At 55.9% G+C, this 67,368-nt stretch overlaps 4 protein-coding genes across 10 annotated transcripts in view; 3 read left to right on the forward strand and 1 right to left on the reverse strand.

Moving 5' to 3' along the window:
* The first annotated feature begins 3,510 nt into the window (after positions 1 to 3,510).
* CDC42EP1 (CDC42 effector protein 1) lies at positions 3,511 to 11,515 on the forward strand. Its single transcript, XM_082352703.1, has 3 exons — positions 3,511 to 3,665; positions 8,143 to 8,912; positions 10,248 to 11,515. Exons 2-3 carry the CDS (start codon positions 8,450 to 8,452, stop codon positions 10,868 to 10,870), a joined length of 1,086 nt encoding a protein of 361 aa, XP_082208829.1. The 5' UTR covers positions 3,511 to 3,665; positions 8,143 to 8,449; the 3' UTR covers positions 10,871 to 11,515.
* A 433-nt stretch (positions 11,516 to 11,948) lies between these two features.
* Positions 11,949 to 29,218, reverse strand: LGALS2 (galectin 2). 2 transcript variants are annotated; one of them, XM_082352709.1, is made up of 4 exons: positions 28,060 to 29,218; positions 13,749 to 13,831; positions 12,455 to 12,614; positions 11,949 to 12,289 (listed from the first exon to the last, which is right to left on the reverse strand). In XM_082352709.1, the coding sequence occupies exons 2-4, from the start codon at positions 13,814 to 13,816 to the stop codon at positions 12,143 to 12,145; spliced, it is 375 nt and encodes a 124-aa protein (XP_082208835.1). In that variant the 5' UTR covers positions 13,817 to 13,831; positions 28,060 to 29,218; the 3' UTR covers positions 11,949 to 12,142. The 2 variants fall into 2 exon arrangements, with proteins under 2 accessions (XP_082208835.1, XP_082208834.1); XM_082352708.1 differs by lacking the exon at positions 28,060 to 29,218 and adding an exon at positions 18,187 to 18,711.
* A 2,673-nt stretch (positions 29,219 to 31,891) lies between these two features.
* GGA1 (golgi associated, gamma adaptin ear containing, ARF binding protein 1) lies at positions 31,892 to 51,884 on the forward strand. 4 transcript variants are annotated; one of them, XM_082352699.1, is made up of 18 exons: positions 31,892 to 32,309; positions 34,860 to 34,955; positions 36,245 to 36,329; positions 37,577 to 37,652; positions 38,720 to 38,818; positions 39,800 to 39,923; positions 40,306 to 40,442; positions 41,134 to 41,214; positions 42,264 to 42,404; positions 42,482 to 42,563; positions 43,664 to 43,771; positions 44,445 to 44,597; positions 48,035 to 48,099; positions 48,581 to 48,747; positions 49,212 to 49,405; positions 50,344 to 50,513; positions 50,751 to 50,861; positions 50,954 to 51,884. In XM_082352699.1, exons 1-18 carry the CDS (start codon positions 32,267 to 32,269, stop codon positions 51,062 to 51,064), a joined length of 2,043 nt encoding a protein of 680 aa, XP_082208825.1. In that variant the 5' UTR covers positions 31,892 to 32,266; the 3' UTR covers positions 51,065 to 51,884. The 4 variants fall into 4 exon arrangements, with proteins under 4 accessions (XP_082208825.1, XP_082208826.1, XP_082208828.1 ...); XM_082352700.1 differs by having other exon boundaries at positions 31,894 to 32,309; positions 40,342 to 40,442; XM_082352702.1 differs by lacking the exon at positions 34,860 to 34,955 and adding an exon at positions 32,626 to 32,837 and having other exon boundaries at positions 31,895 to 32,309.
* A 5,435-nt stretch (positions 51,885 to 57,319) lies between these two features.
* SH3BP1 (SH3 domain binding protein 1) overlaps positions 57,320 to 67,368 on the forward strand; it is a 14,898-nt gene continuing 4,849 nt past the window's right edge. The window contains exons 1-16 of one of the 3 annotated variants that reach the window (XM_082352697.1): positions 57,320 to 58,476; positions 59,632 to 59,674; positions 59,906 to 60,010; positions 61,154 to 61,230; positions 61,514 to 61,625; positions 61,717 to 61,793; positions 62,297 to 62,435; positions 62,995 to 63,063; positions 63,214 to 63,304; positions 63,716 to 63,861; positions 64,625 to 64,736; positions 65,105 to 65,186; positions 65,280 to 65,360; positions 65,874 to 65,990; positions 66,521 to 66,618; positions 66,953 to 67,118. In XM_082352697.1, the coding sequence (XP_082208823.1) occupies positions 58,418 to 58,476; positions 59,632 to 59,674; positions 59,906 to 60,010; positions 61,154 to 61,230; positions 61,514 to 61,625; positions 61,717 to 61,793; positions 62,297 to 62,435; positions 62,995 to 63,063; positions 63,214 to 63,304; positions 63,716 to 63,861; positions 64,625 to 64,736; positions 65,105 to 65,186; positions 65,280 to 65,360; positions 65,874 to 65,990; positions 66,521 to 66,618; positions 66,953 to 67,118 (1,574 nt within the window). In that variant the 5' untranslated portion in view covers positions 57,320 to 58,417. The remainder of the gene's footprint in view (positions 58,477 to 59,631; positions 59,675 to 59,905; positions 60,011 to 61,153; positions 61,231 to 61,513; positions 61,626 to 61,716; positions 61,794 to 62,296; positions 62,436 to 62,994; positions 63,064 to 63,213; positions 63,305 to 63,715; positions 63,862 to 64,624; positions 64,737 to 65,104; positions 65,187 to 65,279; positions 65,361 to 65,873; positions 65,991 to 66,520; positions 66,619 to 66,952; positions 67,119 to 67,368) is intronic. The other 2 variants (XM_082352698.1, XM_082352696.1) reach the window with 2 other exon arrangements.

Here is a 67,368-nt window from a genome sequence, read left to right on the forward strand (position 1 = left end):
GCTGGATGGATAGAGTGGGGGGGTGGATATATGGGTGGGTAAATGGATAGGGGTGGAAGGAGGCATGGGTGGGGAGGTGGATGGATGGGTGGGGGGTAGCTAGATAATGGATAGGGCTGTAGGCAGTGGGTCAACTGAGGTGTAGTGGGTAGTAGGATGGCATAGTGGATGGGTAATAGGCTAACAGATGGATGGGTAAATTGGTGGTTAAATGGATGTGTAGAAGGGTGGGTAGATGGATGGATAGGAGTGTGGGTGGTGCCTGGGTAGATGGGTAGTGGACACTCAAAAGACAGGGGACTGGGGGAATTTTCTGGCGGTCCAGTGGTTAGGACTCTGCACTTCCACTGCAGGGGGCATGGGTTCGATACCTGGTCCAGGAAATAAGATCCCACATGTCTCGTGGCATCACCAAAGAAGAAAAAAAAAAAAAGACAAAGGACTGAGAAGAGCAATCAGTGGGTCATTGAGCAGATGCATAAACTGACCGAAAGCTGAGCCAGACTTTGGGATGGAAACGATGCATCCTCCTAGGGAGGGGCTGGGATGGGGGCTGATAGATGTGGCTGACTCACTCAGCTCAAGGCTCCCACTCCAAACCTCACTGGAGCCTGGTGGGCAGCCACTGGCATTCCTAGGTCCCCAAGAGGGAAGTGACCCCTTTAGCTGTGCCCTGCCCCCTCCACCCTAGCTCCATAAAGGACTCTCTGCCCAGAAACTGCCTCCTTTCCATAAGCCCCAGGCCTCAGCCCACCCAGTCTGCAGGGTGAGCTGAGGCAGCAGCTGAGCTCTGTGATTATGGCTCAAGGGGCCTGGTTCCTCAGCACACAGGAAGAGAGGGGGCCTCCTGAACTCCAGGCAGCCAGTCCCACCTAGCGGCTCCCAGTCCCCAGCTGGGAGGCATTTGTTCTGCATTCTGCACGGTGATTACAGCTCTGCCAGGGTTAACCCCTGCGCTGCTGGGCACAGTCTCTTGACGAGGGAAGGAAGGGGACCACAGGAAATTGGGAGAGGAGAAAACCATGGGAGATGGGGACTGCCCATCCCTGCATCTTTCACAAGGATGCCCAGACCCCTCCCTTTCTCTCATTTTCTGGAAGGAAAACTGAGCTGGATCCTTAAATCAGGAGTGAAGCCAAGAACAGGAATGCAGCCTATATAGAGAAGTACTGTACTTCTATCTGGAGAGAGGCTTAGAATGAGGGGAGAGCGCCTCTCAGCCTCAGTTTACCCATCTGTAAAATGGGGCAACGAATTTCTAACTCACCGGTTGCCTCACAGAGAGCTAGCAGAAACAAAGTGACTGGCACATAGTAGGAAAGCTCTCAACCACTGGTTGTTCCCTGCCTGCCCCTGAGCCCAGAGCTAAAGAAGATAGAGAGTATGTATGGCAGGTTGTAACTTTTTCCATCAACACTGCTCTCTCGGCCGTCTGGGGCTCTCAGCAAGTAGTAAATACCCACGCAGCAAATGTCCACGCTGGTATTATACCCATTTTACAGACAAGAAACTTGAGGTTCAGAGAGGCCAAGTGCCTTACCCATGGTCTCAGGGCCTCTGACATCACACCAAACTTTGCCAGCTGCTCCGGGGATCTTCTGACTAGATGTGTAATTTATTGTCTAACCAGGTCACCTTTGAGAGTGAAAGGAAGTGCTATTAATAATTACTCTGGGACAGTAGGTGTCATCTGGGACCGTCCTGGGCAAACCGGGAAGTATGGCCATCCTGCCACAGTTGGAGGCTTTGGGAAAGTCACTTTGCTTCTCTTCAAAATGGACATGATGGCAGTATTGTCCCTACAGGGATCTCATGAGGATTAAATGTGATGATGCATGCGAGGCGCTACAGGGCCTAGTATGCATTAGATGCTCAATAAATGCTGCTTATTACTGCTGCTGTTAAAGATGATACCCACAGAGCGCTACTCCCTGCCTCCGTCACTGTCCTTCACGGACGTTCTTGGCTCACAGCAAGAGCTTCCAGATTCACACTTGATCACACTGCTTGCTGGCTTGGTGAGGCGGGACACCTGGCCCAAGTTTAAGCCCCCAACGCCTGGCCCAAGTCTCTCCCAGCCCTTGACTGTGCCCCCCATCTGAGCCTCTCAGGGGCAGCCCCCCTTCCCCCATGCTATTCAGTGCCTCTGAGATGTTCCAAATTTTCCCGGGGCAAAGCACCTTCAAGCCTGAGCCCAGGGAAAGAGCTCTGACCGACTGGAGTCTCGGTGCTACTGCTGTGTGAGCAAGTGCTGGAATTCTCTATACCTCAGTTTTCCCATTTGTCCAGCTAGGGAAATAACCCCTCCCTTGGTGGCCAGCATGAGGATTCTGGGAGCCAATGAAAGAAGCACGGCACTCTGAACCGCGAAAACCTCCTTCCACGTGTGTGTAAATATGGCCCCTCCTCCAGCCACACCTGCCTCCTCCATGCGGCTCCTTAGCTTGTTCTGTCTCTTGCCAGGTGTGTGTGCATTTCCACTGCCCTTCCCTCTGCCTGTGTGTCCTTAACAAGTTAACTCTGGTATCGCCTCTTCTAGGACACCTTGCTGAGCCCCGCCCCTCTCCTGCAGGCTGTGTTAGGGGTCTCTTTGGGCAAGGACAGCCCCAGGTCTTCCTGCCTGTCCTCAGGGGGCTCACAGTCACAGGGGAGTATCAGAGGAGGTCAAAACAGCATGAGGCACAGAGAGGTCAAAACAGCATGAGGCACAGATGGCACAGAGTGCTGTGCCTGGCTGATTCCCTGCCCCTCATGGGTGGGGTTGAGGGGTGCTCAATAAAGCTTTCGGAACCCATCTATCTGAGGTGTGACCTCATGTAATTGTTCAGCAAGACTCCTAGGTGCTGACACAGCAGAGAACACTTAACAACATAACATCTGATGCCTGCTGCTATTATGCCATTTTACAGATGGGAAAAGCAAGGCACAGAAAGGATAAGCAGTGACCAGAACAGAATAGGAAGCCAGGCTGTTGAGTTCCAAGGTCCACACCCTTGACCACACACCACACCACTCTACCAGTGGCCTGCACCCCAGTCTGGCTCATGTCTGTGTCCTGGTACCCGCGGGGGCCTGTACTGGAGCAAAAAGGAAATGTGGGTTAGGAGAAAGTGAGTGGGTATCCCAGCTTGTAGAATTTAAGGTCTAAGCAGGACTCTGGCATTCAAGGCCTCTGAGATCCGGCTTCCCTGTTCCCCAGACTCCCGCAGGGAGCGGCTGAAGAGCCCAGCAGCGAGAGTTACCAGGTCAGGGCGCCCCAAGGCTACGCAGAGAGCCGGTGGAAGAGGTCTTGGGATCCGGGGACCGAGTCACCTCGCCCCGGCAACCCGCACGTTCCCCGGCTCCCCCTGCCCCAGGCAGCAGGCAAAAGCCTGACCTGGCGCCCCCGCCGCTCCCCCTCCAGCTCTCGCCGCCGCCGCTCGGGGCGGCGTGATCGGTGCCCGGGACGGGGGCCCGGCCCCGCCCGCAAACGGGAGGGGAGAGGCGGGAGGAGGGAGCGGGCCCACACCCCGCCCCCGCCCCCGGAGCCAGCCCGCGGAGCCCGCGGCCAGGGCGGCGCAGACCGGCCCAGCCACTCGCCCGGGCTGCGCGCCGGGACGCACTGCCGCCGCCGCTGCCGACGCGTCCGCCCTTCGCCCCCCGCTCCCGCGGCTTGCGGAGAGAAGGTAACTGCGAGTTGGCCCGCGGGTCGTCGAGCCCGGGGTGGGCGTGGACACCGGCAGGGGGATCGCGGCGCCGCGAGGACTTGGCACCCCCCGCTAGGCTCAAGGAGCGGGGGAGGGGGGCCAGCCTGCCAAAGTCGCCCCGGGTGCCAACAGGCAGGCCCGGAGCGCTGGCCGCGGGAGCGGCGCCGGGACGCTCCAAGTTTTCGGGTTGTTTTGCAATGTTCCCGGCGGGAAGAGTGGGGCAGAGAATTGGAAGGTAAAGCGGGTTGCGGGAGGAGGGGGCGAGTCGAGGGCAGTCTAGGCTCCTTCCTGCCCTGGGAAAGGAAGGGAAGGAACGGGGAGGGGGCTATGTGTCGGAATGTCTGGCCCCTTGGCGAGGCCCGCGCGGAGAGCGGGAAGTGGGGGGGACCGCTGGGGAGATGGTCCAGGCACCCTGCCCCTCCCCAACCGCCGCATTCCAGGCCGGAGCAGCGGATGAGGTCATCCCGTCCGGTTCCCCTCGGGCCAAGGCAGCCGGCTGCCCCCTTACCCGCGAAGCGACCCTCCGCATTCTGACCCCGTACCTCCCGGAGGGAATGTTTTCTGGCCAAAATTTTTCCCGGACTTCCAATCCCGACTGCCCTCGAGACTGTTCTATTCTTGCCGAGACAGGCAAAACTCAAGAAGTTTGAAGCCCATTTTCTGGATCGGGAAACTGAGGCTCAGATTGGTGAAAGGACTGGCCCGGAGGACACAGCCGCGCGAAACGCGGTGCAGGGACTGGAAGCGAGGACTTGGGGAGACCTTGCCGGAAGCCAGTAAGCCTCGCCGAGCCAAAGGCTGATTCGGCTCTAACTTGGGGTGTCTGGGCAAGAAGCGTCTCCCCCTCTTCCCCCTTCCTCCCCTGGTGGCCCAAGGTGCTCCCACCTACTACTATCCCCCTTGACGTCCTGAGAACGGCATCTCCGCTGCCACTGTGGACAACTTGCTACCCTCTTTCTGGCCTCAGTTTCCGCGTCTTGAAGTGGCAGGACGCTGAGGAGCAGAAGAAGGCAGCCCCCAGGGAGTTAACCCCTTGTTCCAGAGGCCAGAGCAGCCCTAACAGAGACAGGGTCCCGCTGCGCACTGGCAGGGGTGGTGTTACCCAGCGGGACACTTGCGAGAGGGGGGCTATGTGCAGGTAGTGGCTTCCAGGACGAGAGGTGGTGCCCGCTAGGGGCCTGCGGGTGACCCCCAGGTGAGCGCTAGGGTTCCGCGGCCCCCATGCCCGCCTCAGCCTTGCCTCTCCCCCTCCCCCCACCTCCGTCAGACAGCCCTGGGCCTCCTCTAACCACAGGTGCCTCCACAGCGGCCCCTGTTGGCCTTCCCTAACGCATGCTCCCTGCTTCCGGCCCCAAACCTTGTCCTTTTGGTCATCACTGCTATTGAGCAAGCTCCTACGGAGTACCCAGGCTTGACTGTCCTCTGTAGGGTAAACATGAGGACTCCTGGGACGCTGAGGCTGCACCGTGACCACTCTAGCACAGGTCACAGACACCGACAGAGCTGAGTCTCCTGCCTCCCAGGCCTGCCCTTCTGTACTCAGCGGCTGGGCATCTGCCCGGACCCCAACAACTCTTCCCCGCACCCCTGGAGTCTTCACCCACTCCCCTGGCATTTACTATTGATGTTGGTCGACTCCTGGGGAGGTTCCCAGCCACACCACTTTTTTTGTTCTCTGACCTGGGGCAAGTCAGTTCCCTTTCTGTGCCTCATTTTTTCCATCTGTAAAATGGGTGTTTGTGAGCATTAGCAGGTAGTATTCTTGGACGGGTGAGGGGAGATAGGCCATGTTCCTGGACAGCCGGAGCCCTACTTACTCCAGGGCCAGGTGGGGCACACCTAACCACGAGCAATACCCTGTGGTCACCGTCAAGTGCCAAATAGGCTGCCATCAAGGGTCCCTAGGATGAGAGGTATTAGTGTAAGAATGTTGGCTTTGAAACCCAGCCCTGCTTCAGGATCCAAGGGTTTAATTTACAGCATCTTCCACTCTTAAAACTCTCCTGCGAGAGGACCAGCGTTCGATGCAGTTCTTGTTTTCCGCATGGGAAAACAGGTCCCCAGTAGCAGTGCCCTGCCCTCGACTCCACAATGCCGCAGGTCTCTCTACAGCAGTGGGTGGGGTAGAGATCTTTTGGAGGTGCCCAGAGACATTTGGGAGGTGGGGGCATCACAAGATTGGGGTAGAAGCTGGTCTCACAAGTCAAAGTGGCCATGGGTGTTGGGTGGGGGCTGGAGCCCCTTTTGCTGAGAAAGGAGGGGCTGCTTCTAGAAGCCAGGGAATTGGGGGCTGGGGAGAGGTGGGTGTGGCCCCATGGCACACACAGTGACCCCTCTTCATGACATTTCAGGATGACACCCTCCCCCCCTCCTCCAGAGATTTAATCCTCATCTCAACAGAGCAGGGAAACCTGGCCCATGGCAGGTACCTGCCATGTGACCTTGGCCAAGTTCTTTCTCTCCAGAGTTCTTTCTCTCCAAGCCGTGGCTCTTCCTGTAAAATGGGCTAACCCTCCAGCTTTTCGGGGCTGTTGGAGAATCAGATGACATCATGTAGTGGCTGGCCAAATGCAGAGTGCTTCATAACTTCAGCAAACATTCCACAAGGACTTCTTGGTGCCGGGGGTGCCAGGGAAAGGGATGATTCAGAACCGCCCCCCAGCGGGGAGGAGTTATGGTTGGGAGAGGATCAGATGGTGGGAAGGGAAGAGAATGTAGTCAGAAAACAAAGCAAGCTTTGTTTTATTGCCTCCTTTGTTTTTATCTAGTTATTTAACCTATTTTGAATTTCAAATAACATTTGAAGGGCAGAATTGAGGTTTTTATGCTTGGAGGTGGCAGCAAAAAAATTTTTTTTAAGTTGACCCTCAGATCTAGGTGTTCTTGTTAAGAATCATTATCAACGTCTATCAGCTCAGGTGCCGGGCCTGTGGAGGTAAATGACTTGCCCAAGGTCACACTGTGAGGCCACTGAATTCTCCACCTCCCCTCCCTCGGAAGGTGACAAGGGGTGAGCCTTTGGCATGAAGGTATCACAAAGAACTCCTGTGATTAAACTGGTATTGATTTGGCACTTGGCCGCGTGCAGAGCCCAAGCTGAGTGCTGGGACGGAGGGAGGAGGGAAAATCCAGGCAGTGGCCCCAGCCTCAGAGTGTGCTGTGATCTGGAGAGACAAGACTGGGCTCCACGGGCCAGTAAAGGCTACGTGAGTCAAAGGCTCTGAGTTGACGTCTCTACCAGCTCTCTTGATGTGACCTTGAGCAAGCTTGGCCTCTCTGGGCCACAGGAAAACCAGATGTGGGACCATAGGCTCATAGGTGTCCTCCAGCCTACACTTTCTATGATACTAGAAGGGGTAGGGTCAGACCAAGAGAAGCTTAGAGAAGACTGGGACTGGGGAAGAAAGTGGGAGAGAGATCAGGAGGGGAGGAAGTAGGCAAGAAATAGCTTTTGGCACCAGCTGAGCTTTTTCCAAAACTTGTTCCCCGGTGACAAGGCTTTTGTCAAAACTATGATAATGTTCTTTCCTGCGGGCCTTCTCAGAGCCTTGAATATGCTCAGGCATGTAGTAGGCATCTGGAAAAACCACTTTTTTTTTTTTTTTTTTTTTTTTTTTAATCACTCAGAAGTGGGAAAAACCACTTTTGACCACAGGATCCTTTTTCCAGGAAGCATGTAGAAGGCGAAGGGTTCTGCTGTTTACACAGCAGTTCACAAAACCTTCACCGGGCACCTCCTCCCTCCTGGCCTTGCTGGAAGACAATTTAACCCACTGAGAAGGGAGGTGACTTACTTAACCCACCAGCAGGAGGCCCCTGGGGTTCAAGGGCTCTGGCTCTGGGGTTGGGAGCCCTGCCGGCTTCACCAATGCCTACTGTGTGGCGTCAGGCAAGTCCCTTCACTTCTTTGTGCCTCAGTTTCTCCCCTCTCTATAGAACCTCCCTCAGGGCTGTTGCCTGGGTTAAATGAGTGATGAACTTAAGCCATTGGCACTCAGTAGGTGCTTCATCAGTGGGCGCCGTATAACGACCATTCATACATTTTACCTCCACACAGCTTAAGTGTACAGCTCGATGAATTTTTTTGTGCCCCTTCCCAGTCTATACCTGTTCAAAGGCAACCACAATTCTGATTTCTATCATATTGTTTTGTTTTGCCTGTTCTTAAATTTCCTGTACGTGGAATCATGCGATGTGTCCTCCTTTGTGGGTCTGCCTGCTCAGCATTTTCTCCGTGTTCCCCATCATTTTTTTTTTTTTTTTTTTTTACTTTTTGCTCGCACCAGAAGCATGCGGGATCTTAGCTCCCCAACCAGGGAGGGAACCTGTGCCCCCTGCAGTGGAAGCACAGAGTCTTAACCACTGAACCGCCAGGGAGTCCCCATTTGTTCTCTTTAGCTGTTACTATTTGGACCCAGGATGCCCCCAGGCCTACCACTACTTTTCTTTCTTTTAGGTCTCCACCCCTGGGCAGGAGAGGGGCTGTCCACATTTGAGGCACGTCTGGTGCCTTCTGTGTTCTTGGACAGAACACCTACAGCTGCTTCCACCGGGCTAGGAGCCAGGCCTCAGGGACAGACAAGCCATGGACTTGCCATAACCTCAGCATTTGGGGGCAGCACCTTAGGAGAGCAGGGGCGCAGCCTCCATCCACCCCCTTTCACCAAGAAGGAGGGAGCTGAGAAGCGGACCCTTAGCCCAGCCCAGCGCCCTCCCCAGGCCCCCGGTGGGCATGGACCAGCAGCTGTGAACAGCCAGAGCCGATGCCGGGCCCCCAGGGGGCCGGAGGAGCCCCGGCCATGAACCTGGGCAAGCTCTCACCCGTGGGCTGGGTGTCCAGCTCGCAGGGGAAGAGGCGGCTGACTGCGGACATGATCAGCCCCCCACTGGGGGACTTCCGCCACACCATGCACGTGGGCCGTGGCGGGGATGTCTTCGGCGACACCTCCTTCCTCAGCAACCACGGTGGCAGCTCACGGGGCACCCACCGCTCGCCCCGCAGCTTCCTGGCCAAGAAGCTGCAGCTGATGCGGAGGGTAGGGGCACCGCCCCGGAGGATGGCTTCCCCACCTGCGCCCTCACCTGCTCCACCGGCCATCTCCCCCATCATCAAGAACGCCATCTCCCTGCCTCAGCTCAACCAGGCCGCCTACGACAGCCTCGTGGTGGGCAAGCTCAGCTTTGACCGCAGCCCTGCCACCTCCACAGATGGCCACTCCAGTTACGGTGAGGGCCTGGGCTATCTGCCTATTTTTCAGAGGCTGAGGCCCAGAGTGTTTGATGGTTCAGCCAAGCCTCCAAGTGAGCTCTTTTCCCCACAGCATTTCAGCCTCCTTGGAGGTCAGGCCCAAACCCCAAATCATGGATGGAGCGGGGGGTCACAGGGTGGGAACCTGCTCACTCCCCAAAACACTGAGGTTGAGAGGTGAGGAGATGGGGTTTGAGTTCTACCTGCCCCTGAGCTGCCCCCCACCCCCACCCCCAGGCCCTTGGCTGGGCCAGCCCACTCTAGCCCCCTTCAATGGAAGCAGCTCCCTTGTGTCAGAATGATATAGTGGAGAGACAGAGAGCCAGGGCTCTGGATTCAAATTCTGGTTCTGCCTGATTCCCAGTGAGCCAACTGACCTCTGTTAAGTCAAGTCCTGGCCTGTATAATGGGCCCCTCAGGGTCATTGCTAAGATTCAGTGAGATGCTACACATATTCAGTGTGGCCCAGAATCTGGCACATAGTAGGTGCTCAGGACACAGGAGCTGTTGCTGTGTCGTTATGTGAACAAAGGTTCCTGTAACTTGCCAAATTTGGAAAACCACTCACATGGACAGAAGCCAGAGGCCCTTCCTGCCAGGGTGGGGAGTGGCAGGTGTAACCTTGGCTCCTCCTCTGGACAGCTCACCTGGGAACCGGGGCCCCTGCTGCCACCTGGTGGCCATTTCCTGCCCTGCAGCTTTGACCCCGCACGAGAGGCTTCCTGCGGTGCTCCTTCTCCAGGGGTGACGCTTAGAATCTCACTGAGGGCTGGTCCACAGCCCCACCACTATATCTCAGTCCTGGTGGTCCTGGAGCCAGGGGCTGGGACAGAGGACCTTTGGAGGGCATTTGCCTGTCCTTTGGGTCTTGATTTCTATGTAGTCAGACTCTGGCTGCTGGTTCCATTCCTGTGCCCACAAACCAGCCCATATGCTATGGGTTCATGGCAGGGAACCAGGGGTCATACAAGTTCACAGTTGGCACTGAGAGTCAGGAGATTTGAGCTCCAGGCTTGGCTCCAGCCCATCAAACTCTGTGGCCCTGGGCTAGCCCTTCCCCTCTTCCCAAAGTGAGCCTCACTTTCTTCATCTGCAAAATGGGAATGAGGATTATGTAAATTTCCAGGGTTGACAGGAGGATCACACAAGAGACTACGGGGCTCACTGTATTGGAAAGATGGGGGAAACTGAGGCCAGATGGGGGAGTAGCTTGCTAAAGGCCACATAGCAAGCTGGAGTTGGTCCTGGCTCCCCCCTCCCCAATTCCTGGTTAGGGACCCCAGCTATGACCCTGGTCCCTATTTCTCTTCTAGGCCTGGACTCCGGGTTCTGCACCATCTCTCGCCTGCCTCGCCCAGAAAAGCCTCGTGACCGAGACCGTGATAGCTCCTTCCCCTCTGAGCCTGAGCTTCGCCGCTCTGACTCCCTCCTGTCCTTGCGCCTGGACCTCGACCTTGGGCCCTCTCTCCTCAGTGAGCTGCTGGGGGTCATGAGCCTCTCAGAAGGCTCTGCAGCCGAGACCCCAGCCCCACCCCCTGCTGCAAATCCCCCAGCCCCTGTTGCAAACCCCCCGACCCCTGCCTCAAGCCCCCCACCCCGTGGACAGTGCCCCAATGGGGTAACCCCGGGGTTGGGCCCAACGGCCGAGGCGAGGGCCAGCCCGGTAGGAGAGCGTCCCTGTGCACCTGCTGATGTGGGCCCCGGCAGGCACTGGGGAGCAGGCTGGGGTGGCAGCCAAAGCAGCCGCCACTACACTGAGATGGATGCTCGGCGGGAGCTGGTGGAGGTGCTGCCCCAGGCTCGGGCCTCTTGGGAGAGCCTGGACGAAGAGTGGGGGCCACCGCAGGCAGGCAGCAGGGCCCCCGTGCCCAGCACGGTGCAAGCCGACACCTTCAAGTTTGCTGAAGCTGAGGAGGATGACGAGGTCAAGGTGTGAGCGGCTGGGCATGGGCTCAGGACCCCAGCCAGCCTCGGGGCACCGCCTGTGAACTGCCCGCGTGCAGAGCCAGCCCCTCACCTGACAGCTGGGTCCCGCCAACGAAAGATGGGAGAACCCAAGTTGTCCCCAGACCCCTCCACACCTCTGCAGGACAGACATGGGAGGGAGGCCAGAGGAGACCAGGCTTGTCCTGGGACCCGGGTGTTCCCATGGGCCGTGCTGGGCCGCCCTGCCTCCCCCCACTGCCACTCTGGACCCAGTAGCCGTTCCTCGGGCCCACCCGCCACCCCAGGCCGTCCCCACCAGCTGGAGGGCCTCGCCTCACAGTGCAGCCTTTGTGCTGGGAAAGCTGCCCTTGCTGGGTGGGGGTGGGGAGCATAGCACATAGAGCCTTTGTCCCCTCTCCCAAAGGGACCGCCTGCCCCAGCTCATCCTGGAGTTGCCCCCAGCAGGGTCCCCACTGCCTTTCTGAGAGCCCCAGCCCTTGCTAAGGCTGCTTCCCCAACATTCCCGCCGCCACCCCACTTGTCCCAGAAGCCTCAGAGAAAAGTCAGGTGTGACCTCACAGTGGGGGAATCCCACCTTCCCGTGCACCCCAGACCTGCCTCTGGGTCCTGATTAAAGAAGGCTTTTTTGATAAAAGGTGTCCTGCAAGATGCTTGAGGACCTGGGAGGACAGTGTCAGCGCCACCTGCTTGAGTCCCCTGAGCACTGGGTTTGGAAAGCCAAGGACTCCCCCAGGGGGCCCCAGTGAGGGGAGGGGCCGAGGCACTGGGTAATGAGTAATTAGGCCGGAATGAATAGCCCTGAGATAAGAGGCCCAGGTGGGAGCCCTTATCTATAGTTCCGGGAACAGCCCCTGGCCCAGATGCCTGGAACCATAATCCCACAGGGCAGCTTGGCACTTGCCCTGGTGACAAAAGGGGACAAGCAGGCAGGACTGGTGGCTTAGAGGTGTTCGGGAGCACGTCCCAACCCCCAGCCCCCACTTGGCAGTCCAAGGACCTTATGCCTCAGTTTCCTCTTCTGTATCATGAGGATGCTGGGAGCATTAAAATAATGGAAAGCACCACAGTTCCTACCACGGAAAGACTCTATAAAGGTGGATTCTTTTGTTGGTTCTTAGCCTTGGGGGATGAGCGCAGAGGGTTAGGAACAGCAGATGGGAAGCTGGGACCCAAGGGCTGCTGATTCCTCGTGACTGGCGGTAGCTGGGGGTCAGGAGCGGGAATGCGCTCCGGGGTCTTGCGTTCTGGTGAGGTGCCGCCCTCAGTCTAGCTTGAAGGAGGAGATGTTGAACCCGCCCTGCACACTCAGGTAGCTCAAGTGGTCGTGGCCCAGCCTGTTGGGAAAGGTCAACTGGTGCCCGTCTGGCAGCTTCACCTTGAATTCGTTGTTCTCGAAGGTCACGAGGAGCTGTAGTGGGAGGGAAAGCATCAGGGAGGCAGGAGCACCCTGGTAAGGGGCCACGGCAGTGCCTGGTGGCTCAGACGGTCCCAGCCCGTGTCTAGGCCAGGGTGCCCTACCATCTGGGCTCTCCCCTTGATATCCTCCTCAGGCCCCTCCCGCCTTTGACCTCACCTTGACCTCTGATCCCGGGCTGAAGCACATGTGACTGTCCCGTTGCTCCTGCCCCCAGCTGTTGCCATCCCGTGAGTTGCAGACAACAGTGGATTCACCGAAACGTGGGTTGAAATGCAGGTTCAGTTTATCTGTCCCCTGGCCCAGATTAATCACAAAGCTGCAGGGGAAGGAGTAACAGGTGAGAATAAGGGGCCAGCCCTGGCTAAAACAGCTTGGGTCGCAGGGTTGACCACATACTGGAAGCATCACCAAAGGTTGTGTTAATTGAGGTCTGTACCTTAAAACAAGGGAGGTGACAACTTGATCAGACTTGGCACTGGATTATCACATTCCATTTAGAGCACAGACTAAGGTTCCTGACAAGAGGGTAACTAATAGTGACATTTCAGGAAATGAAGGTGTCTATCCTGGGGGAAAGAATTGCTGTATTCAACTATCTGAAGACCCATTAAGTTTGGCCATAAATAGTTGGACACCTAAAGTGGTGAGCTCCCTGTCATTAGAGGTATGCAGTCAGGAGTTGTGTGATCTCTTGAAAAGATCACTACAGGGGCCTGAGTTAGACCTTCAGGATCCCTGAGAGTGGGACGTTCTGAGTCATGGGGTGCCTTCATTGGGACGTCTCAGACCAGAGGTATCCCACATTTCTGCAACCCTTAGGGACCCACGCAGGAGAAAGGGGTGATTTTTCTCTTGGTTCCTACACAATGTGTCTGCCTGCCCTTCCCCAACCAAAAGTTGATGGAGATCAGTCCCAAGAAATGCTGACATTGTCCTGCACACAGGAGAGGCTAACGCTGAGCTGTGACATCTGAGGCGGAGAAATGCCTCGGATTCTAATGGAGAGAAGGCAAACAAGACCACTTGGCGGCCCCTGGCGGCTGTCACTGGTATAATGTGTGTGAAAGGCCGGCCTCTGACCCTTCAGCTGGGTCAAGAGGGTGGTTCCCTGGGGGTTTGGGCCTTCAGTAGAGGCACCTGACTCACAGAGGACTGGGCAGAGCTTCCGAGATTTCTCACCTGCCCCTTCAGTGTCTGTTGGGGCCAAGGAACTGAGCACATGGCATCCGCTGTGAATTCTGAAGCCTCAGATGTGAAAGCAGCCCTAACAGAAGAGGAGCCAGCAGGGGTGTGGGAGGGGGTGAGAGCGTGCAAGAGTGTACAGAAGGCCCCTGGTCTGAGGTCACTCTCGTTGTCCGACCATTTCACAAGGCTGCCCTTCCCAGCCTGTTCCAGGTCTGTGGGCAGCCCCCCTCCCCCTCCTGCCTCACCTGCCCCCCCACTGGCTCACCCATCAGCATCATCTGCGATCTTGCCCTTGATCTTCAGGGTTGTCCCCTCCTTCATGTCCATGTTCATAATCTCAAATTTCCCCTGCGCCAACAGAGAAACAACCCACACAAATCAATCACACACGTGCCCAGCGCTCTTCTGCTGGTGAAGCCCATTCACCAGCATCATCCCATCCCGACCTGGCCCCAGGCCTCACTCTCCCTCTGCCCACATGAGAGCACGGAGCTGGCAAGGGAAAGAGCCAGAGTGCTCAGATCAAAGCTTCCCGGAACCCCCCTCTTGCCCATTTTGCTTCACTCTCATCCACTGCAGCCTGAAGAACAGCCAGATCTGGAGACATAGGGCCCAGCTGAGGGAAGCTCAGTTTGCCCATCTATGAAATGGATAGAATGACTCCTGCCCACTTCACTGTTCCCAAAAGTGTTTAAGTGATGATGCACAGTGCCCTCTGCAAAATCCCCCTAACAAGGATGTGCTTAGTTCTTGCACAAACTTGGAGTCATTTTACTGACAGAAAATGACTGTATCACAGGCAGGTCTAGGCCCATCCCAAATGAAGAATCTATAAAACTCCATAAGTCACATGTCTGAACATGTCCATCAAAATCCCTCTCCATACCTCACTTTCCTCATCTATAAAATGGGCTAATTTGATTTATTCATTCAGAACCAGTTGCCGAGCGTCCACTGTGTAACAGATGCTGTTGGAGGCCCTGAGGTTAATAGCGCCTCCTTTGAGCTGGTTGGGAGGATGAGAGCTCACGTTTGTGAAGCCCACAAATAGGGCACAGGCTAAAAGCAAATCAAGGGACCGTGGTCATTGTGCTTATTTATTGCTACTACAGTATCCATCTGCTTCCTATTTTTCCATCGACCTTGGCACTGTCTGAATTTCGTATAGCAGGGGTTCCCACAACTTTACTACGGTTAGAGGGAGGCTCTCAAAGCTGGGTTTTCAAAGCTCATTATCCCAGCCCGAGAAAATGTCCAGTTTTCACATCCATGGTTGGAGGGTGTGAGGTTGGGCCAGACAGGATACAGCAGCCACCAAATATTTAGAACACTTTATGGGAGAACACATTTACATTGTGGGATTTCTGTTCACTGATTTTTTTTTTTTTTTTTTTTTCTGGAGGGAGCACACCTGGGAAGCCCTGAACCAACTCGTGGGACCGGGGCGCTTTGCTGAAAGTCAAGGGCGGTGTCCGTGGGGGGGAGGATCAATATTCCCCTGCTGGCAGCTGCCTCCTTTCCACGAAGAGGGAAAATAATCTGCCAGTTCATACACAGGGGTAGGGTTGCCCGGTTCTCCTGGAGGCAGTGCATTTTAAAAGGAAGGCCTGAGGGCTTCCCCGGTGGCGCAGTGGTTAAGAATCCGCCTGCCAATGCAGGGAACACGGGTTTGAGCCCTGGTCCGGGAAGATCCCACATGCCGCAGAGCAACTAAGCCCGTGCGCCACAACTGCTGAACCTGCACTCTGGAGCCCACAAGCCACAACTACTGAGCCTGCGCTCTAGAGCCCGTGCTCCGCAAGGGGAGAAGCCACCGCAATGAGAAGCCCACGCACCACAACAAAGAGTAGCCCCCGCTCGCCGCAACTAGAGAAAGCCCGCGCGCAGCAACGAAGACCCAACGCAGCCTAAATAAATAAATAAATAAAACAAATTTTAAAAAAAAAAAGGAAGGCCCGAAAGAGGGCTTGCCAAGCCCAGCAGCGTGCAGCCTCACAGCACGTCAGACCCTATGATGCCCCAGAGCAGGGTTTCCCAGCCTCGGCACCCTGGACATTTGGGCTGGATCACTCCTGTGGGTCTGTCCTGTGTGCTGTAGGTGGTAGAGCAGCATCCTTGGTCTCTATCCACCAGGTGCCAGTAGCACCCTCCCCCCAAGTTGTGACGACCAAAAATGTCTCCAGACGTGGCCAGACGTCCCCTGGGTGGGGGGAAATCTCCCTGCCTTCGAGAAAGTGGGATTCGGAGGCAGGAAGCCTAACTCCTCAGATGGGCACTTAGGGGAACAGCTGGATCACCGGCCAGACTGGATTAAAATTCTCCTTCAGCCTCTCACAGATAGACAGAGAATGCCTTCCTTCGAGAGGTTATCCAGTCCGTCCCAAAGAGGAACATGGGCGCCCTGCCGCCAAGCAGACCCTCACAGCGGTGTGCCCTGCGGCATGCACAATCCCCACCAGATGGCGTGAGGACTCTCCTGTCTCCTCCTAGTTGCATGCACCACCCACCAGGACCCTGGGACAGTCAGGGTGGGACTGGGATGGGGAGAAGCACCCCCGCTGCCCCTGTACGTCCTGGTGGCTGCCTGGCTCAAACAGAAGAACCCGAGACCCCAAGGCTGCTGCAGGGCAGGGGCATGAGAAAAGCTGGGCTCGGGGTGCATCTGGACAAACAGGGATGCCCATGAGAGGGGGCCTGACCCCCCTGCTTAACAAAGTCTGAAGCCCAGAGAGAGACAGGGAGGCAAAGCTGGGGTCGGGGTGGGGGCAGGTGTCAGGGGTCAGGATCTAGTGCCAGCTCTGCTCCTAACTGGCCAAATGACTAGGGGCCAGCTGTGCCACCTTCTGGACCTCGGTTCCCCCATCTTTAATATAAGAGATTTGGACTAGGTGGTCTCTGAGGAAGGAGGAAAAAAAGGGAGGGATGAGACGACCAGGGGAAGGAGAAAGTAGGGAAAGTCTCTGGGCACAGAGGTCCTCACTGGGAGGCAGAGGGTGCGGAGAGCACCGTGCCATCCACGCTGGACCCTCCAGTCACATCCACACCCTGCACCCCACCTGTGCTGACTTGAATATTGTCTCCCAGAAAACCATGTCTACTCGGAGCCTGTGAATGAGACCTATTTGGAAATAGGACCAAGTTGAGGTGAGGTCATAGTGGCTGAGGGTGGGCCCTAAATCCAATATGACTGGTGTCCTTATAAGAAGAGGGAAATTTGGACCCAGAAACACAGACACACAGAAAAGACCATGTGAAGAAGGAGGCAGAGATTGGAGGAATACAGCTACAAGCCAAGGATGGCTACAGATTGCCAGCAACCAACAGAAGCTGGAAAAGACATGAAAGAATCCTCCCCTAGAGCCTTCAGAGAGAGCATGTCCCTGTCAACACCTGGATTTCAGACCCCAAGCCTCCAAAACTGTGAGAGAGTAAATTTGTTATGGCAGCCGCAGGAAACCAATATACCATCCTCAGAAGATGCCATCTGTGATCCAAGTCCCCAAATATGGGAGACTGAGGCTCAGAGAGGGTACCTTGTCCAAGTACCTTGTCCAAGGCCACACAGTAGGCTATGGCAGAGCAGGGTTTGCAATCAAAGAATTAGCGAGGGACCTCAAAGAACCTCAACCCCTGCAATTTACAGATTGTGATCTTGGGCAAGTTAATCTTCGAGTCTCAGTTTCTTCATCTTTAATAGGTTAAAGTTGTCTATAGATGTTAGCAGTTACTATTATTGCCACGATTAATATTTCTAATGAGAGGGAATTCCCTGGCGGTCCAGAGGTTAGGACTCCAGTGCTTCCACTGCAGGGGGCCCCGGGTTTGATCCCTGGTCGGGAAAATAAGATCCCGCAAGCTGAGGGGGACAGGCAAAAAAAAAAAAAAAAAAAATTACTGATGAGAAAACTGAGGCTAGAGGGGGAAAGAAACAGGCTCAGAACCGTGGTGGAGGGAGCAGAGAACCTCGGTGCTAAAGGGCTGTGGAGGGACTTCCCTGGTGGTCCAGTGGTTAAGACTCTACACTCCCAATGCAGGGGACCTGGTTCGATCCCTGGTTGGGGAACAGATCCCACATGCCCACAACTAAAAATCCCACGCGTGCAGCAACTGAGACCCGGCGCAGCCAAGTAAATAAATAAATACTTTTTTTAAAAGGGGGTGGGGGGCTTCCCTGGTGGCGCAGTGGTTGAGAATCTGCCTGCCAATGCAGGGGACACGGGTTCGAGCCCTGGTCTGGGAAGATCCCACATGCCGCGGAGCAACTAAGCCCGTGAGCCACAATTACTGAGCCTGCGCATCTGGAGCCTGTGCTCCGCAACAAGAGAGGCCGAGATAATGAGAGGCCCGTGCACCGCGATGAAGAGTGGCCCCCACTTGCCGCAACTAGAGAAAGCCCTCGCACAGAAACAAAGACCCAACACAGCCATAAATAAAAAAATTTTTTTAAAAACTCTTGGGATGTGACCTTAAACATGTATATTTGTAGCAAGCACCCCAAATGATTCTAATGTACAAAACTCATTTAAAAAAAAAAAAAAGGGTGTGGGCTGTGGAGGTGATCTGTCCAACTTCCTCAGTATACAGATGAGGAAACGGAGGCTGGAGGGGCAGCGATGCTTTTCCGCCAGCATCCACCCCACCCCCACTCAGGCGAAGAGGCAGAGGGTTGGAGGAGGTGGGCAGTGGGGAGCCGGCATCCTCACCGACATGGTGGCAGCTCCTGACGGCAGCCCTCGGTGGCTCCTGGAGATCTGGGCTCAGGGTCTCACCTCACAGTCCAGCTTATATCCTAGAATATTACACATTAACTCCCCCAAGGCCATAAATGAGGACTTTGGTCCTTTCTGCCAGGGTGTTTCTCCACCCACATCTCCTGGTACCCAGAACAAACAGGCAGAAGGCTCCTCACCCTGGCCCGGCCCACTCAGCACAGAGCATCCTCCTGGCCTCCCTCCAGCCCAGCTTCCCAGCCTCCTCCCGGATCTCGAGGGCATGTGACCCCAGAAGCAGCGCTGAACTGGGCGCCAGGAGCGGGCACAAACCATGTGAGCTTGGCAGGCTACCCCACAACCCTGAGCCCCACTTTCTCATCCTTAAACAGAGAGACTTGTGTGTAAAAATCTCTATACTTTTATGATGTCCAGATTCATTTTGAGAGTCTTTTGTTTTCTCCCCTCACCTCATGATTTTTCTGATTGTCTGTGAAAGTTTTAAAAGCAATACATGGTGGATTCAAAGAAAACATCTAGAAGTATCAATAGCAAACTAAGTAGGGAAGGGAGTGGGAGGGCTGGGGAGGGTGGGGTGGGTAATGGGATTTCCGTGCTTTGCTCTTTACCCCTGCTACTTATGTAATTGACATACTTACCATAGTCAGTTAGAGATATTAAATAAAAAGAAATACGGGGCTTCCCTGGTGGCGCAGTGGTTGAGAATCTGCCTACCAATGCAGGGGACACGGGTTCGAGCCCTGGTCTGGGAAGATCCCACATGCCGCGGAGCAACTGGCCCCGTGAGCCACAATTACTGAGCCTGCGCGTCTGGAGCCTGTGCTCCGCAACGGGAGAGGCTGCGATAATGAGAGGCCCGCGCACCGCGATGAAGAGTGGCCCCCACTCGCCGCAACTGGAGAGGGCCCTCGCGCAGAAGCGAGGACCCAACACAGCCATAAATAAATAAATAAAAACTTAAAAAAAAAAAAAAAAAAAGAAATACGATCACTCATAATCCCACCACCAGGATGGAGCCTGCTTATTTTATTGGCACATTTCCTTCCATGCGGTTTTCAATGGATTTATATCATAGACACACGTTGTCTATTCAATTGTTGATCCTGCTTCATTCAGTAAACATTAAAGCCCACAAATCTATATTTCAGAACTATATATTAATGGCAGTGAAATACTCTACCTTTCAATGACTAAATTTATTCAACCTATTTCCTTCTGCTGAACACTTACATTAATTCCAAGTGTTTGCTATTTAAAATGCTACTGCATTCAATTATTTGCACATAACGTCTGGCAGCATCATGACAATTTTTTTAAGGCGGATTCCCAGAAGTAGAATTTTTCTAGAGCCCTGGTCTGGCAAGCTGGAGAGTTTTCCATTAGAGCTGGCGGTAGCCACTCTGGGTGGGGTGCTGGTGGGCCAGCCCTGCTGAAGGCCCTTCTGTGCCAGGAGCTGACAGGTGGCTCACTGCGCAGCACTCACAGAGGACGCCACCTTCAGTCCCCGGCCCGCCCCGAGACGAGAGGGATTTCCTCGCAAGGAAATTGATCCCTTCTTGATCTTTCTCCCAGGGCCATTGTAAAACCCAAGCAAGATAAGGAGTTGAAAGTGCTTCATAAACGGAAACTCTCTAATCAACAGAAACTACACCTTGTAGAGGTGACATTTTTCTGATGATATCAGTAATTCTAGCCCACAGTAGAAAGTACACAAAGTAAAAAGAACTTAAAAGTTCACTTGTTTTAGAAGAATGTTTAAAGACAGGAGAACATTACCACACTTATGAATTGTGCTCTTTTCTGTGTGTATGTTTTACATCAATGGAAGATTTTTAAAATACTAATAAAGGAAAGGAAAAAAATCACTGACACCTGCATCTCCAACCTTGTTCTCTTAATAATGCCTACCTTCTGCAGGGTATTTTACGCTTTACAGAGCACTTTTTCCAGACCTCATCACAATAAACTCAATAAATTCTGGAGGTGATCTTTACTATTACCCCATTTTTCAGATGAGGAACAAAGGTTCCCAGGCCTCATACAACTAACAAGTAGCAGAGCTTGCCTTGTCTACCAACCCATTGCTCAGATGACTGCCAAGGCATGTTACACTGCCCTCACTTAGCAAAAACAATATTTGACCTCCAGGAGGAGTATGATCTTAAACCCTTTGTGTGGTGGCAACCTCTTAGCTGGCCCCCAGTGATCCCTACTCTTGGTATTCACACCCGTGTATAACTGGCTCCCCTTGAGCGAGGCTAGACCCAGTGACCCAATTCTAATAGCATACTAGAATTCTAGAACAGAATGCTAGAAGATTAGGTTTCAAAAGACTGATTATGAAAAGAAAGACTACAAAAAGACTGCTCTCTCACTCTCTCTCATTCTCTCTCTCTCTCTCTCTCTCTCTCTCTCTCTCTCTCTCTGCCCTAGCTCTGGGGGAAGAAGCAAGTGAGCCATGTTATCAGTAGTCCTATGGAGAAGTCCATGTGCCAGAGAACTGACGTCTCCGGCCAACCAGTGATGAGGACCTGAGCCCTGCCAATACCCATGTGAGTGAACTTGGCAGCGGATCTTCTCCCATTTGAGCCTTGGGATGGCTGGTGTCACCAACAATTTGACTGCAGCCTTGTGAGAGACCCTGAGCCAGAAGGCACCCAGCTAAGTCCTGTCTGGATTCCTGATCCCAGAAACTGTAAGAAATGTGTTTCTTATTTTAAGTCCCTAAGTTCTGGTTAATTTGTTACACAGCAGTAGATAAGTAATACACTTTGCCAAGCAATTGTTATCAGAAGTTTGGTGGGAGAAATAATACTCATGAAAGCCTCCTGACTAAAGAATCTGCAGGGACTTCCCTGGGTGGCACAGTGGTTAAGAATCCACCTGCCAATGCAGGGGACACGGGTTCAATCCCTGGGCCGGGGAGATCCCACATGCCGCGGAGCAACTAAGCCCGTGTGCCGCAACTACTGAGCCCGCATGCCACAACTACTGAGCCTGTGTACCTAGAGCCCATGCTCTGCAACAAGATAAGTCACTGCAATGAGAAGCCCGTGCACCACAACGAGAGCAGCCCCTGCTCGCTATAACTAAAAAAAGCCCATATGCAGCAACGAAGATCCAAAGCAGCCAAAAATAAATAAATATATTTTTAAAATAAATAAATTTTTAAAATAAATAAATAAAGAATCTGCAGTCCGCACATGTCCCTAGACATTCTACTACCTTGTTCTTTTTAAAGAACCAGCTCTTGGTTTTGTTTCCTTCATTATTTTCTGCTTTTATGCTAATTAACTTTTAGAGTTTTTTTTAACTTTTTCTTTTATTGCTCTTTTTCTAACTTCTTGAGGTGAATGTTTAGTTCATTGACTTTTCATCTTTTCTTCTTACTAATAACTGTATTTAAAGCTATGAATTTTCCTCTACCTACTACTTTGGCCCCTTCTCGTAGATTTTCAGATGTTCTGCTCAATATTCCAAATGTTACCCTTGAATCAAGCCAGATGATCAGAAAGTTGTTCTCAGCACTTAGTACATGCTTAATAAATATTTATTGACTGACTGACTGAATAGCAAAAATCATCATCATCATCAGGGAAGAGTTAGAAAGTGAAACATCAATACTACAGGATTGGCTAAGTTAATGGTGCTAAGAAAATATAAATGAACTATTATGCGGCCATCAGAAATCACAATTTGAGGAGACCCTCAATGGCCGTGGTTCCTTGCTCATGGTACAGTGTTAAGTGAATAAAGCGGCTACAAAAGCAAGTTCCCAGGACTTCATGATGGGCCCTTACAGATCTGCCTTCACTGAATTGTACACCAGGCCACCAGGCTGCGCTGAGGGACAACAGTGAGGAGCAGCCGTAACAAAGCTGCTGGTGTGTCCACCTCTGAGGTGCCAAGGAGGACATGGCCTAGCTGGCCACACAGGGTCTCCCTCATGGAACAAAAGCACAAAAGACTTGATTCAAATGCATGGGATTGAGGGCCCCATAGAAGAAAAGTACAAAATAAAGCCAGGCCTTAAAGAGGCCAAGTCTAGTAGAGAGACAAGCTTGGACACAGGAAACGACTAGAAAATAATTAATGACACCCCAATGGAAGGCTTCAGAAAGTCCCAGATTCCTGGGGCCAGAGGGGGTTCTCCAATGTCATTTAGAGGTCAGTATAGCTCTGGAATCTTTGTTCCAACCTCTCTGAGTTCAGTCTCCTCCTCTGTAAAATGAGAGCAATAAGTGTTGTGAGGATTAAGGGAGACAAAGCCTGGCACTTCGTTAATAGTTAACAGAAAACATTTGTCATTATTATCAGGAGCCCAGTGCCCTACCTGTGTCAGCTGGGAGGAAGGCTGCTCACCTCCACCTGGCGGCCAGGTCTGAGACCCAGGCCTGTGGGAATGTTCTCCTTGCAAACTCCCAGGGCCCCATCATGACTTTTGTGAGCCTGAGGTATTTCTGCCTTCATGGGTCCCTTCCTCCATTAGAAAATATATATTATACACACATAGACATAAACATACATATATTTAATTGTATTTTATGACTGCATTGAATAAATATATCAATGTTACATATATATATTTTTTAAATAAATAAATGTATTCGTTTATTTATTTTTGACTGCGTTGGGTCTTCGTTGCTGCGCATGGGCCTTCTCTAGTTGTAGTGAGCGGGGGCTACACTTCGTCGCGGTGCGAGGGCTTCTCACTGCAGTGGCTTCTCTTGTTGCGGAGCACGGGCTCTAGGTGCGCAGGCTTCAGTACTTGTGGCACACAGGCTTAGCTCTCCGCGACATGTGGTATCTTCCCCAACCAGGGATCGACCCGTGTCCCCTGCGTTGGCAGGCGGATTCTTAACCACTGAGCCACCAGGGAAGTCCCTCAATGCTATTTATTAAAACACTTTTGTCCACCTGAAAGTTCATTTTCTCTTCTGATTTTATTTTTTTGGCCACACCACGTGACAAATGGAATCTTAGTTCCTTGACCAGGGATGGAACCTGTGCCCCCTGCCGTGGAAGCATGGAGCCCTAACCACTGGACAGCCAGGGAATTCCTCTTCTGATTTTATAAGAGATTAAAACATTTTGGTGGGCCCCTAAATTGTCTGGGCCTGAGCCACTGTGTTCTGCTGGGCCTAATGGAGAGTTTGGCCTGTGGCTTCCAGTAACTGTCACCCACCAGGCCTCCTGCTGTTGGGGGACTTTGGTCCTGAGGTCTGTGGGATCCCTGCCTATCTCCTCTCCTGTCCTTCTCCTCCCAAAGAACAAACAAATCAACTCATCAGTGATGTCTGTCCACACTTCCCTCCCTGCTCATTCTCTCTCCAACTTCCTCTTTCTGAGACCAGGAGGTGCCAGGACGGGGCTCATGGAAAGCACCGAGCTTTTGGCAACAAATAGGCAAATAACACATCCTGGCTCTGTCACCTGCAAGCTGAGGAGCCACGTCAGGTCACTTCAAGCCTCAGTTTCTTCATTTGTGAAAGGGAGCTAATAGTATCTTCTTCACGGGGTGACTGTGAGAATTTTTGTTTGTTTGTTTGTTTTGGTTTTTTAGGGCTATGCAGCATGCAGGATCTTAGTTCCCCAGCCAGGGATCAAACCCGTGCCCCCTGCAGTGGAAGCGCGGAGTCCTAACCACTGGACCACCAGGGAATTCCCGATTGTGAGAATTTTTAAAGATTTTTTAAATTAAAAAAGTTAACCTATGTAGCATGTGGGGCGCATAATAGATGCTAAAAATTAAGTAAAGAAACAAATGTCTTCCTTCCTTGCTTTGAGGGAGGATTCCTAAATGGGCAGAGGTTTCACCTGAGACGATGAAGCCAAGTATCCAGGACAGTGGAGAGAGCAGAAGCTCGGAGCGAATCTGCAACAAGCAGCATCTAAGAGCCTGGACTCTGGCTGGTGAGCACATCCCTTCCCCCGCCCCTGGAGGACAGTTCTCCTTGGGAAGCCAGCGTCCATCCTCCCAGAGCCCAGGGAGCCTGGGACTAGAGCATGATGGGTAAGGAGAAAGACGCTGGTGACAGCCAGATGTACCATCTCAAGGGGCCAAATGATCACACCAGCAAGATCGGGGCCCTGTTTTCCCCTGGACAGATCTAGGGCTTATGATCTGTGCTTTCCAGTCCTTATACAGAGAAAAGCCCCTCTTATTCCCACTATCTTTCTTCAGTTGTGTTAGCCTCAGGCACAAGGAGGTCTGTCTATAGCTGTGTGACCTTGGGCAAGTCACATAACCTCTCTGGGCTTCAGCTGGTCCATCTGCAAAATGGGAACTGTCACGGTCACACCTCACAGGGCAGATGTGGGCCTTAAGGGAGAACGTACGCGAAGTGCTAATCACTGTGCCGACCCATGTTCAGCTGAATAAATAAATGTTCACTGTTATTAAATATTAACTTCAGGTCTGCTTGGATGTCCAGCCCTGCTTCTGCATCTCTGACCAGCCGACCGTCTGTCCTTCAACGGACATCCACAGAGCTCTTACCTCATCTGGTCCAGGGATCTTCCCTGTTTAACCTGATCGCCGGGTTCTGTGGCCTCACCCTGAACCCCAGCTGCTGGCTGCACCTGGCCACACTCCCAGTGCGCATCCTTCCAGGACTGCCTAGGTCCACTGGAGCTCCTGGGTCATCCTCGCCTCACCTGGAATTGGGGAGGGCCCTTGTGGGAGAAAGGGGTGGGTCACAGCCACTTCACTGTCTCCCCTTCTCCGCTCCTGCCCCCACTATCTTTTCACCACCCATTGGGGTCTTTATAAAATGGAAATGACAACACCCCACTCTCCTGCTCGAAACCCTCCAGGCTTCTCCTCACACTTAGAACAAATCCAAACTCCCACCTTGGCTGACAAGGTCCCGCCGATCCAGTCCTGTCCACCTTGCAGGCTCATCTCATCACACATGCCCCCTGGCCAGGCTGACCCGTGGATTCGCCAAACTCATTCCAGCCTCAAGACTTTGTCCTTGCTGTTCCCTCCACCTAGAACTCTTCCTCAGCTCTTGGCTGGACCTTATCAGGTTGATCTTAACTCAAGGGTGGATGGATGGATGGATGGATGGATGGATGGCTGGATGGATGGATGAGTGCATGGGAGGATGAAAAGGTGAATAGGTGGTTGGGTGGGTGGGTGAGGGGTGGATGGACGAATGGGTGGTTGGATGGTAGATCAGCAGCAAGAACCACTCATCACAGGGCTCAGAAGGGGGGTATTTTCGGTGGCTCCAATCCAGTGATGCATTGCCCCTTCACTTCCTCTTCCCCCCACGCCCTCCCAGCATGTTACCCAGGTCCTTTGGATCAGGGAGGCTCCTTCTCAGGGTCATACCTACCTATGAACATGTGGTACTGGGTGCATTTACACAAGAGACCATAATGTTCTATGTTCTGCTTCTTATAAGTGGCAAGAGGAACATTTTTTCCATAGAGAACATCTCTCTAGAAATTAAACAATAAAGCAAACTGTTTCTGTTACTTGGGTAGTCCTGGAGTGCCCTTCCTGGGGGAGAGGAGACCTCAGCCCTGAGCCCGGTTCCTGTGTCCAGAGCACCCAGTCTTCCTGTGGACAATGGGGGCTTGGATGCCTTAATGGCCTGGTCACAGCTGATGCGGCAGATCCATGGAGTACAGAAGCAACACCTGGATTGCAACTCCCAACCGAGAATTCCCACCTGCGCCCAGCTCCTGATCGGCATGTGAATTATATCTCAATAAAGCTATTTTAAAAGTCAGAGATTCCCTAGAGTTCGTAATGACAACTTATTTTCACTTATTTTCCTTTTAAGACCCCACCTGGAGTCTGGGTTCCAGCTACAGGGCACAGCCATGGTGTTTTCTGAAGGTTGTAGAAGGGGAAACCTCTCTCCAAGAGAGAGAAAGCATTTGCCTCCTCCTGCTGGCCACTAAGAGAACAAACTAAATTAGGTTGAAAAATAGATTGTCAACTGCTAAGCATTTATCTTAAAAAAAAAAAGAGAGAGAAAGAAAAGAAAAAGAAGACATGCATGCGATTTAAAAAACACTTCACAAAGCTCAAAAGGGCTTTACAGGGAAAAGCAAGTCCCCCATCCACCCCGGTCTCCACAGCTACTCAGAGGCGAATACCCTTCTCCTGCTTCCTTCCAGAGATACCCTACACACCACACAGTTTCAAGTGTGCCGCACTGTCTCGTACCTTGCTTTTATTCTCTTAATATATCTTGAAGATTGTTCCATATCAGTAAAACACTTTTCTCTTTCCAAAGGCTGTGTCCGACTACTCTGAGATCCAACTAATGGGAAATTGAGTTGGACATACATTTAGTTTGAGTTTAGTAGATTATAGTTATAAGGTTCACAGTCAACTTCTAGAATAGTTAGGTGATTGCTAGCATCCTAGTGTAGGGAATGGTTCACAGAAATACTCCAATCACCCATACCCAGTCACCATGTCAATTCACCTGGTGTCCTGACATAAAGGTGCAGGGACAGAGGTCACATCACTACGTCACCATGACACCTAGGCACCTGACGTGGGAAGAATGTGGGCAGTGGAGGAGAACCCAGGTCTGCGTTGTATAGAGCCAGAAGCCAGTCTATGGAAAACTCTTCCAATTCTCAGACGTGTAAAATTACATGTGGAGGATCGAGTTCCCACTGATCTAGTTACAGCAAAAGTCCACGCCATTGGGAACACAATTAATAGCACAGCATATCTAATTATAAACGCACCACATGCTATTTTCTTTTTGGGGTGGGAGAATCATGTGCAATAGAATTAACCAGGATGCCTCTGTTGTAGGACACCAACCCATAACAGTACTGTGCATAGCAAGTACATCTGTGTATGTCTTCAAATGTTTTATATATCATGACTCATGGGCTTCTGTCTCATACACACCACATTTTGTTCTGACAAAGTCTGCGGCTCCTAGTGAAACCACACAGAAAATTTGTCTTTCCCAAATTTGACAAAATTAAACATTTTAGGTTTACATGACATTACCAAAAACTGATTGTAAAGCTGAGAAAAACTTTTCTAAAATAATAAAACAAAAAACATTTTGATCAAACATGCTAGAAGCCTGACTTTTCTTTCTCTTTATAGAAAATATAAGAAAGTCACTGCTATATGAAAAGCATGCATCCTCAAATTGCAGGAAAAAAGGTAGTAAAGCAATATGTCAGGTAGTTTAGTGAAAATTTCTTATTGTTCTGACTTTATGATTATGGTGTTTGTCAGACTCTTTTTTTTTACTTTTTATTTTTTGTTCGTTTGTTTTGGCCACGCCACACGGCACGCGGGATCTTAGTTCCCTGGCCTGGGATTGAACCTCCAATCCCTGCAGTGGAAGCTCAGAGTCTCAACCACTGGACCACCAGGGAAATCCCAGTCAGACTTTTAAAGTTTGTAATTTATAGGAATTTATTTTTTTGCTCTAAATAAATACCTGATTTTGCATACATAATTTTATATTCTTTTTTTTTAAAGAGGTCCCTAAATTTTACAAACTTCAGCCTCCATAAAACTTGAGTTCAGCTGGTCCTGATGTAAAGTGCATTTCTTACATTTGATATCTGTCAAAAAAAAAAAAAATTTAAAAGCTCTGGACTAGGGACTTCCCTGGCGGTCCAGTGGTTACACCTTACAATGCAGGGGGTATGGGTTCGATCCCTGGTCAGGGAGCTAAGATCCCACATGCCTCGTGTCCAAAAACCCAACCCAAAACATAAAACAGAAGCAACATTGTAACAAATTCAATAAAGACTTTAAAAATGGTCCACATCAAAAAAAATCTAAAAAAAAAGAATTAAATTAAAAAAAAAAAGCTCTGGACTATATATGTTATCGCAAACCTTTCTTCCAGCTCCAGAAGTTTCTAAATCTGTGGGAAATGCACGCTGTCCCCTCCTCTGAGCAGCTGCAACTCGGACAAAAAGAGAAGGAAGTCCTTTCTTGGAGCTTATCCAAGTCTTTCCTGCTCTATTTGGAGTCCTTGTCCCCTAGGGAGGCAGGAAGACAAAATGCCAGTGTGCTAAGTTCCAGGGGGAGAAGTGAAGACAGAAGCCCTGAAGGTATAAGCTTTGGGGGAAAGGGAAGAGAGAGGGGTAAGACCAAAGCCCTAAATCTAGGGAACACAATTGAGGGGCTCTCCCAGTATGACAGTAGTGGTCACCACCTGGAGCTTTCTTTATTTAGCATTTATTGAGTGCACATATATACTATGTGTTCTATATTATCTTTAATCCTCTGCCAACTGAGGCTCAAGTGGTAAAAGACTTGCCCAAAGTCACATAACTCTGCTCTCTCCTGCCCTGCACATTCTTCCCTCCATCTACCTCACAGTTCCTGGGGTTCCTAAAGTTCAGTATGTACTTCCCACATACTGCCCCCTCAGCTAGGGGAGGAAATTCCTCCTCCTTCTTTAGCTCCATGCTCAAGGGCACCTCCTCTTTCCACCTCTCACTCCACCACCAGGGTAATTGGTCTTGCCCTCCTCTGCTGCTCTTAGAATATACCCTTGCAGGACTTGTTACAGCATCGCTGGTGTTACAGCTCCCTGGTGCATTGTCTTCGTGGCACCACCCAGATCTGAAATTTAGAAAACAAATTGTTCATTTATTTATGTTCTTATTAGTTTACTAGAATGTAAGTTCCACGAGGGCGGTGCCTTGCCGGTCTTATTCACCCCTGTATGCCCTGACACAGGACTTGGCACAAGGTGGGTGTTCAATAATTACTTCCAAGTGCAACCTCTACCTCAAAGTTGTGCTCCACGCTCCAAGTCTCAGAGCACAAGAATGAATGGCACGCCTCTGTCCATCAGCCAATTAACGCTGGGCAATATTTGCATATTGCCTTCCTATTGGTGAAATCCGTGGTCTCTAGTTTCCTTCCAGCCAGTGGAAGGAGGGTCATAATATCGGCCTCTGTGGCCACACCCTTCTGTAAAAACCAGATCTTCCTACCCGCTGGAAAGGGGTATGGATGGGGGTGGGGGGCGGAACGGGGTTGCTCAGACCTTTCAGTCCCCAGCCCCTTATCCTCCAACCCCGTTGGCACACAACTCAGTCACACAGCGAGTGTGACCCTACCTGGTATACCTGAGCACCGAGCTGGGAGAGGCTGATGTTAAGAAGAGCTGGGGCAGAGGGAGGTCGGACACCAGGATCCCGCTAAGCTGCAGTGATCATCCACACCGCGCAGTCAGACCATCGGGTGGGTCTGTATTACCCCAGACGTGCACATCTCGGATCTAAGGTCTTTGAGGAACCAGAGCAGGCAAAGGAGGTTCAGGGAGCTGGGGGTGGACTGAGCATAGGATAACGCTAACTTTGGACTGCAAATTCCTGGGCCACATCCCGGGAGTCCTACTTGAATATGAGGTTGCCCAGGAGCCTGAATTCTTCATTAGTTCCCCAGGAGATTTTGACACAGGTAGCCACCTCAGAGAAAACCAGCAGTTGGATTAGTTGATTATAGCTGCTTCAAGGACAGCTCAGCTCTACTTGCCCACCCCCTCCTAGGGGTTCCCCAAGTCACTCAGAGGAACACATTTGCAAATGGTGGAGAAGGGAACAGCTGCCAAAGGCCCAATTCCTGCATTTCCTGTTTCCTGTGTTGGTCCTCCTTCTTTTCAGCATCCTCACCTTTGTCACCATCCTCAGATCCTTCCTTCCACACCTTCTACCCTGACACCCAGTTTGGGCCAGGCCCTACCTGCATAGCCACCTCCTGACTCCCTCACCAATCCCTGCTCTCCAGGACTCAGTGAGGCGAGCCTAGAGCCTTCACTAAAAGTATGATCTGGCTCCCCTCCCACACACACTCGCTGTGCAATGTTGAGCACATTCCTGCACCCCTTCATCCATAAAGCTTATGAATAATAGTTTCAACTCATTCATTTATTCAATCCATGTTGATTGAACACCTATGTGCCAGTTACTCTTTCAAGTCTTGAGGATACATCGGTGAACCAAATAGCTGAAATTCCTCATCCTCACCGAGCTTACATTCCAGTGGGGGAGGAAGACAGAAAACACGATGAAGAAAGGAAATAGACAGTGCTAAGATAGATAAGTGCTAAGGAGAAAAGTCCAGCAGAGAAAGTGGGTGGAGAGCATTTATTGGGGTTCACTTTGCAGACACCCTTCCACTGAATTCTCACAACCGTGTTTCAGATGAGAAGCCTGAGATAGAGAGTGTCTAAGTGACTTGTCCTAGGTCATACAGTTTAGAAAGAAGTCAAGTCAGAATTTGAACCCTGGTCAAATCTATGCCGTCTTTAAAAAGTGAGTCTTGACAGTGTGTATATGCCCCTAAATCAATGCGGTAAATGCGGTTGCATTTTATTTCTGTAATAATTCATTTCAGTAATAAAAGAAACAAAGGAAAAGAGCTCTAAGTACATATTATGTTACAGCTTTTATTGAGGAATGCAGTAAACATACATATCACTTTCCTGTATAATTTTAATGGCCTGTGGGGGAGAATTTAGAAAAGCGTCCCAGCTGGCTGAATGATTGAGTTTAGGGAAAAACTGACCCAGCACATGCCTCTCAACTCCCTAATGAGGTCAGTTCCGTTCTACAAGGTGAATCGAGGTCGCTTGCCAGGGCGACGGCCGAGCAGAACCAGAATCGCCAGATTCCCTGTCTCGGTCTCGCTTTAACCCTCCCGGAGACCAAGAGGCTCGCGAGGACACCACGGACCAGTTCCCCGGCGGACCGCCAGGGGGCGATAGAATGCAACGGACCCGGGTAAGCCGGTTACCGGGCTCCCCCGGGCCGCGGGTGGGAAAACAGATGAAAAGGGTCTGTAATAGAAGGAGAAACGGCAGGAGAAAAGGCAGAGGCTAGGAAGTCTATTCATTCTGCCCTGCCTGACTTCAGTCTGGCACCCAGCAGTATCTTCCGCCCACTGTTGCCGCCTGGACCTCTCTAAAACAAAAGCCTGACTTTGTCACCACTACGCGTGAAACTCTTTAAGGACATCTCCAACATAGTTCACAAGAAAAAAAGCTAAACTTGCAGGACTTGCGTGATCTTGCCCCAGCGTATTTCCAGGCCTACATCCTCTGAAGCGTAATTGAAATACTTTCAATTATCTGACCTCATCATACTCTTTCTCTCCTGTGAGCCCTGAAACGTTTGGTTCCCTCTACCTGGAATATCTTCTCACACCAGGTTTACCTGGAGAATTCTGACTGTCTTTCAGCTAAATATCACCTCCCCTGTGAAACCTCCCCTGACAAGAGAGCACCTCCCTCATACCCACCCCAGTTTGGGGAAGAGGGCCCCTCCTGTGTTGCCATTACCCCGTGGGCTTCCCCTACCACGTTGTGTAATAAATATCTGGACTTGCCTTTCTCTTCCAGCGCCTGTCCCAGAGCAAGGCGAATACAGAGTGCATGAAATGATTGCAGAATGAATGCAGAAAATAGTACAGGGTTCCGGCTCTGCCACTTGTGTGATCTACGACAAACTACCTCGTTCATGTTGTGAGGAGTAAATAGAGAAATGTATAAAAAGTGCTTAAAACAATACTTGGAACACTGTAAGCACTCAAACTTTGACTTATTTTCACAGCGGCCAACGTACGTCATTGCCCTTTTAAGGGACCCTCCCACTTTTGCATCTAAGCGGAACTACCAGCTCAGGGATACGGAAGTGACCTAAGAGCCCCTCAAAAACATGGCCGCGGAAAGTTCTTCCGGAAGCGATCATAGGCATCGCCGTGACGCAGAACGATTTAGAGCGTCCCGCAGGGTTTCCATGGTGCAGCCCTCAGCCCCGAGTCCCTCGGCTTCCTTTCCGGCCAGAACGCTGTGAGCAAGGCAGGCGGCGAGTCCCTCCCACGATGTTAACGCCGCTTGGGGGAGGGGTTGGGAGCGCAGGTGGCGCTCTAGGCGAGTTCGTTCGCGTCTCTATGGTGCCGAATGCTCTTCGGCTCCGCGCGTCGGGACGGACGTTGCCCCTTTAATCGGCGGAGGGTGGTGCCGACGAGGTCCCGCGAGAGCACCGGGCGGCGGGGGGCGGTGCCGAGGCTGGGGGCCCGTGGCCGATGGAGCCTGCGATGGAGCCGGAGACTCTGGAGGCGCGAATCAGTGAGTGTCCGGGAGGGGCGCGGGCCGGACCGGAACCGGAACCGGGGGCACTAGGCGGGCCCCTTCCCGGCGGGGGCGGGGTACGCAGCGCCCCCTCCTCACGCCCTGCCCCGGCCCGGTAGGGGCGGTGTCCCAAGCCCATATCTCCGATCCTGGGGTTAAGGGAGACCCCACCAGCTGCGCGGGCCGGCGATGGGAGCGGGCGCCGCCCACCCTTCCGATTCCTGGGCCGCGACCCCCGGGGAGGAGTGAGCTGCGCCCGGCTCTGCGCCCAGAACCCCCGGGACAGAGCACCCTCCAACTGTCTCGGGCCCAGACTTTTCCGCGGAGCGGACACCCAAGTCATTCCCTGGACTCCGGGAGGAAGCAAGCGAGCGGCCCCGAGAGCTGCACCTCACACCCGGGAGCGAGGGACCAGGCTCCCCTTGAGCCCCGAATCCTCCACTCACTGGCGCTGCATGGCGTGACTCTCTCCTATCCCTTTCTTGAGCTTGCAACTCAGATTTGCTCGTTCCCCCGCCCAGGAAGGTAGGACCCACTAACCCATCGAATCCCCCGCGCTCTGGCCACATAGTGAGAAACCCCCAAACCCCACAGGCTTGGGAGGGTCCTGTCTCAGACTCCAGAAGTGATTTCAAGTTCTCTATCGCTACCCTCAGTCCAGGCCCTGAGATTCTGCACCCCCTACCAAAGACTCGTTTCCTAGCCCTTGCTAAGTTTTCTCCAAAGGGCCCTGCATCCCCTCCTGTGTCTCCTCAGACACGATTTCCTACTACTTAGGCTTGAGTACTAGCCCTCACACTGTTTACCTGACCTCCACGTCCCACACTGCAGAAGATCCTCGGCTCTCATAACCCACTGCTGGACTCTGCTCCTGAGAGCACGGCTTGCTTCCCCCTGGACTAGGGACAGCTCCCTCCCAAGTCTTTGCTCCCGTTCAGGTCACATCTGTACCAGGGCCTCAGAGAGTCCTCTGGGTCTACTTTCATCTCAGCCCCTTGACTCAGGCACACCAGGGAGCTGCACAGGATGATTTGGGATTATGACCAGCCCCTTTTAAGCCAGTCTTGTGCAGAGTTGAATCCTGAGGATGGTCGCAGAAGTACACCGTCTCCAGGGATGTTTCAGAGTCCGTCTGGCCAGTGGAGGGGGAGGGCATGGAAAGGAAGCACTCAGTGGCCGTCGAGACTGTTCTGGAACGCCACAAGTGTCCAGGTCTCAGCAATAACTTAGGGGGGATGGGCAGGGCCCTCACTGACAGATCTGACAGGCCGCAAGCCTTGAGCCGTGGGTGCTACAGAACAGTGTCAGGTTTAGCAACGGTGGGGATTTTCTGAGCGGCCAAAGAGTCTGATCTGAAAAACAGACAGGAGTCAGGACACTCAGGTTTGGCAGGAGGCTAGACCCTGATAGATGGCGGCTGAGGTGGTTTTCTCTTTTTCTTCCCCTTTGTGCCCTAGCAAAATGGTAAGCTCTTACCTTGCAGTGACTGGAGGTGAAGAGTAGCTTTTGGTGGGTAACTGATGACATTGTCGCCACTGTAGAGTGACAGGGTGGAGTCATGCCCTGTTGTGAAACAATTCCCTCCTTCCCTGTGTGTTCTACCCTGCTGCCTGCTGGGGAAAGTGCTCCCCCCAGGTAGAGGTAAGAGGGCTGGGAGCTGGGGGCCAGGGCCAGAGAGGTTGGTCAGATCTCCTTGGACCCAGAGGCCCTCGCTCTGAACCAGATGCAGACATGTCTCATGATGCCACTACTTCTTCCTCACTGGCTTCTGACTTAGGAGCGGGCTCTAGAACCAGTTTCTCTGTCCTCACTCAGACTCACGTGTCTCTGACACTCTAAGGGACTTCCTGTTTTAGGGTCCCCCGGCTGGATGTCATTGAGTAAGCAATATCCAGCCCCATTCTAGTTTTCTAAGCAGCCTCTGGCCGTGCTGGGGAGCTGGGAGGCTGGGAGGCAGAGTAGATGGGGGGCACCTGTTTCTGGTGTTCCTGGGTGGTCAGCAGGGGCTTCATTTCTCCCAGGGGCTGGCGGGCTCTGCAGGGCTCCTGGAACAGAGATTTGTATGCACAGAGGAAATGTTTCTTTCAGATCTCTGCTCAGCTGTACCTCTGAGAGCCCTCCCAGAAAGCAGCACCCCACACATACTTCTTTATACCTTCTCCCTGCTATGGTTTTCTTTCTTTCTTTCTGTTTTTTTTTTAATGCTTTATTTTTCTTTGTAGCACTCTGCAACAGTGTACAGTATCCTGTGTTTGTTTGTTTATCTGAGTAGTCAGTGTTTCTTTTGCTGGGCGATGAGCTCCAAGAGGGCAGGGATTTTGTCTTGTTCACTGCTGTGGTCCCACACTCAGAATATTTATTGAATAAATATGAATTAAATGATTGGCTGCCAGGCACTGGGATCCTAGGACTCCAGGCCTCCCGCCAGAGCACAGGGCCCCAAATAGGCAGGGCCACAGACCGAGTCCCCAGCCTCCTCCTGACCACAGATCCTTCTGTGTCCCACCTCCTGGGCTGTGCCCTCCACACCCTCGGCTCCATCCTCAGGTTTGGGCAGAACTGACCAGCACAGGGTGACGCTTGGAGATAGGCTGTCGAGAGGTGATGAAGATCCAACTCTGGCTGCCCCACGCCTTACCCTGGGTAGAGTATGCTGTCATCCCAAATCACTTCTTATTTTGCTCCAACTTTACAAATGGGGAAATGGAGGTTCGGGGAAGTTAAGTGACCTACTTAATCGTCGGGGTTTTTTAAAAATTTTATTGAAATATAGTTGATTTACAATGAGTTAATTGCTGCTATACAGCAAAGTGACTCACTTTTACACATATATACGTTCTCACTTTATACTCTTTTCCATTATGGTTTATCCCAGGATATTGAATATAGTTCCCTGTGCTATACAGTAGGACCTTGTTGTTTATTTTTAGCTGTTGTCTCACCAACGTTGGGGGTCGGGGGGTACTGTCTGGCCTTGTTTACCACCCCTTCCTGTTGGCCCTTTCCTGGCCACTACCTACTCCTGGATTCGGATTCCCCCAGAACCTCCCCCTGCCTGCCTGCAGCTGAGCCCGCATCCATTCACTCATTTACTGGGTGTGCACTTACGGGCGTGTGCAATACTGGGTGTGCACTTATGGGCGTGTGCATCAGTGGCTGGGCCGCGGTGCAGTAGCAGACTTGGGCCCACGATGAAGGTCGGGTCTGGGGGACGCAGCAGAGAGCTGCCTCGGCAGTGCTGCCCCGGGCAGGTGGCGCTGTTAGGGAAGGAGGAAGCGATACCTGAGCCGCACTCCTTCCCAAGGCCCCCCATGCCCTGAGCTGTTATCCACAGCTCTTCTCACCCGCAACCCTTGAGCTGTTCCGAGGCACGTCATCCCCAGCCTGGTTAAGTCCCTCCAGTGCTTCTTGTGTTGCCTCTTCCAGGCCGCCTCCCCTGAGTCCCCTCCTCCTGTTACCGGTTCCCACGGCTCCTTTGCCTCCCTCTGTCACATTCTATTGAGAACCTAGCTGACCTTGGCCCACTTCCCAGCTGCAAAGCTCCTTGAGGTTGGAACTACTGCTTTTTTCCCTTACCTCTGAATCTCCTCTGAGAGTAAATTCCGTGAGAATTACGGGGACACTTCAGGAGCAGAATCAGAGGAGGTGCAGACACGCGTACAGCAGCAGGGGTTGGGACAATGGCGGGAGGGGAACGACCCCTGAGCACAATCTCTAGACGTGGGGCCCTTTGGGGAGAAGCTGCGAGGAGAAGCCCGCAGACGACGGCTCATCTGTGCATTGACTTGATGGACGTCAGTGCTGGGGTCTCGGGGCCGTCGGAGCAGGGAGTCCAGGGGAGGCCTTTTCGCACGCTCAGCCATACGCCAGGGCAGGGAGTGGGAGAGGCAGGGATCCCTTCACCAGGCCACTGGCCCTCTCTCCTCCTCCAGACAGAGCCACAAACCCCCTGAACAAGGAGCTGCACTGGGCCAGCATCAACGGCTTCTGCGAGCAGCTCAACGAGGACTTTGAGGGGTAGGTGGCTTCCCCGTCTTTCACTCACATACTCAGCACCTGCCGTGCACACTCCAGACCCTGGCCTTGGGCAGAGACGAGGATGAGTTGAGACCCAGTTTCCATTCTTAAGTGCTCCCAAATTAACAATGGCAGCGCGCACTTTGTACTCAGTGCCACTGTGTGCCACCCTCTGAGGTGGGTCTTGCTGGACCCATCTTACAGGTGAAGAAACCGAGGCTCAGGGAGTTCAGCAGTTGCCCCAAGATCTCGTAGAGAGAAGGAGGTAGTCCCGGGCTTGATGAAGCACCCATGCTTTGTTGGGGAGGGCCTCCCAGAGAACTGCGTGCTCCCCAGCTGGGAGGGGCCAGCAGGCCCTTTGCTCAAGGAAGAACCAGAACCGTCTGCATTAGAATCACCTGGTGTGTTTGTCAAAAATGTCCATTTGTGGGCTGCACCCAGACTTGGACTAGACTGGCCGGCAGGGAGCTTGGGGGGGACGTTGTTAGCAGGCTCCCCAGGTGGCACTGAAGTTTGGGGAGCACAGCTCAGTGTGCTTCGCTCCCGCCACACCCCATGAGCATAGGCGCTCCACTCGGGATGCCGTGCAGACAGCGTGACGTGTGTGCTCCCCAGTCCAGCTGCTCAGGTGGGAGTCCCATCCCTTCTGTTGGCTGAGTCTCCTGGACGAGTAACTAGATGCCTCTGAGCCCCCATTTCTGGGACTGTAAAGTGGAGGTGATAGTGCTGCCTACCTCGGGGGGCTCTTATGGAGGTTAGGCAGGAAAATGGACGTGAGGTGCCTCGCACATCGTAAGTGCTCCGTATGTGTTAGCTGTTACTGTCACTGGTGACAGGTCTTTCATGATCTGGTAGATGATGTCACCATTGCCACCGTGACTTCTCCCAGCAGAATATTCTGTGCACATTGTCATGTTCTGCTCCCAGGCTGGGCCCTTGAAGGCTGTGGGCATCTCTCCGTACTTGTCCCCACGGCAAGCCAAGGACATGGCAGGTCATAGTTCTCAGTAAAGCCGGCCAACGGGCTGAGCTCACGCCTTTCAAAGGTCCCCGGCCTGCGCTCCCTACCTGGTCCTGCCCTCTTGTGCCACAGTCTCCAGCCCCAATCTGGAGAGGGAGCTGGGCCTTTGCATGTGTCCTGGAGAAGCTGCTGCCGGCTGCAGTTCCAGCGGGGAAGTGTGGCCGCCCTCCCTGGGGTGCCCGGGGCTCTGTGGCTAGTCTGGCTCTTTGCTGTTCCTCTCACCCAGGCCTCCACTTGCCACCCGGCTGTTGGCCCACAAGATCCAATCCCCGCAGGAGTGGGAGGCGATCCAGGCCCTGACGGTGAGGAGAAGGGGAAGCACGGTGCCATCTGTCCCCTGACCATGTGGGTGGCACCGGGGGGGGGCCAAGACTGGGGTTTTTGGGGTCCCAACAGGTTCTTCTTTAGAGCCCAAGGGAATTGTGCCCAGATGGCCTAAAATGGGGGTGTGGCCCAGCCCCTGAGGGTCCCATGGCAACCAATGAACCAGTGGGCTGGCCTCCCACCCCAGACCCTGCACAGTTAGGTTTCTTGTGGGGAGGAAGCCCTAGGTCATTCGGCCCAGGGATTCCCAGCTCCAGCTGTGCCTCCGACCTTCAGGAGGCTGAATCAGGGCCCCACCCCAGGCCCGCCGACCAGAACCCCTATAGTATATGCCTCCAGGAATCTTCGTGTTTATAGAGCTCCGTGTTTATAGATGCATTGCGGGGCTGGGCCGGGCCAGCCCATCGATGGCCTCCAGGCACAGGACAGCACAGGGGTGCAAGGGGTGACAGCTGGGCTCAGGCCAGAGGTTTCAAAGCTGAGCCAGTAGCAGAAGAGCAGGGAGTGCACTGTTGTGGCCCCCAAGCATGGGTCAGATAGCAACAAACCATACAGCAAAGCTGATTTTAGACAGTGGTAGATAAACAGTTTTCCTTTTAATAGTTATGTATTTGTTTTAACATGTTAGAGTTTGGGTGGGTTTTTTTTCCCTGAAATACATATTAGTCCTCTGATTTCATATACATCTAGCTTAGGATAAGGCTGAGTTTGATGGTGCCTATTTACGTTTCAAAAAATCATCAAAGGAAAATAGTAAGAAAATAATTTACAAGTGGTCCTCAGATGTGGCCAAGCCATGGAGGGACTAAGTCGGTGCTGCGAGTTGGGCATCGCCAGGCTCTCGGGGTGGCCCAGCCCTGTCCCCCAGAGGGTGGTGATCAATCTCAGGGGGTCTCTGAACTTCAGAATCCTCTTTTTCTCAAGAGTCATTTTCCCCCTTCTCACTGCCGGTCCCTGGGCTTCTGGGCCCTGGCTGAGGCGTGGGAGGGAGGGTACCTCCTCTGATCCTCCCTGGGGGTCCCCGCACCTCACACCACCCCCCCAGGTGCTGGAAACATGCATGAAGAGCTGCGGCAAGAGGTTCCACGACGAGGTGGGCAAGTTCCGCTTCCTCAACGAGCTCATCAAGGTCGTGTCTCCCAAGGTGGGTGCTCCCAGCGCACGCTCCGACCTGCGCTGTCAGATGGCGGTTGAGGAGGGGTGACTGGCCTCATCCTGACCCGACACAAACACAGACCCTTTCTCAGGGTTCCCTTCACGGCTGAGTCCGGGACGGCTGGGTTTCCAGGAAGAATGCTTCCAGGCTGCCTGGTGGCCGGCCAGCTCTGGAGCTGCTTGGCACTTAGGGAGGAATGATTGCAGTGAACACAGAACACTTCCCCAGCGCGGGCTGCTCGGGCTCTGAGATCTCTCCCTGCAGACCTGGCCACAGCACCCCACCTAGGTGTCTAGTGGAGGGCCTCCCTGTCTCCACCTCACAAGAGTGGCCTCCTTGAGGCCTTGGATGCTGAGGCCCCAAACCTGAGTGATAGAGCCTCTGATGGGCCTGAGGAGTCCTCCCCTAGGGCAGAAACATGTTTGATGCCCCTTGGGTGAGAGCCCACCCCTTCGCCCATCCTTGCTCAGACCCATCCCTTGACCAGAGCAGCTGAATGACCCAGCAGCTCTTCTCAGGAGATGACCGGAGTGAGAGCCGGTTCCCTCTGCCGAGTTTGCTGCTGGGAGACTGAATGGAGCCCAGGGCCGAGCGGTTCCACACCTGCTCCTTCCCTGGTCAGCCCGGAGCCTGGTGGCTCCTCCTTGCTGAGGTCACAGTTAAGGTTTCCACGAGCTGGCCGAGAGCAGGCGCCGGGCTCTGGGCCTTACCTGTGCCAGCTCTGCATCCCCAGCACGGTGCTACTGCTGTCATCCCCACTTAACAGGCGGGGCACTGGGACACCCAGGGCTGGCACAGCTGGTGAGCAGCAGGGCTAGGAGGTGAGCTCAGGCTGGTCAGGTGGGAGGGTCGTGTAGGCTGAGGTTTCTGAAGGAGTCCTGGGGAGGCAGCCAGGTTTAGGCTGGGTTTAGGACTACAGTGAGTGGGGCCGGGCAATGTCAAAGCCTCCTCTCCCTTCCGTCCCCAAAGTACCTGGGCTCTCGGACATCGGAGAAGGTGAAGAACAAGATCTTGGAGCTTCTCTACAGCTGGACGGTCGGCCTCCCTGAGGAGGTGAAGATCGCAGAGGCCTACCAGATGCTGAAGAAGCAGGGTGAGGCACCAGAGGTGGGGTGTGGCCACCTCCTCCCCTCCTCCCTGGGGCTCTGGCAGCTTCAGGGCCTCTGGCAGCAAGGTCCTAGGTCTGCCCTTTAACTTCTCAAGAACATAGAGCCAGTGGGGCCTCTTTATGGTTCTGCCTGAGGCCAGCTTGGATGGAGAAAAGATGGGGTTGAGTCAGAGACTGGTCCCCATGGTATGGCCTCAAAGTACAGGTTTCTAACTGCCCCCGACCCCGCACACACACTATTTGACATGGTAGTTCAGGAGCAGGCCCTGACCCCCCAAAGTCCAGCGCCAGCATGCTGGAGAAAGCCTGCCCTCCACCTTCCATCCTACCCTTGCCTGCCCCCATCCCCCTCTCCCCTCCACCCCAGCCCCTGAGACGGTCTCCCCACCGCCGTCCGCTGCAGGGATTGTGAAGGCCGACCCCAAGCTTCCGGATGATGCCACCTTTCCCCTTCCTCCGCCACGGCCCAAGAGTGTGATCTTTGAAGACGAGGAGAAATCCAAGGTGAGGCTTCAGGGAGGGCCAGATGAGGACTCCAGGCCCAGTGGGGGTCAGCGGGTTCCAGCCCCTGGCGGCCCTGTCCCTGGAGCAGAGGCTACGCTGAGCACGGCCGCTGTGGTGGGTGACGGGTGCCGGGTGTTGAGCCCTTACACATGCTGAGTGCTGCGCACGCAGTGCCCTTCACTTAGTAAACGCAGGCCTGAGGCTGGTGGCCCTGGGGTTGGTTTGAGGGCATTTCATAAGTTGATCAGGAAGGAGCTTGCCTGTTTCTATGTCTGTGACCTTCTCAACAATAATTTTACTAGCTTGTTGTTAAAGAAGCATGTGGTCATGGGCAAGAACTTAAACAGCACGGGAGGTAGGATAAAAAGTAAAAGCTCCTCTTCTACCCAGTCTAGTCCCAGGGGGTAAACGTTGTTGAGTTTCCTGTACATCCTTCCAGAAGAATTCTCTAGCAATAGTAATGTAATGTTTCGCACCATTTGTGGAAAGCTTATTTCTGCCGGGCGCTGCGGAGAGCACTTACGTGCAGTGTGTCACTTATCCCACGGCCACCCTGTAAGGTGTCAGTAGATCCTTGCCATCCCATGGAGAGCTTAGTAACTTATTCACATCCCACCACCAGGAAAAGGAGCCAGCACGGGACCCCAGGCCCAAGGACTGCTGTCACAGCCATGTCCCTCTGTCTCCACAGATGCTGGCCCGCCTGCTGAAGAGCTCCCACCCCGAGGACCTCCGAGCAGCCAACAAACTCATCAAGGAGATGGTGCAGGAGGTGATGGCCAAGCCCAGAGTGCAAGGAGGTGGCGGGATGGGATGTTGAGCTGGGCCACTGAGGGAGGTCGTGTGTACGTGTGCGCAGTGGCCCGACTAAAGGGCTGTGACAGCAGAAAAAGAGCTGACCGAGTCAGGGGGACCCTGTGGGCAGAGCCAGGATCAGCGTGTGGAAGGAAGAATTTCCCAGCAGCCGAGGTGACCTGCATTGGCTTCTGTGAGGTTGAATACCTCTTCTGTAAAAGTTAGAGGGAAATTAGGCCTTACTATGTTCAAGATATAGTATATTTTACCTACATATACGTACAGAGAGAATAATATACATGTATTTTATAAGTATGTATACCTGTGTTGTGGGTGCATGCTGAAATCTTTTTTATTGATGAGGGTATGTCATCAAAAAAGTGCAGTCCAGAGACCCAGAGGGCAGACACTGTGGGCTGTCTTAGGGCAGACTGTGTGCTCTGACAGCCCAGGGAAAGGGCAGCCCCTCTCAAGGAGGGCGATTGTATCAGACGGCACAGCACAAGCCCACCTTTCATTCCACAAGGGAGGAGCATGCACGGTGAGCAGAGTGGGAGAGGGATAGCAGGGTCACTGCTGCAGTGGCCTTTCAAGGGGGTCACGGCACTAGTTTCTCAGTTGTACTTGGTGACCGCTAAGGTCCCCTTTCACTCTCAAGTACGGGAAGCTCCTTTCAAGGGACAAACACAGAGAGGGGGAGGGTTATGTAGAACCACAGGTGTAAATCTAGCTCCCGGCCCTCCAGAATCACCTGGTGAGTGTGTTGGAAACCCAGATTCCTGGGCCACCCCTAGAGATTCTGATGGGCTCGTGCAGAGGCCTGGGTCCAGGGGGCGTTGCCAAGAGGAGAGGAAGTGAACACAGGGTTGGTCAAGGGCTTCTTGGACCAGAGTGCCCTGTCCTGGGCCCAAGGGGCCCTTAGCAGGGGCTGATCTCACACCCAGCAGAGGGTGGTGTGGGACAGTGCCTGGCTCAGGTCCAGGCCTGACTCGGGCGCTCCGGGGCCGTTTGCCGATGCCTCCCCAGGACCAGAAGCGAATGGAGAAGATCTCAAAGCGGGTGAGTGCCATCGAGGAGGTGAACAACAACGTGAAGTTGCTGACGGAGATGGTGATGAACCACAGCCAGGGCGGTGCGGCTGCCCAAAGCAGTGAGGACCTCATGAAGGTGCGCCCGCCCCCACCCACCCCCCACGCACTGCAGGGCCCCCGCCGGCCCTGACCTGCCCGCCCTGCTGCCCCCAGGAACTGTACCAGCGCTGTGAGCGCTTGCGGCCCACGCTCTTCCGACTGGCCAGCGACACGGAGGACAATGACGAGGCCTTAGGTGAGCTGCAGTTGGAAGGAGCTGCCACCAGGGGGCCCCCTTCTCCAGCAGTGACCTTGGGTTTCTCCACTTTGAGGAAGAAGGAAGCAGAGATCAGGGGCTGATGTGCTTTAGAGACCCTTTGGGTCAAGCCCCTTCGCAGACACCTTTTTTACTGCCCGTTAGCCGCACAGGAGGGAGAATTGTCCCTATTTCACAACTGGGGCTCAGGGAGGGAAGTGACCTGTCCAGAGAGCAGAACGGTGGCAGAGCCAGGGTGGACCGGAGGCTCTCTCCCTCCAGACACTGCCTCCCCAGTAAGGGTGAGCTCGAAACCTAGAGCAGATCCCTCAGGCCTGAGCACTTCCAGATCTGGGCCCCATGGCTCCTGCTAGGGCCACACGTCAGGGTCTCGTCCTTGTTTTGTGCCCCCACATCAGCCAGGGCCTCTCGGGCAGCAGTCTAGGTACCATCTCAGCCTCCATTCATCAGGAGTTCCCTGAGCGCCTCCCATGTGCCAGGCACCTGGTCCCCACCCAAGAGGCTTGCTGCTCAGATCCCTGTAAGCCTTGGCCACCAGGAGGTAACATCGATGAGGGCCTTGTTTGTGCCGGGCACTGTTCTGGGCCCCGGGGGGTATGGCATTGATCAAAATCAACAGAGCCAAATCCTCATGGAGCTTGTAGCCTGATGAGAGGAGACAGACAGTAAAGCAAGGGTGTGAGCGGGGCAGTTTGTCAGGCGGTGATAAGGGGCGTGAAGAAAAACAGAGGTGGGACTGGTGGTGCGGGCTCGGGGTTAGAGAGGGCCTCCTGAGGTGAATTGGAAGAAGACCTGAAGCAGGAAGGGGTGAAGCCATGCAGAGATCTAGGGGTCTCCAGACAGCAGAGCCAGCGTGGAGGCCTGGAGGCCGGAGCACACCTGTGTGTTCGGGGGCTGGCACGGGGCAGCGTGGAGGAGACTGGGCAAGGGCAGGTCGCAGAGGGCCTGAGTCTGAGGAGTCGAGGTGGGCTGCCCCCAGGCCCCTCCCACGAGGCTTGAGATGGCCGCGGGGTGCTCATCTCCCCCCCGGAGGCCCCCACATTCTTTCAGCCTGGCCTCTCCCCTCCTGCCTGTTGCAGCGGAGATCCTGCAAGCCAACGACAACCTCACCCAGGTCATCAACCTGTACAAGCAGCTGGTGCGGGGAGAGGAGGTCAACGGCGATGCCACAGCCGCCTGCATCCCTGGTGAGGAGGTGGCAGGAGAGCTGGGAGGGCCCCCGAGTCGGAGAGGCATGGGGTCCCGGGTAGGGTGCTGGTCACAGAGCTTGGTGGCCCCTTAAGATGTGGGAGGCCCTCGCTGGGAGAGCTGGGGGTGGAGTCTGTGCCAAGCCTGCAGCTGCCGGGGAGGCGGGGGTCTGGATGAGGGTCGGAGGGGAGGGAGCCGAGGGTTTGGCAAGGACAGGCAGGAGAAGGAAGGCCTTTCTTTCATTTGACCAGTCTGGCACCTGTTGTGTGGGGCTAGGTCACACCCCCGAGGCTTAGTTTAATTATCAGAAGTGGGCACGGAGGGTTTGATACATCAGCATTACAGGCTCGGCTCCACTCAGGGTAAAGTGACAGCCCTGGGGGACCCCGGGAGAGGTTAGAATTGGCCCTGTTTGGGAGAGGTGGGGGTGGGGTACTACACAGAAACATCGTAGTCTAAGAGGGGCCTTAAAGGATGGGAGGCAATTGGCCAAGAGGGAAGAAGGAAGTACATTCTGTGAGGAAGGGACACTGTGTGCCAAAGAAGAGACCTGGCAAGCAGATTCGGGGCAGAGGGAATGTGGCCAAGGAGGGGAAGCTCGCTGCTCCCAGACCCCAGGGACTCTGAGTGTCCTCCGCCCAAGGCTGGCCTGACTCTCCTTTCCCACCCCAGGGAGCACCTCGGCCTTGTTGGACCTCTCAGGTCTGGATCTCCCTCCGGTGGGCACCACTGACCCAGCCACGCCCACCTGCCCTGGTGACCAGGCCAGCCTGGAGCAGCCCAGCACCTCAGTTTCCCTACTTGACGATGAGCTCATGTCTCTGGGTGAGGAAGGGGCAGGGCCCAGAGCAGGGCAGGCTCTGCTGCAGGTGGGGGGTGATGCCCCCAGCACACGAGGCGGCTTTCAGAGCGCAGTCACGTCAGCGTGTTCCTCCTCCTGTGAGTCCTCTGGAGGTTGGGGCATAGGCACCAGGCCCATTTCACAGCTGAGGAAGCTGAGGCTCAGGGAAATGAAGGAGCTTGTGCCAGGTCCTACAGTCAAAGGGTGAGGCTGGTGGGACTTCCCTGGTGGCGCAGTGGTTAAGAATCCGCCTGCCAATGCAGGGGACACGGGTTCGAGCCCTGGTCCAGGAAGATCCCACATGCCGCGGAGCAACTAAGCCCCTGCACCACAACTGCTGAGCCTGCGCTCTAGAGCTCGTGAGCCACAACTACTGAGCCCGCGTGCCGCAACTACTGAAGTCTACACGCCTAGAGCCCACGCTCCGCAACAAGAGAAGCCACCGCAATGAGAAGCCCGCGCACCGCAACAAAGAGTAGGCCCCGCTCACCGCATCCAGAGGAAACCCGCGCACGGCAACGAAGACCCAATGCAGCCAAAAATAAATAAATAAATAAGTTTATTAAAAAAAAAAAAAAGAATCCACCTGCCATTGCAGGGGACACAGGTTCGAGCCCTGGTCTGGGAAGATCCCACATGCCGCAGAGCAACTAAGCCCGTGCACCACAACTATTGAAGCCCACACACCTAGAGCCCGTGCTATACAACAAGAGAAGCCACCACAATGAGAAGCCCACGCACTGCAACAAAGAGTAGCCCCTGCTCATCGCAACTAAAGAAAGCCCAGCGCAGTAACAAAGACCCAACGCAGCCAAAAAAAAAAAAAATTCAAAAAAAAACCAAAAAAAAAAACAGTAAGGCTGGCATCACCTCTGATAAGCCAGCCACACCTAGGCTCTGGCGGCCTGAGGGAAAACAAAGGGATTTCCCTGTAGCAGGTTAGAGCCTAGAACTGGGAGCTCCCCAGGCAAGTCAGCATTTCCTCGCCACTGAGAGAAAGAGGTGGGGAGCTCTGGAAGCTCCAGGGAAGCCCGTGCAGGAGTGCAAGGCACCCTGTGAGCCACGCTGGTCCCAGGCCAGGCCCGCGGTCACTCTGGCGGGGTTGGGGCTCCAGAGCCCAGTGGGGAGCAGGCTCGTCCCTGGGGAAGAAGCAGAGGGCACCTCGCCGGCCAAGCAGTTTTACAGTTTCCAGCTTTCAGGCGCAGCGGCGCCCGCTGAGAGTGTAGCAGTGGGAGGGCCTCAGAGCCTCCTCACAATGGCCCCAAAGTTGTGAAGGAATAGAGGTGATCCGGCTCTGTCAGGGAGACCTTGCCCTGTCACAGGAGTCTCAGAGGATATGTTGGGAAACTAACTTGGAAGCCAAGTCAGACTGTGTTCTCCTGAGTTAGTTCTGAGGTGAAAACTGTACCTGACGGACTCCGAGAAGCGATGGTGTGCCGGGGTCCCGGCGGGGGCTCCCCTGACCGCGGCCACCGAGCGCTGCTGTGTCTTAGCCCACCCTCCACTCAGCCCAGAAGACGGTGCTGTCGACGTCCCTCGTCCACGGATGACAGAGCAAGGCTTAGAAAGGCTGAGTGACTTGCCCGACGGGGCACCAGGCTTTGCACGAGGCCCTCAGATTCTGAAGCCTCACTCGTAGCTGCTTTGACTCGGCTCGTCAGCCAGAAACGGGAAGTGAGGACCTGGAGTGAGGAGCAGGAGACAAGGGGGACAGCGGACCGGGTCAAGCTCCCCTGTGTGGGCCCGTCAGCCAGCACCCCGGAGGAGGCCCTGACCACAGGGTGTCCGGGGGCTTGCCGAGGAGTCCCACCCACCTGCCCCCTCTTCATTCAGAGCCCGGGGTGACTCAGGGAGAGAGGACCCTGGCCCCGCTTGAGAGGTAAAGATGGGCCAGTGAGCGGAGAGCGCACACAGGCTCGTCTTCCCCAGCAGGGCCTGCGCCAGCTCCCGACCCGACCCCGACCCCCCGCAGGGGAAGCGTGTGGCCCAGCCCCCAGCGAGGCGCTGTGTGCTTCGCACTTCCTGTCCCTGTCGCTTCAGCAGAGCCCTGAGCCTCCAGCTTCCTCTGGTTGCTACTCAAAGCAAAGAAGATGTGGGAACCAGAACCAGAAGTGGCAGGGCAGCAGCCGCCCAGCTCCCCGCCTCGGGGGAGTGGAGGAAGCCTCGGGACCACAAAGGGGGCTCATCCTAAACGGTTCTCTGCGGCAGGAAGGGGGAGGGGGAGGGTGGGGTGAGCAAAACGCACTTCCTGTCGGCCAGAGAGGGCGTCCCTGCGCCGGGCAGCTACCGCATTCAGTAGTGACAACAGTCCTCTGATGCAAATGCTACTGTTGTCTCCGTCTTGCAGACGAGGCACAGGAAGGTTGCCACCAGCCCATGGTCACACAGCTGGGTGGCAGAGCTGTGTTTGAGCTCCAGCAATTAGGCCTTGCTCTGTCCACGTCCACCTTGTAAGGCTGTGTGAGGACTGAGACCCGTGTCTGCAGTGCCTGACCCGGGGCTGTTCACAGCCTCCACTGTGCTGTCCTTGCTCTCACAGAGGCATGTCCAGAGGTGGAGACCCAGCAGTTACAGCCTCCCGTGCCTCACTCTTGCCTGTCAGGCTAGACCTCGCTTATTCAGGCTTTGCTACAAACAGGATAACTTGGCTTTTCTTTAAAAACCAGGGTGAACTTGGCTGGGGGTGTGCTTCAGGGCGGGCAGAGGTCAAACTGGCTGGTGACCTAATGCCCTCTACCGACCAGCAGGCGATGAGCACGCCTCTTCCAGAAGCGCCACTGCCCTCCTTTGCACCAGTCAGCCAGCCTTGGCCTGTGCCAGGGCAGACAGGGCCTTTAGAGTCTGCCCAGGCCATCCACGTGGTGTGCTCAGGGGCCCTGCGGCCCAGCCGGCACCTTGCCCACGGTTCCGCAGATTCTGGGCCGGGCCTGGGCCCAGGGCCCTGTTCACTGCACCGCAGTGCCCTTGTGACGCTCAAAGGGTGTCCCTCCAGTCAGTTTGGATGGGCACAGGATGCTGACCCCAGCCTGCCTGGATCTGTGAGTTTACGAACCTCACGTGGTATCTCCCATGCCCTCTTCCCCTCCCCCCCACCCCACCCCCACTGGCTCCCAGCTGCCCGCTAATGAACGAAGGTGAAAGTCCTGACCTCAGTAGTTGAGTTGTTTTCTGAGTGGCAAGAGAGGAAGTGTGTTTGGGCCCAGGGCATGGGCTCTCGGTGTCTTTGGTTTCTACTTCTGCTCTGCGGCTGGTTCCCTCTAGGGGGGAAGGGGGTGTGTCCCCTTCGAGCTGAGCCTCTCGGAGGAGGGGGTGCAGGGGGAGGGTAGAAATCAGGGAACCCTGACTCAGCACATAGCCGCCCCGGCTCTCTTGCCTTTGCTCACGAATCCAGCTGCTTTACCTCGGTCTTGCTTCCCTGCAGGCCTAAGCGACCCCACACCCCCTTCAGGCCCAGGCTTGGATGGTGCTGGGTGGAACAGCTTCCAGGTAGGATGGGCCCATCCCAGGGTTAGAGCAGCTGGGACAGGCAGCCTGAGGGGCAGTGAAGGGACGGGTGGGCAGGAGGGCCGGGGGAAGGGGTGGCCCGGGGGCGGAGGCACCCATCCCAGGATGGAGGAAGGTGGGCGGGCCTCTCCTCACAGCGCTTTTCCCTGCATGTCTCAGCCTTGGGTTTCCCTTGGGTTGAGATGGGGGTTCCCCGTTCCTTTTCTCTTGAGGGTGACTCCGAGGTCCCTGGAACGGGATGGTTTCTCGAGTAGAATCCCAGACCAGGCCTGGCCCACCGATGGCCCTGGGCTGAGAGGGGCGCAGGCCGGTGGGAATGTCGTCCACACCCCTGCTGCTGCTTCTCCAGACGTCTCCTGCCGGGAGGGGCAGGGGCCTCAGGGCAGTGCCAGGTGACCTGCCAGGTGACCGGACGCCTTCTCAGCACAGCCTCACCCACCCACATCCTTTGTATGCCCGACAGTCGTCTGATGGCACTGAGCCCCCCCACCCCACTCCGGCCCCCAGCGTGGACAGTCGGCCCCCGGCGCAGATGTCCCTGCCCACGAGCAGTGGTCTGGATGACTTGGACCTCCTGGGGAAGACCCTCCTGCAGCAGTCGCTGCCCCCGGAGTCCCAGCAAGTGCGGTGGTGAGGGCACGCCCTGCCCGGAGTCTGCCCCTGCCCCAGGCCCATCAGGGAGAGGCCCGGTGCTGGTCTGTCCCCGTGAGCAGCACTGCCAGAGCACCACCGTGTGCCAGGTGCCGTCCTGGGCTCGAGGGACACAGCAGTGACCGCAGCAGGTGCAGGGCCCATCCAACAGGGCGTGGAGAGTATGAGAGGGGACCGTGCCCCGCTCACACGCCCTCCCCTAGGCTGGCCTGCCAGCACCTGACAAAGACTGAAGGCCCAGAGGGCTGCCAGGGACGAGGGCATTGACCCCGAGTGGGTGGGGTGAGCAAGAGCTGCCCATTCCAAGGTGAGGAGACCAAGGCCAGAGAGACAGGGGGCGTCTGAGCCAGCCGTCAGGGACAGCCAGGAAGCCCAGCCTTTCCTGTGCCCCTCGTCTCTTGGCCACCGAAGCTTCACCTCTCAATGCACCGCCCTCCAATAAGGGAGAAGCAGCAGCCAGCGCCCCGGCTCACACTCCGGGACCTGCAGAATAAAAGCAGCTGCAGCTTGTCCAGCTCCGGCACCACCAGCCTCCTCCACACCGTGTCCCCCGAGCCCCCTGGGCCCCTGCAGCAGCCCACATCGACGGAGCTCTCGCTGGCCAACATCACTGTGCCTCTGGAGTCCATCAAACCCAGTGAGTAGGGCGGGGGCACAGCGGGTACCAGCTGGGCTGGGTCAGCTCGCGGCCCCACCCGCCTTGCCTGCTGTCAGGAGCTGGATCTGGGGCAGCAGGTGGGAAGGCAGGGCTCCCCTCCCAGCCCTGCCCGACTCAGCGGGGGGCTCTGGGCAAGACCCTTCCTCTTCCCAGGACTCAGTTTTCTCACTGGTCCCAGAGTGTCACAAAACTACGTTCTAAACTCCAGGGTGACCCAGGCATGAGGACTTCTCATGGATGGCCTCTGTGCCCCTCCCCGGGAAGGCAGGGCCAGGACAGGGGAGGTTTGGGGGGGCTCCCCAAGATCATAAAACCGAACCAGGATAAAGATTGAGGTCCAAGCCTAGGCTTCTCCTGCCCAGGAGCAAAAGGGCCGCTCACGGCACCAGGCTGTGAGCAGACTGATGAAGACAGGCTAGTCTTCTCGGCACTGTCCATCTTGTGAGCTCACTGTGACGAGGGTGTCACACCCCTGGTGTCCCCAGGAGCTAGGTAGTGGTGCCACCGTCTTAGCAGTATGGAGGACCCTGAGCTCAGAGAAGCAGAGTGGCGGTACCAGGGTCACACAGTGAGAGCATGAGTGAAGCTCAGGCACAGCCCTTCACTCGAGCACTCTGGGAGCAGCCGCCCGGCACTTCGGGAGCCCGGTTGGGACTCAGTTCCAGGGTGGGCATCCTGCCTTCACCATCACACTAGAAGTCCACCTGCCTGTCTGGGCCCCGGACTGTACCCCTGACTGCACTGCTGCCCAGGGTCAAGGCAACAGCCTGGGTCTGGGTCTGTTCATTCATCCCCAGCAGAGCAGCAAGTGCCTGGGGTCAGCCGGGTGTGGGGAGCTGGTCGGATGCGCTTGGGCTCAGGCTTGGCACCCCCCCCCACGCCCCCCGCCATCGCCCTCTCCCCTTCTCCTCCGCCAGGCAGCATCTTGCCGGTGACCGTGTATGACCAACATGGCTTCCGGGTCCTCTTCCACTTCGCTCGAGACCCACTGCCCGGGCGCTCCGATGTGCTGGTGGTGGTGGTTTCCATGCTGAGCACCGCCCCCCAGCCCATCCGCAACATTGTTTTCCAGTCAGCTGTCCCCAAGGTGACATAGGCAGACCCCCCTCCTCAAGGCAGGGTGACTTGGGGCTGGATGGGGAGCCAGCTCTCCAGGGTGGAGGTAGGACCTCTGTCTCCGTCTCTCTGTCTCTCTCTTCTTGGGGAGTTGTGGGGTAGAAGGGCCCCCAGAGGAGGAGCTGGCAGGAGGCTGGGCCTTGTTCCCCAGGGACCAGGGACGAGAAGCCAGGGCTAGCTGTGCCCCATCCTGCCCTCCTGTCCGCAGGTCATGAAGGTGAAGCTGCAGCCGCCCTCAGGCACAGAGCTGCCAGCATTTAACCCCATCGTCCACCCCTCAGCCATCACCCAGGTCCTGCTCCTTGCCAACCCCCAGAAGGTGAGGGGCCCGGCTGTGACAGGGCACCGCTGTGGGGTGGGGCAGCCTCTTTTCCCCGTCCGACCCTTCTGCCTTCACCATATCTGCCTCAGGAGAAGGTTCGTCTCCGCTACAAGCTGCTCTTCACCATGGGCGACCAGACCTACAACGAGATGGGGGACGTGGACCAGTTCCCCCCACCGGAGACCTGGGGGAGCCTCTAGAACAGAGAGGGGCTGGGGAGAGGAGGGGCAACGGGACTGGCCACCACTGAGCCTGGGTTCCCACGGCCATATTCCCCTGGGTCTGGTGCTTCTCCCCTCCCCCCTGCGGCCTCCTCCTTCCTTGCCCTCTCCCCTGCTGAGCCAAATCCAGCAGGAGGCTAGGCCTGAGGTTTGCACTGGTGGGGACCTTCATCACAGGTGGGAGGCTGGAGCAGGGAAGTGCTGCACATGGGCCCCGGAAGGACTTGGGGCCGTGGGGGAGAAGCATGGCTGTCGGGCAAGGGCCAGGACCTCAGGCCCAGCCCCGACCCCAGCCTGAGGAGGGGTCATCCCTGCCTGTCTCTTATGCCTTATGGGAAGGCCCAGCCATAACTTGGGGCCGTGCTGGAGCCGGGACCAGCTCAGGCCTCCTCCATAGGAACCGGGTGACTGGGGGGGGGGTGACGCCTACACCCCCAGCTCTTTGCACTCTCGGGTGTGTGGTTTGACTCTCTTAGCTTTTCTCTCTGCGTGGCCCTGTGGTCACCGTCTCAGGGGGCCCAGTGAGGGGAGCCCCACCTCTCCCCCACTCCTCCTGGGAGTCTCACTCCACTCTCCTGGCCCCTTTGCTGTCATGCCTCCGGGGGGACTGGGGGAGAGACAGGTGGCCCCAGCTGGGGGCTCCCAGGCCCCTGGCCAAGGGAGGTCCTGCACTGGAGTTCTCAGTGTGTCTCTTTCATTCATTGGGCTTTGTCCATCCGTCTGTCCATGGGCAGAAGTGGGGTCAGTGTGTGAGTGAGAGCAGGAGTATTTATGGAAATAAAACGTCCTTTTTCCTGGACCAGCTGCTCTCGTGGTCCTTCTGAGGTAGAGGGAGTCAGGAGGGGTCCAAGAGTGGGAGGTCCCCAGGGCTGCCCCGCAGACCTCTCTGCCTCTCCTTGGAGATCGGGCCACGGTTCCTGTCCTCACTACTCCCAGTCCCTATACCGGAAGAGGCCCAGCTCAGGGGCCTGTGGCCACTGCTGAGTCACCAGAGAGGACCCAGGGCTGTGGTGGGCCCAGAGCCGTCCCAGCTGGAAGCGAGCGGCTGCTCGGGCCTGCCAGGAGCCCCAGCTGCTACAGACGCTGAGGGGGAGGCCCCTGGCCACTCACAACTTCCTCTTGCTGCACTCAGCCCTCAAAACACAGCTGCGGTGCAGCACCACCCGAGGCCCGTGCCTCAGCTTCTCCTTCTCCCCAGAGGCTACTCCCAGGGAGCAGGGTGCCAGCTGCAGCTTGTTTCCGGAGAGGCCCACGGACCCTGCACAGGGGGTGGGGGGTGCCCTGCCACTCCCGGCCGCAGCACAGTCCCCACTGGGTTATCAGTGTTTCTCTGAGAGGCTGGGGTCCAGGCCTGGGGAGTGGCTTAGAGGCTAGCAGCTGAGGGAGCCAACCAGCTCGGAGCAGAGGAGCAGAGCCAGGAGGAGCTAGTCAGGGCTTGCTCTGCGGTGGGGAGCCCGCCCTCCGTGCCCTCTGCGCTCTGCCGGGGAGGGTTCCCGCTCACAGACATCGGGGGAGGCTGCCCGCCCTTTCTCTTCTAGCAGACGGTGGAAGTTCTGCATTTAAGACATCAATTTCCCTTTGTCTAATCTAGTGTTTCCCAGTGTGAACTTGGGCCGCTCAACACCTTTACACAGATACTATTGAGAAGTGCTGGAGGCCAGCCTAGCCTGTGTGCTCTTTTCAGTTCTGCAAATGATGGCCCTTCTCTGTGCCAGGCCGACCCTTGGAAGTGCAGGGCAAGAGCTTCTCCACGTGGGCCGTGCTGTCGAGGGCCCAGGAGAGGGTGCAAGGTCTCAGAGCCGGCATATCCAGTTCCCCACTGCCCCCACAGCGTGACCACCATCCTGCATCCAGGCCCCCAGACACCCTGACCTCTCAGCCACGTGACCTCCTTCCTGTTCCCCTCCTTGCCCACCAGGCAGGACTCTGCCTAAACCCTTGTGATGTCTCCGAAAGATAATCTCTTGTTGGAAGCTTCTTCCTTTAAATGAAACAAAACCCTATTCCCCGTAGCGTCCCCCTGGGGTCCCAGAAGCACCCTCAGGAGCACGCACTCTACAGGTTGCGTGAGCCTGTGACTGCCGGCTAGGAGCCTGGGCCTCTTCCAGTGGGGTCTCTGGCTTGCTGTGAGACTTTGAACAAGGTGCTTCCTTCTCTGGCCTTTAGTTTCCTTGTTTGAAAAGGTGGGAGGGACCCAGTGAGCTGTAAGGCCCCTCAGAGGCCTTCTGAAGAGTCCTTGGGCAAAAGGGTCCCCCAGTCGGCTTGGAGTGACCCAGATGTCACAGGGACAGGGAGATCCCTTCAGTCTTTCTGACCACCTTTCCCTGTTCCTAGGCCACCCATCCAGCTGTCTGCATGTCTGTCCTGCAAGTGCCTCTTAGGCAGCACCTGTGCCAGGCACAGCCCTGTCCTCAGAGCTCACAGCCTGGCACGGGACCCTTGAGCCAGGAGCATGACCACCCAGAGCTGGGAGGGAGATGCACACAGGAGCTGCTGCAGGAGCCCGCATCTGTCTGAGGGGCTAGAGGGGGGGGTCTGATCAGAGGAGGGGACCCTTTGCCTTCACCACCTGGAGGAGTCATCCCCCAAATACTGCGTGTCAATCCAGACACAGGTCCAGAGCCCCTGGAGACCTCAGGCTGAAAGGGGGTACACGCAGGAGTGTTCTCTGTCTCTGCAAGGGTCACCCCCACCCCCGCCCACGCCGGGAGCAGTGGGACTTCCCAGGCCTTGAAGGCACACTTCCACTTCTATTTGTGTGGCTGGAGGCAGCAGCTCTTTTTTTTTTTTTTTTTAAATAACCACAGCACACTGGGCTCGTCTGTTCAAGCAGCCAAGAGAAACAGAAGCCACTGCTCGCCTGGGGAGCCTGTCTCTGCAGTCCCCTTGATGCCCCTGCCCCCATTCTCCGCGGGCCTCCTGGTGGGGGCACGGGCCCAGCAAGGCAGATAAGAGGGGAGCCGGCCCTAGCCCGGCACCGCTCTAGGCCAGCAGCACGCAGCCCCTCCCTCCAGCTGCCCCGTGAAAATGGGAAACCGAGGCTCAGGGAGCTTATAAAGTGCCTGAGGGCATATGTTAGGGCCCAGATGTGACCAGCAGTCCTGTGAGGTGACCACCCTGACTGCACATCGCACCCCCCCACACCCCCTCCCGGTCAGCTGCTGTCCTCTGGGGCCAGGGTTAAGGGCACACGCTCTCCGGGGCTGTCAGGATTGCGGTGGAGTCCCCGTGCCTCAGCCCCACCCAGGGTTCCCTGGTAAGTCCTTTTGGCTGGAGGAGGAGGCAAGGAAGTTTTCGGAGCCCCAGAAATGACAGCACACGCCTAGCTGCTCTGGGCAGAAGCCTCCCCTTGGAGGGCAGCAGTGATACGGCCACAAACAATTTCTCAAGTGTCTGAAGTGGGATGTTCCTGCTCAGTCCCGCGGCCCCACAGCTGACCCCTGCTACCACCGCCTCAGCGCCGGCCACTGGCCTCCCTGCCCACATCCTGCTGGAGCTTCAGCAGCAGACGTTTCCCAGACCGTCGTGGGTTTTGGCAGACAATCTGCACTGAAGCCTCTGGGCCCCCCGAGGCAGCCGCAGGGATTAAGGCGGGGGGGCGGGCAGGGACCAGCATTTCTAGAATCTTCAGGCAGTGCCATCTGGTACAGCAGGAGAGCACGTGGATGCTTTGGAGCCTGTCAGATCTGCTTTCTAACTTGGCCTCTACCACTTAGCCGGCTAGGGACCTGGGCCAGGAGCCTGGGTCTGCTCACCTATAAAACCACACGAGGGCTTCCCTCGTGGCGCAGTGGTTAAGAATCCCCCTGCCGATGCAGGGCACACGGGTTCGAGCCCTGGTCCAGGAAGATCCCACATGCCGCGGAGCAACTAAGCCCGCGCGCCACGACTACTGAGCCCACGTGCCACAACTACTGAAGCTGGCGCGCCTAGAGCCCGTGCTCCGCAACAAGAGAAGCCACCGCAATGAGAGGCCCGCGCACCGCCATGAAGAGTAGCCCCCGCTCGCCCCAGCTAGAGAAAGCCCGCGTGCAGCAACGAAGAACCAACGCAGCCAAAATTTAATTAATTAATTAATTAATAAAACCACATGATACCAACCTCACTGGAGGATGTGAAGTATGTGACAATAAGTGCCATTGAACCCAGGCTGCAGGACACATTTAGGGGGCAACTGAGGCAGGAATGGGGGTTAAAGGGTCTTTCCATTACTGACTTTGCAGGCTGAATAATAAACAGGGCCAGGCACTGTCCTAAGTATTTTACAAATTAATTTATTTAACCCTCACAACCTGTCAGGTAGATGCTATTATTCTCAAGCTACCGAGGAGGACAAAGGCTCAGAAAGGTGAACTACCTCGCCCCAGGTCACCCAGCTGGTGAGAGGCTGAGCCCAGCCAGCCAGCTCCATCGACACCAGTAAGCTCTGTCTTGGGTTGGAAATAAACGTCCATCGATGCGAAGTCTTCACTTGCCATTCAAGTCGGCTGTGTTTATTGAGCTCCTGTGACTATGGCATATTGCTAGGCCCCTGAATTCAGCCTAAGCCAGACAAGGCCCAGGCCCTCCTCAGGAGGAGACCCAGCAAGTCATTAGAGAAGGGGTTGGCTGGTGACCTCTGAGGTCCCCTTCCGCATCTGCAGTTCTAAAACTATGATCTCAACATTCACTGATTGAAACCTCTGAGTCCAAAAGTCTCTGATGACAACATCCTTCGAAGGAACAGCCAATGATCCAAACTTCAGGGCTTCCAACCTTTTCACGATTCAACATCTGAGTGTGCTTGAGCTTAAATATACCCTAAAACATACCCCTTACCCAGCTAAAAGGTACAGCAGCCCCACCCAGGCTGGACATGGAGGAGCCAGGTGCCCTTCCTGCAAAGGCTCTTGGGTCTGGCTGGAGGGGAGTCTGGAGCCCAGATGGGAGGCCCAGAGCTCAGGTGGCCTGATTATACGGCTCAGTTGTTTCCACAGCAGCTGCTGCTACAGCCCACATAGATTGACCCCTCCCCAGGCTGCAGCTGGGGACTCAGGCCCAGGCAAGACTAGGGGGGACAGGGGTAGAAGCCAGGCCTTGCCCTGAAGGACCTTCAGAACAGCTGGGGAAGTGGACAAGCCCAGGCCAGGGTGGTCTGGGCCAGACGCAGGGCTGGAACAGGATGGGGACACCATGTAGCCTGGAGATTTCCCAGACGGCAGGACAGTGGCACCTGGTGTCAAGTTGCTGCCTTGGGAGTCTTCAGTTTCCTAATTCTGCACACAGTAGGTTGTGCCCATTGCGGAGACAGGGGAAACTGAGTCACCACCAAGTTCTGGGATCTGTCCAGTGAGGAAGGTGGAGAGGCCAGGACTAGAACCCAGACATTGCAAAGCGCAGCCCCACATTTTAAGAAGCCAAGTCGGAACTTCCCTGGTGGCGCAGTGGTTAAGAATCCGCCTGTCAATGCAGGGGACACAGGTTCGATCCCTGGTCCGGGAAGATGCCACATGCTGCGGAGCAACTAAGCCCGCGCGCTGCAACTACTGAGCCTGTGAGCCTAGAGTCCACGCTCCGCAACAAGAGAAGCCACCGTGATGAGAAGCCCACACACCGCAATGAAGAGTAGCCCCCGCTCACCGCAACTAGAGAAAGCCCGCGCAGCAACGAAGACCCAACACAGCCAAAAAAAAAAAAAAAAAAACAGAAGCCAAGTCTATACTGGACTCTGATGTCTCCCTCCATCGAGGCATTCCTCAAGCCCTGCCCCCCTCAGAATCCCCTCCAGGGGCCTTCCAGCTGGGAGAAGGGGAAGTGGGCAGGGAAACCTAACCTGGGATCAATCCCCTCATCCTGGCCTAAGCCTTTGATCCAGGAGCCTCCCAACTTCCGGCCAGGATTCCACACTCAGGTTCCCTTCGCAGACCATCCCCACCCCACCAGGGTCTGCCTGGCTCTCCCTTTGGAGAGTTGGAGGGGCAGCCAGTGTCCAGCACGTGCCCACTGTGTGCCAGGCCCCATGGCACACGGAGATGTCTGAGGTGGAGGTCCTGCCCTCAGAAGTGCCCAGTCTGCCCACCCACACACAGTAGGTGCTCAAGTAACCCTCAAACTGAACTGAAACTCCAACAAGGCAAAGTGCAGTAGGTGTGCTAGGACCCTACCCCAGGCCCCTCCCTCTCCCCCCACCCCCCGGAGCTCCTGATGCCCAAGGGGTGCAGGGGTTCAGAGTAAGAAGAGCCTACTGTTTGCCAAAGGCTCTCATCTTGTATAAACTGGCAGTTATGGAGCATCTACTGTATGTCCCAGTGTGTTTTGGGTGGAGAGCCGAAGAAATAACTACTACAGTACTGAGTTTGGGGAGGTCAGAGAAGTATCCATGTCCTTGCCTTACAAGAAGTTAGGGCAGGGACTGAGGAAGTCTGCCGGGCGAAGGGATTTCACAGACAGAGGAAACTCGCGGCTGGGGCTGGAAGACGGCAGGGTGTCAGGGAACTGCTCTGGGAGGTTTCGCTGTGGCTGGAGGGTGGTGGGGACCCCCGTGAAAGGGGCGATGGGAGCAGAAGTATGGGTGCTGGAGGAGCAGGCAGGAGTGTCTTATCCACTCTTCCGGGTGGGCAGGGTCAGGACAGCTGACCCACAGGCCATTAGAGACAGTGAGTCCAGAGTTCCAGGAAGTTGTCCACGGGCACGCTGCAGCAGCGTGGCCCCAGGAAGCCAAAGCCTCCAGCCCATCTTCCAGCAGGGGAGCAGGGGTTGACTTTTAGCTCAAGGTGGCCAGGAGGTCCTTCCGGAAGGGAGTCTAGGACAGCATACTTTGGGAGGCCTAGATGGGCCTGTCCTTGGCCTCTGCCTCCTAAACATGGAACCCTGTTTTCCCTTTAAGAGGGTGCCAAAGTTATTTATACCCAGGGCTTGCAGGCCGGCGGGTGAGGCAGGAACCCAGGAAGCCGGGCAGGCGCGGTGGCAGGAACGGGCTTACCTGCTTCCCGCCACCGGGGCTGGGCGGGGCGGAGCGGGGAGGAGGGGCCGCGCGCACAACCTGTGGATCGCCAGGCGGCCGGCGGACCCACACTCGCCGGGACCGTGGTGGGGCGACCTCGGGGGGCCCGGAAGACGCGAAAGAGCGAGAAAACAAACTTGGAGAGAGGAGTGACCTGGGGGCCGGGGGCGGAGTCGCCAGCGGGGGAGGAGAGAGTGAGCAGCAGCGAGAGCGCGGCTGGCCCAGGAAGCGGAGAGCGCCGCCCACCCACCCGGGGCGAGAGAGGCAGCGCGGGCAGAGGCAGGCTGGGCCGGGGGCTGCCGGGCCCTCGACCCCCACCGTGACCCCGCGGCCCCCAGCCCGCCCCCAAGATGATGAAGAGGCAGCTGCATCGCATGCGGCAGCTGGCCCACACGGGCAGCTTGGGACGGTGAGTGTCAACCCCTTCCCTTCCAGTCCCATTCTCACCCGGCAGGACCCTAGGGGAGGTGGGAGGTCGGGGGGAGACTGAGGACAGCTGGACAGCCACCTTCTGACTGGCCACCTCTTTTCTTCCCCTCTGAATGCCACCCCCTCTCCCAGCCAGAGCAGGAGGGGCAGGCGCTGGCCTTTGGGGGAAGGGGCACCCCTACCCGTGATTGGAGGGTGGGTGGAGGATCAAGGATGCTGGGTCTTCTCTGTCTCCATGAGGCCCTGAGTGGACGGTCCTCTCTGGCCTCACTTGTCCCTTCTGTACAAGGGGGGACTGTTAACCATCTCTGGTTGCCTGCGGGGGAGGGACGGTCAGGGCCCCAGACCTTGCGGGAGCAGCAGAGATAGGGTCCTGGCAGCGATGGGAGGAGGGGCCGCCCCTGCCCTGCCCTGCGCCTCTTCCCGCCGCCCTCCAGCCCAGAGGCCTCCTTGCTTCTCTGTCTTGTTTCTGCTTTTCTCAGCCTCAGATGGAAACATCCCCACATTCCCACCACAGCCCCTGAGCTGGTGGTGTGGAGGGCGGAAATTTGGGGAGCTCCCAGGGCCTGTCTTCTCTCCTCTTCCCCCTGCGCTGGGAGTTTCTCATTCTCTGGGCTCAGGGGAGGGGACTGGGTGTCCACAGACCTGCTCTAGTCACACACTGGCGCAGATGCCTATATGAGCGTGAGCAGTCAGGCCACCTTGCTCTGAGCCTCAGTGTCCCCAGCGTGTCCCCGGGCAGGGGCCCAGGACCTGCCCACCACCACAGTCCAGAGTCCTTTGTGACCAACAGCCCAGGAGTCTGAGCTCGCACACTTCCTGTTCTTGGGGCAGCCCGGGCCTCCTCTCCCCAGGTCAGCAGAAGAGAGAGGCTCCCCCAGTCCCCGCTTCGATTTCGGCCGCCCTCTCTCAGGACACAACCCTGGGTGGAGGAGGAAAAAGCCCGGTATCCTATTCCCGCCCCCACGGAATGTGTTCCGACTGGGATGAGGCAGGCGGGCCACCCAGGACGGCCTGACTGGGAGGGACACTGGAAGCAACTGGGGTTCAGGTGCCCTGTTTGCAGTTGGGGGGCAGGAGGAGGCGGGGGTTTCCTAACCTGGGCCAGCTCAGCAGAAGCTGTCTCCCCCTGCAGCACCCCGGAGACTGCCGAGTTCCTGGGGGAGGACCTGCAGCAGGTACGTGCCTGGGCCGGCAGCGGGTGGCAGGGCAGGCCCATGCAGGCTGTCAGCAGAGGGCCAGGCAGGGATGCCATTGGGGGCCCGAGTTGAGTCATTCCCACGCTGTTGGCAATGGGGTCCCCAGGAGGAGGGAAGAGAAAGGTAGTTCCTGCTCTGGGGGAGAACAGGACAGTGGGGCGTGGGGAACAACAGCACCCCACGATCCATAACCCCTGGACCCCCTCCCAGGTGGAGCAGCGACTGGAGCCGGCCAAGCGAGCAGCTCACAATGTCCACAAACGGCTGCAGGCCTGTCTGCAGGGCCAGAGCGGGGCGGACATGGACAAGCGGGTGGTGAGTGGGGGTCCCAGGGAGGAGGGGCCTTGGCAGGACACCTCTGTCCAGCGGGGCAGCGAGGTCGGGGCTGGGGTCTCCCCACTAGTCTGAGTTTCTGGCACCAAGGGGGTGGAGACTGCTCTGTCCCAAGGCTCCTCCAGCACCCCACTCATGAGGTCCTATTTCTTCCCCATCCCCTTCTTGATGCCGCCCGCCTGCACCAATCTTCTGAGCCAAAGCCACGCCTCTGACAGCACCTGAACCTCTCTGTCCAATCAGCACCCAGAACAGGTGCTCACAACTGGGCAGTCTGTGAGGGCTTCCTGAAAGAAGTGGCATTTGAGCTGGATTTTGAGTGTTACTCACTGGTGTTAACCAGCAGCCAGTATTTATGGACTGATTACTGCTAGTCTGTTACTAGGATATCTCCATGCATTGCCTCACTTAATGCTGAAAACAACCTTAGGACGAGGCTGCCCTTATTAGCACTGTGTACTGAGGAGGAAACGGAGACAGAGAGGTAAAGTGACCCACTCAAGGTCACACAGCTAGTAAGAGGCAAAACTGAGATTCGAACTCTGGTCTCCCTGACCTAAGCTGGTGCTCTCTACAACGCTAGGTAGGAATGTGGGGGGCAAACTTGTAACTGGGCAACAATTCCATGTGGCCAGAGCAATAGGGAACCGTGGAGGGTTTTGAGCTCCGCAGGGGCTAGGTCAGCCACAGATGCCCTGTGGCAAGGGAGAGGGCCCACTCTGAGGTTGTGTTCCTGGCTCCTCCACCCTCCCTCTAACTGTGAACTGGGGCAAGCTCCATGCCCTCTGTTTTTAGTTTTCCATTCAGTGATGGGACTTGGTCCATCACTCCTTCGTGCCCAATCAAGTGGCTTCTGGGAGGGGGCAAGGGGCCCTCAGATGGGTGGGGGCTCTGTACATGGTTATGGGGAGCTGTCACCTCCACCGTGCCTTGTCCTCATCCTGCTTCTACTCTCACCTGTGTCCGTGGCCCTCCTGGGTTCCCGCCTCCCCTGTCCACGCCCAGGGCCTTGGTGGGGATTCTGCCCCCAGGAGACTCGCCATGTGCTCAGGCAGGGGCATGGAAGCAACCTAGTGTGTGAGCACATGCGCTCACACTCACAGCCGGCCCCGCCCTTCCCTGCAGAAGAAGCTTCCCCTCATGGCTCTGTCCACCACGATGGCCGAGAGCTTCAAGGAGCTGGACCCTGATTCCAGCATGGGGTGAGCACGACAGGGACCTTGGCCCTCACCTGGAGATGCCAAGGAGGGATCTGGATCAGGAGAGGGTCCCAGTCAGGGAGGGCATCCACGGTGGAAGGATGACCAGGCTGGGAAGAGTGTCCAGGTCAGTGAGGGCGGCCAGACCTGCGCGGGCGTTGGGCTCAGTGAAGACAAAGGAGAGATAGACGGGGGGTGATGGGGAGGGAGGAGGCCCCCCTCCCCGGTCTCTCCAGAGTGGGGTGAGGGGCTGTGGGGCCCGGCCCACTGGGTGCTGTGTCCACAGGAAGGCCTTGGAGATGAGCTGTGCCATTCAGAACCAGCTTGCCCGCATCCTGGCCGAGCTTGAGATGACCCTGGAGCGGGACGTCCTGCAGCCACTCAACAGGCTGAGTGAGGTGACCTTGCCCCCTCCCTCTGCCCCCAGCATCCCCAGCCTCCAGCTCCCACCTCCGCAGCCCGCTGAACCCTTCCTGTGCCCGCCCCCAGGAGGAGCTGCCAGCCATCCTCAAGCACAAGAAAAGCCTGCAGAAGCTGGTGTCTGACTGGAACACGCTCAAGAGCAGGTGGGAGCCACAGCCTCTAGGTGAGGTTCACGCCTACTTCAGCCTACGGATGTGGCCACAGAGCTTCGAGGCCCTTCCCCCACTAGGAGGACACTGCAGGGCCCACTGAGTACAGTTGTGTGTCCTTGTGCACACGCCTGGTCCTTAGGAAGACATATGGGGACAGTGCGTGTGAGGGTGCCTCTGTGCGCGTATGTGCATGTGCTTGTGCCAGCTGGGGTACCCAAAAGCCCGGGATAGCCATAAACAATCCTCCAAGATCCCTGGATGGCGGGAGGGGCCCCACCCTCCACTCTGGAGGTGCATGGCCCTGATCACCAAGCCCACCACCAGGGGGTGCGCCAGAGCACTCTGCCCAGGGTGGGCAGAGACTCAAGGCCAGTTCAGCTCTGGGATTTGCATCTATAAATTCCGGAATCCTATGTGGTCAGGCCTATGGAGGGGCCCTTGGCTCTGGACATGCGATGGGGACAGTAACCTCCCCACCTTGGGATCATCCCCAGGCTCAGTCAGGCAGCTAAGAACTCAGGCAGTGGTCAGGGCCTGGGTGGCGGCCCGGGCAGTTACACCACCACAGCCAACAAGGTGGAGATGCTGAAGGAGGAGGAGGAGGAGCTGAAGAGGAAGGTGGAGCAGTGCAAGGTGAGGGCACTTGGGGCTTCCTGGGTGTGTGGTGGTGGCAGGGGTGGGTGCTGTCCCCATTTCTCAGATGACGAAACTGAAGCTCAGAGAGGTGACGTGACTTGCCCCAGGCCACATAGCTAGGAAGCAGCAGAGCCGAGATTTGAACCCAGGCTGTCAGGCTCCAAGGCCTGTGTACTTAGCCATTACCTTGTAGCCCCTTCTGTCTATACCATGCGCATAACACCTGGGAGGCAGAGACGCCTGTTCACCAGAATCTCAGTGTGTTTGCTAAGTGAGTGAATGAATGAATGAAGGGTGGGTGAACAAATGAGTGGTGAGTAACACAAGGCACTGTGCTGAGGATATAGGGACACAGAGAAGAGGACTAGAAGCTGTAAAAGCCCCTCAAGAGTTCAAAGGGGTCCCTGCGGGCTGGCCCCAGGAGCAAACCGTAAGCAGAGAGAGGAGAGCTGGTTGTGACCCTCCCCGTACAGCTTGGGCAAGTTGCTATCCCCTCCAAGCTTCCCCGCTGGGCCCCAGCCTCGCTGGTATAAGCCCTCCCCTCTCTGTCCCCAAGGACGAGTACTTGGCCGATCTGTACCACTTTGCCACCAAGGAGGACACCTATGCCAACTACTTCATCCACGTGAGTCCAAGACCAGGCTCCTGCCACCCGGAGCTCAGGGGCCACTGAGACCCCCTGCGAGATGGTGGGAGGGAGGGGTCTGCGTTTGTGGCCCCTGGGGGAGGCTCAGCTTCCCTCACTTCCCCCGGGGGTGCCCCCTTGTCCCCATAGCTCATGGAGATTCAGGCCGATTACCATCGCAAGTCTCTGAGCTCGCTGGACACGGCCCTGGCTGAGCTGAGGGAGAACCACAGCCAAACAGGTGGGGACACAGGCAGGCCCCGACTCCCACCCTGCTTGGGGCACGTTAAGAAGCTTGCACTCCATCACGAAAGGCAGCAGGGAGCCAGGGATGAGTTCTGAGCAGGGGAGCGCTCAATTAGATTCTCGATGAAGAGATTGCTCCGGCTGCTGCGTGGAGGATGGAATGAAGGGGCAGCACTGGAACCCTGTTAGGAGGCAGAAGGGAGGTGACGGTGGCCCGGACTGGGGTGGGGGCAGTGGAGGTGGGCGGATTCAAGAGATGTGTTGGATGACTTCAGGATGTGTGGCATGGGTGGTCAGGAGGGAGGTGGTAGCCCCTTGAGAACGTCTGGGGATGCCCCTGTCTGCCCTGACCTGGATGCTCAGAGGTGGGAGGACCCTGGGCCGCTGATCTGTCTCGTCCCTGCAGACCCCTCCCCCTCGATGATGGCCGCCCCCTTCTCCAGGGTGTATGGGGTGCCTCTGGGAACCCACCTGCGAGAGCTGGGCCGGGACATCGCCCTGCCCATCGAGGCCTGCGTCATGATGCTGCTTTCTGAGGGCATGAAGGAAGAGGTGGGACTCACTGGGGTGGGTGGGGAAGGAGCACCAGGGCCCTCACTCGGTCCCACACCTCCTACACGCTGCCCGTGCTGGGACCTGTAATCTCACCATTAGCGTACAGGTGCCGGGAGAAGGCGTGGCCTCCTGCTGCTGAACTGATACCACCTCCCACTTAACGATGCTCACGTGGGCCGGGCACTGTGCCATCAGCCCTTTGCGCTCCTTGTTCCATTGGATTATCCCAGTAACCCTTGGGGGTAGCCCTCATTGGCTCCATTTTGCAAGGGGGAGGCAGAGGCCAATGGGTAGACGTGCCCAGCAGGTGAGAAGGTGGCCGTGAAGCTGGAGACTCCACGTGAGTCACAGCCACAGTGAGTCACAGCCACACGCTGCCCTCATCCGTCCTTTGCACCTCGGTTGTGCTAGTGTATCGGCTGCTTTCCTGAGGACAGACCCTTAGGAGGTGGACCACACCCAAAGACAGACCTAGGCTTCAGGACAGTCCTGCTGGGCCTCCTATCTCCCTTTCACTCTTAACCAGACTCCTGTCTCCCCACGACTTTTCTGAGCTCCTCCCGGACTTCCCGTTTTGCTCAGAATCTTAGACCTTGAGAGTCGAGAGGAACCACGAATACAGTGGTGTTCACTCTGCCCACCAGCCCAGTGGGGCCCCCGAGGCCTACTCCAGGCCATGAGTGGGCCAGGGCCTCCCAACTGGGGTGTCCTGCCCCGCCCACCCCTCCGTGATCCCCACCTGCCCCCTCTCGCACCTCAGGGCCTCTTCCGTCTGGCCGCCGGGGCCTCAGTGCTGAAGCGCCTCAAGCAGACAATGGCCTCGGACCCCTGCAGCCTGCAGGAGTTCTGCTCTGACCCCCACGCTGTGGCAGGTACCTGCTCTGAGGAGCCCTGGGTGGAGAGCCTTCCCCCCAAATCCCTTCCCTGAAGCTGCCTGAAATGATCCCATGGTAGTTTGGCTTAAGGCCTGATAATCTGCCAAGAAGACATCTGAGGAGACATAGGAGTCCTTAATGTTGAGGTCCATGGTGAGCCCCCTGAAACGTGTGTATGTTTTCCTGGGGACAAGATCACTAGGCTTCATCATTTTCTCAAAAGGGCCCGTGGCCCAAAGAAATGATCAGACCTAGACACGTTAGTGTGAACAAGGGCTAAAGGTTCCTAACATGGAGAGAGCTGAGGACTGGGGGTAAAGTTGGGGGCTTGGGGGGCTGCATCTGAGCCCCCGCCACCACTCCAGGTGCCCTCAAGTCCTACCTGCGGGAGCTGCCGGAACCCCTGATGACCTTTGACCTCTATGACGACTGGATGAGGGCAGCCAGGTGAGGATGGGGTCGGGGGGCGGGTGCTGGGGAGGACGAGGCTGCAGAGGGGCCACTCAGGGCAGGCTCACCAGGTCTCTCCCCCGTCCACAGCCTGAAGGAGCCAGGAGCCCGGCTGGAGGCCCTCCAGGAGGTGTGCAGCCGCCTGCCCCGTGAGAACCTCAGCAACCTCAGGTGAGCCCCCAGCCCACACCCGGCCTCCCCAAGCCAAGGCCCAGCTGCCACTTCCGGGCCGTGGGCTGGCGTCCTTGTCCTAAGCAATATTTCTGAAAATACCACTTTGAGGTATTAACTGTATTTTTTTATACTAGACATCGAACTGAACACATACCTTGAACCTTGAAGCCACACCACCCGGCTTTAAATCCCACCTCTGCCACTATGTGGTCCTAGGCTAGCAATTTAACTCTCTGTGCCTCAGCACCCTCGTGTGGAAGACTTGGAGCATAACAGTCCCTACTCTGTAGGGTGGCTGGGAGGTTCTCAACTTAGTGCCTGACACGTAAGGTGGTGTTCAGTAGGTCAGCTAATGTAACTAGTAAAAATTTTCCTAAATGTCCTGTGTGGTGTCTTTGCCACTCTTTGGCAATCCCAGGCTGGAGGAGTCTCAGGTCTTGGGGGGCATCCATGGGTGTTCATGACCCAAGATGCCCTGCCCCTGGTCCAAGTCCCCCTCCCACGCCCCAGGTACCTGATGAAGTTCCTGGCACGGCTGGCCGAGGAGCAGGAGGTGAACAAGATGACACCCAGCAACATCGCCATTGTCCTGGGGCCCAACCTGCTGTGGCCCCCTGAGAAAGAAGGGTGAGTGGCCACAGGTTGGGGGGAAGGTGGCAGTTCCCTCCTCCCCCCCTGGGCCTCAGTTTCCCCATCCTTGGAGTAGGTTGAGCAGCTCCAATTTTCAAGGCTGCTGTGAGGAGCAGCCAAAGGGATCATGGACCCCATGGGGCTTTGGACATAGGCATTCTGGGTAAAGGCAGTAATGGGGTGCTTGGTGGCCTGTTACGGGGAGCTGGGAGCCCAGAGATATGATTCTAGTGCCCCCCACCCCCCGCCCCCCACCTTCCAGAGATGGGCCTGAGGAAGTCACTCTGGACCTTCATTTCCTCATCTGTAAATTGGAGAGAAACTAGACAAACATTGAGGATTTTTGCTTTGGGAATTAGATGAGATAATAAACGGAGAAATGCTTTGTAAACTGTAAAGTGCTGTTTTATGTGAGGGGTTGTTATTCACCTGATCCTTGTGTCCCCAGTGCCCAGCACAGGGCCAGAGAGTTGGGGTCACTAGACTTTGCTAAATGATGACTCACTTTCACTTTCTTTTTGTCCCAGGGACCTGGCCCAGCTGGACGCGGCCTCCGTCTCATCCATCCAGGTGGTGGGCATGGTCGAGGCTCTGATACAGAATGCAGACACTCTCTTCCCTGGAGGTAAATCTCCCGCCTTTGTGAACGTGTCCCTTTTTGTGCCGTCATCTGCCCAGCTTGGTGCCCTCCAGACTCAGCTTCAGTCCCTGGCAACCCTGCAAACTCACCACAAGGCCTGGAGGAAATGGCTTCTCCACTCTGAGCCTCAGTTTCTCATCTGTAAAATGGGGATGATGATGCCTGCTTCGTGAGATTGTTGTGAGGCCCAGCTGGGAGTGGGAAGGCGAAACATGGTCCAGACAACATCAGGGGAAAGGGAAAGTGGTCCCGACACCGGCTGAGGCGGGGAGGCCTGCAGAAGCTCTGTAAGTTCATATCTGCTCCCTTCTGTCTGCAGATACCAACTTCAACGTGTCAGGCCTGTTCTCAGGGCCTGCACCCCAGGACAAGGTCAGCGACAGGCCAGCTTCTGAGGAGCTTCCATCGATTGCCACGCCCACCCCGGCCGCTGTACCAGCTCCAGCTTCAGCCCCTGCCCCAGCCTCGGTGGCTCTCAAGGAAAGGTAAGGACTGACGGGTATGAATGGCCCCTGTCCTGGCCTCGAGATGCCCAGCCTGAGGCACCATCTCTCAGGGTGTCCAGTAGCATTTTAGGAAATATTATATTTTCATCCCAAATACCAGGTTTTCCAGTTTGGACTGGGTAGGATAGAGACCTCAGAGGCGTATTCTTCTCAACCTCTGATGTGTTCCCTTCTGTGTTATATGGTTCTTTACTGAGCACCTACTATGTGCCAGGCACTGTTTCAGACC

Source organism: Balaenoptera borealis, assembly GCF_965194805.1.
Source record: "Balaenoptera borealis genome assembly, chromosome: 13".
NCBI lineage: Eukaryota > Metazoa > Chordata > Mammalia > Artiodactyla > Balaenopteridae > Balaenoptera > Balaenoptera borealis.

What these genes read in the sequence shown, in the direction of transcription:
- CDC42EP1 (XM_082352703.1), top strand. Translation starts at nt 8,450, where the DNA reads ATGCCGGGCCCCCAGGGGGCCGGAGGAGCCCCGGCCATGAACCTGGGC. An exon ending in AGATGGCCACTCCAGTTACG is followed by an intron (nt 8,913 to 10,247) that starts GTGAGGGCCTGG and finishes TTTCTCTTCTAG; the next exon opens with GCCTGGACTCCGGGTTCTGC.
- LGALS2 (XM_082352708.1), bottom strand. An exon ending in ATCGCAGATGATGCTGATGG is followed by an intron (nt 12,615 to 13,748) that starts GTGAGCCAGTGG and finishes CTTCCCCTGCAG; the next exon opens with CTTTGTGATTAATCTGGGCC. An exon ending in GCCCGGGATCAGAGGTCAAG is followed by an intron (nt 12,290 to 12,454) that starts GTGAGGTCAAAG and finishes CTCCCACTACAG; the next exon opens with CTCCTCGTGACCTTCGAGAA.
- GGA1 (XM_082352699.1), top strand. Translation starts at nt 32,267, where the DNA reads ATGGAGCCTGCGATGGAGCCGGAGACTCTGGAGGCGCGAATCA. An exon ending in GACTCTGGAGGCGCGAATCA is followed by an intron (nt 32,310 to 34,859) that starts GTGAGTGTCCGG and finishes CTCCATCCTCAG; the next exon opens with GTTTGGGCAGAACTGACCAG. An exon ending in TCAAGGTCGTGTCTCCCAAG is followed by an intron (nt 38,819 to 39,799) that starts GTGGGTGCTCCC and finishes CCGTCCCCAAAG; the next exon opens with TACCTGGGCTCTCGGACATC.